The sequence below is a fragment of the Impatiens glandulifera genome, chromosome 3 (assembly GCF_907164915.1).
Source record: "Impatiens glandulifera chromosome 3, dImpGla2.1, whole genome shotgun sequence".
In the NCBI taxonomy this organism is placed as follows: Eukaryota; Viridiplantae; Streptophyta; class Magnoliopsida; order Ericales; family Balsaminaceae; genus Impatiens; species Impatiens glandulifera.
Genome location: NC_061864.1, coordinates 49,449,572 through 49,502,607, shown reverse-complemented (window position 1 = coordinate 49,502,607; position 53,036 = coordinate 49,449,572). Strand labels below are relative to the sequence as shown.

Below are 53,036 nucleotides of genomic sequence, written 5' to 3'. Positions count from 1 at the left end.
CTAGTTAGATGTTTGAAAAGATTCAGCTAGAAGTCCTGAAAAATCGAACTACAAAATACCGAAATGGCCACATAAGCATAGGCGCTTCCAATATTAAATGAATTCGGTATTTAAGATGCGCGTCCGATATTTTACCATTTCGGTACTATACAAGCGTTCCTGGTTATTGATCAAATGTGGCATCTAATCAAGCATCCTTTATAGACAGTCTGACACAGCAACAAAACTAGACCTAAAAGGATGTCATGTACCAAGACAAATTCAAATCCTCTAAGTTGTACGTTCCTCGTATACCACATTCCATTAATGAATATTTTGGCTTACTATCATTCAGTACAGACAAGATCAAAAGAGGATCTTCTCTGATGTACTACTCTAGAACTCAGACAATCAAATTAGGACTGGTGTCCTCTAAAGAAAATATGGAGCAGACGATGGAGATTTGGGCTCTCTTAGTAATTAAAAACTCTCTCTACAAATATATATTCAAGTTTTTGCCTTAACAATTCTTTTGTGAGAGATTGTTCATACCGAAAATCATTGTATCACTTTTCTATATTGTGAGCTCTTTGTAAGTTGATAGAGTGTCTATCAACAGAGTGTTGTGTGTGCTAGGAGTTCAAAAACAAGCAGTGTTTAAGACCCGGTTTCTAACTGGATTTGTGTAGAGGTTCTATTCAAATTAAATCTTCTAGTGGAATCCTTCTCGAGGTCGAGAAAAAGGGGTGACGTAAGAGGGTTTTGCTTCAAACATCCATAAAAAACTATGTGTCTTGTGTTCTTTACTTTCTGAATTTTCAACCCATTATCTGCTGATTCAAGTCTAAACAAACACTTCTGCACTTAAACTCCATTCAAGAGTTTGTGACGACTTACGAACAATAGAAACATATATTAACTTATCACAGAGTTAATATCAAACCGAAGTTTATAAGCATTCAACATAGTCAGACCCCATCTATATCGTTGTACCCGATCCTAACAAAATTCCAGGACCCCTTCACTTACATTTTTCCCGACTATCTCCCAGTTTTCCTTGAAAAAAGACGCATTATATTCATGTGACCCTGAACTTTTACCTCCTTTCATCATAAGCATAGCTTTCTTGACCTCTTCATGAGTGACCCTTGCTATTAGCTTATCAGCATCCTCATTGTCGATTATTCTTAGAACAATCTATTGTAGCACCCCAAGTATGGCATCGAGTCTTTCGTTACTCTGTTTTGTTCCAATTAGACCCTTATAATAATTGATAGTTTCATTTTGAATTACTTCATGTCCCTGAAACATTTCTCCATTACAATCTTTCAATTTTATGACTTTGTTCCTGAAGTTTTGAGTCGCGCATTTCCTGTAAAAGAAGACAACATTTTTGTCTCCCAAATAAAGTCAATTTTCTCCAGACTACTTGAAGAAACTTTCTTCTTTTGAGTAGAGTTCTCTAAAACTTGTCAGGGCTTCTTTCTCCTCAGCTTGATTGTTAGGTAGGTTTTGCATCCTCAACCTATTGCTTTGAATATTCTCCAATTTCACTCGTATTTCCTCTGCCCTTTTTTATATACCGTTGTAATTCTTCTTGTCGAACTTACTGAGCTTAGCTTTCAAGATTTTGAGTTTTTCGCAAACTCTAAACATATTTGTTCCATTGATATTGTATTCCAGGTTTCCGTTAGTACTCCTTTGAATTCTTCGTCTTTCATCAATAAATTAAAGAATTTGAAAGGCCTTTTTAATCTTTTTCACTTTCCTAGAAAAATTTCAACGAGCAATAATCAGAGATTCCTAACTATAGACAATGTATCTGGCTTCTCGGGTAGAGATATGCCCCTTTCTCGTTGATCAAACCACGATCAATGCGACTCTTCCTAATTTCCTTTTATTCTATATTAGTTGACTAGGAAAATAGATTACGTGATTTTGAAGGTTTGATACAGTTGATGTCTCTGATACATTCATTGAAGTCCATCATGTCTTGCGTGATCCTCGTTTCCGGTTCTCTTTCTTGGATGAATCTGGTGACATTAAATTCACCCATAAGGATTCAAGACTCATCATCATCGACTTCACTCTTGAGGTCTCATCCATAACTACGTGATCCTCGTTTCCGGTTCTCTTTCTTGGATGAATCTGGTGACATTAAAGTCACCCATAAGGATTCAAGACTCATCATCATCGACTTTACTCTTGAGGTCTCATCCATAACTACCTTCTTTCGTTTGCTACATTGCTTCCATAGATAACAACAAAGTAGTATTTCACATTTGTTATCTTACTAACAATATCCACCATGATAACCTACTTACTATCGAATAACTTCTTGACTTCAACTAGGCTATTATTCCAGCAAATCTAGATTCTGCTTTTACACCCATCTGAATTGTGAATATAAGACCAATCGCTTCTAGAACAGTCTTTACTGACAGTATCAATTTGATTGTACCTTACTCTCGCCTCTAAGATACTCATAATTGTGATTTCTCGTCTTTCAATCATTTTTCTAACTTCCATTCTTTTGATGGGTTGTTGATCCCCATAATATTCTAGGTAAATATATTCATGAAAAAAGATTGACAACGTGCTTATTCCATCCTTTCTTTTTTCCTGCAATCTTCCTTCATATTTGTGGTTTGTATGAAATTACACGTCTAAGATGTTTCTTACCTCTTGTTTGCGTTGGGCTTGAACTGTTTCGTTAGAAGAAGAGTTGAAAGTTCATTCGCCTACGATTTCTTTGTTTCCTACCTCTTTTAAGATCTGCTCTGTTTTCGGGTTTCCCTTCTCTACATTTTCTATTTCCTTTGGTGCTTCAGCTTGCCCTCCACATTTTCTTTCCTTTCTTGCTTTCCTCTTCTTGTGTTTGATTTTCTTTTGTTTATTCATCTGAGTTCTGAACTATTTTTCTTTGACATTACTTTCTTTTGTTGTTTGTTTTTCCACCACTGTTTCATTTGCACTAGGAACCTCTATTTATTGACTTCTCCATTCTGCTTTTTTTGTTCTTGGTTTGTTTTTTAATTGGCCATTAATTTAGGGCATCTTACTATAGAATGTTTAAAAATAGTGCATTTCACGCATCTGTACGGTCGCCATTCGTAGTGTATGCCCATCTTGGTAGCATTGCCCTATCGATCCACTATGTAATTACATCTGGAAGAATGTTCCTGGGTTGAACTTCAACGCTCATCCTAGCGTATGTGAGATTTTCGCTTTTCTTAATGATTTTGTCCATGTATAGCGAGTTTTTTAGAAGGCTCGAGAAATGGATTAAGGCTTCAACGTTGTACATGTAGGGAAGGATATTTCGTAGCTTGAACCAAATTTGCACTAGTTGTTTTGGAATATTGTCTAACTCGTACCCTCCTTCTATTTTTTAGCTTCATGCATTCTTTCCCCACGTGCATATATTCCGACTCCAGAATTTTCTCAAGATTGACCTCTTGATTGAATTTCAAGACATACATATCGTGACTGTTAGAAGTGACCTTCATTAGACCTGCTTTTCCCCATCGCTTCATGAGTTCTTTCTTGGTGGTTTCGAAATTGACATGTTTTTTACCGATATAGTTACCCACTATCACATGTTCCCATAATTTAACGTATTTTCTTCCACGTCAGATGGTAGCTTGAACTCAAAAGGATTTTTCAGGTTTTCGACCTTTACTTTGAACGCACCTAAGAAATCTGTCCATTTTTTGGAATTTTGTTTTCACTTTCCTTTGCTATGTTTTGACCCTACTTTGTCTCTGGATTCTTCTTTCAGACTTGATCAGCCTGCCAATTTGGGTTTTTTTTGAGAGTATAAACCTTTGTCTTGGTACATTATGTCAACCCTTTCATTATGTTGACCGACCAACTAACAATAACGTCATACTTCTCTTTCTTTAGTAGGTTTCAATCTTGGAGGTAGTGTAGGTTTAACTGAACATTGTTTTGCTGAGCCCTTTCTATGTTAAGAATCATTTACCCATTCTTAGATTGCATCAACATCCTTGTAATCTGATTTTTTAGCCCTTTGTTTTATTATGATTTCCTTCTTTCCCCTGTGACTTACCCGTTTTCTCGGATTGATTCTAATTCCCAAATTAATTAACTAAAAATTTATTTGAAAAAGTTTGTTTATTTGGACAATTAGTATATATTTCATTTTTGATCTTATCTCCGTTGATATTCATCTTAACAAAATTATCGAAGCCTATAGTGGAAGAAGTCATACCTAGAGTTTTTCCAAAGCTGACATGGTTTCTCTTGCTCACGTATTTAGGGGTGTCATTATTTCATTCTTTAGCCGGTGTGTCTTTGTTTTTATGAGTGGTAATGGGTGTGTGCCCCACTTTCCTTCATGTTGGTTATCTGCATCCTAGACTTTTTTGAGTGAGTGGAGAAGGAATTCGATACCTTAATTGTTTGAGAGAATTGACCAGGCTTGAGCCAACACTTGACAAAGAAGAGAGATTCCCTACTATAGAAGCCTTCATATTTCCTGATGTTGATTCGAAGTGGCAAAACAAGACGAATTCCTAATTAGCAAAGCAACATACAAGAATACAAGAAATCAGTATATGTAATATTCTGCCGACGATTCCGATTGTGCTATATCGACCATGCCGCTCGTGTTCGACGAACGATGTTTATTGTTTTTCTATTGATGCCGTTGAATTTCTGATTTGTTATTACTGTTGCGTAAAAGGATATGCACGTTTTGGAGAAGAATTTCAAGAATCTGTCACCAGAAAATTTTGCCGGAAAATTCTCGCCAGAAATCTCCAAAACTTTTTTCTCTCTTCAATTACGATGTACTATAAATGGCATCGTTTTTAATGGGGGCAAGGGAGGAATATCCTCCCGACCACCGCCACCAAACAATTGAAACATTGAGTTCGATTTAAGGATTTCACGAGTGTTGGTTATTCCATTGTTCTGAAACTGTTCCAGTCATCAACCCAATTTTTGGGTGAACTTCGGTTTGGTTCAACCACTAGTTGGACCGAAATTTTAAGTTTTAGATTTTAGATCTCATTGTCAGGAGGAATACACCATTTTTTCGCTTCGTCTTCTCACTAATCTAATCATTTCAAATGGCATCATCTCAAGTTGAAATAGCCTTTTTCATTCATCCCTTTCGGTTGTGTCCTGAGAAGAGACCGAAGTCATAGAGGCCTAGATCGATTCAACAATCTTAATATTAACACCACTACTCGTGTACGACTAAAGATTTCTCATCTCCTAATAATAGTCACAAAATCCCGCGAGGAGAGGGTAAGTTCTCCCTTTCATTCATAGAGGTTCACTGAAATCCCTAACCATGGCGACATATTTCCCCTAATTAAGAAATGGAAGTATTTGTCAGGTGAGCATCATAATGGAGAAGACACATCGCCTCATGTCGTCAAAATCTCTTGACATTGAACGGTTTGACACGCCGTCGACAACGCCGACCGCGACTAATTTTGTTGTTGGAAAAAGTAAAAGGATCATCAGAGTCGTCGAGGTTATACGAAAATTGAAAACCAATAGCGATGATAGTGGATTAGATCATTGTCGTCTTCAAATATCAGTATATTTGAGCCGAGGTCGCCAAATAGATTAGAAGAAGAAATAGATATAATAGATTCTTGATCTCCGATCCGAGAATAGTCTTTTGTAATGGTTTGAAAGATAACCGTATTAAAGTTACAAATCCGGACCACCACGTATTTTAAAACTATGGGTTATTATATTTGATTAATTTAATAGATTTTTGTTTGATTTTTGGGTTTGTTAGTCTTATATTCTAAAAAATACCATTTATTATTTTATTTGAAATATGCAGAGTTATTTATTTATATTTTATCTTTCTGTTTGTGAAGAAAAAAATGGATTAAAATGCTAAATTCTTTTTGATATTTTTGTTTCTAAAAAAATAAAATAATCTTCCAATAAATTATTGCCAAACAAGCCGCCCTAAGTGTTGAAAGCCCTCATCGTAATTGTCACGCGATCTCTCAAATGGAACGACTGTGCTAATAAGCTGTATCAACTCTTACAACCCTATTCTGAGATAGACCTTTGAAGCTGCTTGCTTGGAAATGGGGGTCGAGATTAAGCTATCATTCCCAGCCGATAGCCCGCCGCTATCAGTCATCGCTGCTGCGAAGATTGCCGGAGTTCATTTATCCGAGGATCCAACTCTTTCCTCTGGCTCTCCTCCCACGTTTCTCTTTCATAACGGGTGAGAATCAACAAACTCCCATCCGTCCTTTAACCTCTTCAATTGATGTCAATTTATATGTCTTTGCTTACCCGTGTTACAGATCTTCTTTATTCGAATTGCGTTTTAGATTCTCATGTTGATGTTAAGCTAGTTCATTTCCATAAATTCTCATACATTTTAGTTGATTAAGCTTCCTCATTTTGTTTGTGATAAAGAAAATACTATCCATTATATCTTTAGTTTTTGAAATTTAGAATCGAGATTGTAGTTGAAACACTGCGATTTGTAAGTTTTATTGATACTTTCTTATTACTAAATCTTGTGCAGTCAAACATTGCGTGGTATCAATGTGCTTCTTCGTTATGTGGGTCGAGCAGCTAGCATTCCCAGTTTCTATAACCGGGACACATGTGAATCGAGCCAGGTTAGTCTTCTTACTCATTGATGTCAAAGAATTTGTGGTTATTCCAAGGAACAATATTGATGTGTTCTTTGTTATGTTACTTCTTTGTCCTAGATTGATGAATGGCTTGATTATGCCCCAATTCTAGCATCAGGGTCCGGATTTGAAGCAGCATGTAGTCACATAGATGACTACTTGTTGAAGCGTACCTTCATTGTGGGGCATAGTTTATCAATTGCAGATATAGCCATTTGGGCTGGTCTTGCAGGTAATCTCATCTGGACATTTTACAACTGGTGCTAGTTCTCTATGTTTGTAGTCTTTTTGTTAATTTATTTTTTAACATTTAAAACTTGTCTTTAATATAGATTTATGATGATCATAAAATCTCAATTACATGTACACTCATAAGTGAAATGATAACCTAGGAAACTCACCCAAAAGAGAGGATGTAAGGTGAAGAGAAGGAAAAAATTGAAAAGCCCTCTCTCCATTGAATTGCAAGATTTCAAACTTTTTCTTTAAAATAAAAAAAATTATTTCGTTTTAAATTCTATTTCTGTTTTTCTGAATAAAAAAAACTTTTTCTCATGAGAAAGAAATCAAAAGACGTGTGTTCTAGATTCACTAGATGGCCATGAGCAAATTCCATATGAAGGGGTATCTATCTACCCCTCCATTTATTCATTTATTCTTTATCATCTTTTTTTTTTCTCTGTTTCCATTCTTTGATGTACATAACATTTGGTTTTACTTTCCTTTTTAATGAAATGAACTTTTAAAAAAAAGAAGAAGATCAAAAGACGCAATCACAATCCCAAACATGCCTCTTAGGATCTTACACTGCTTTCGTGGATGTTTAGTTGGGTTTGATAACACAGATTATCACTTGGGTTAAACTATTAAGAGCTTATCTAATTTAAGTTCATTTGATAACACGTTATTTGTTTTTTGTTAAAGAGGTCAACTTTTTATAAATAGAAAGATATAACGGCAGGAGCCTTCAACATTATAAACTGAAAAGAGAAGACAAAAAAGAAAGTAGAAGTCCATTTGATAATACAATCTAGCTTAATTTGACCATCTAAAATTCACAAAAATCCGAAAGCAGTAAAAGACCGTCTGGAAGACCATACATCCCCTAATGGGTCAATGAAATTACTACACTACTGCGGGGGCCATGACTATGGGGTGTCATTCTAGTTCTTCTTTAATTCCCAAAAACAATTACTACACTACTTAATACTAAAGAACTGAAAAAAAAAGAATGAAGCATTTTTTCTTTATGTGGCACTCAATTTCTTTAAACGTTGCCTCCATCTATATATGTGAAGTTGCATATAGTCATACTTGGGGATTCATGTCACCTTATCGAAATATGTGAATTGTTTAATCAAGCCAACACAAACTTGAGAAATGTCATTGAACATTTTTTTGTAATAAAGGTATATTACTTAATCAATGTACAAGAGTTCAGCAATCCTTATAATTTTCTTTAGACATTAGTTTTAAATCTTTATCAAATCAACTTAGGTATGAAATACTTAAAATTCAGATATTTTCGTTTGAATTCATAATTTCAACGCTAAACTTCAGTATTCAACCTTCTAACACTTAATTTTTAGTTTGATCATTGTTGCTTGATTAAGATTGACTTTGTTTATGAAATACTAATATCAAATTTATAGCATGTAATCCCTTGAACTCCATCATAATTAATGTCAATTTCGTTTTTTTTTGCAGGAACTGGGCCGAGATGGGAAAGTCTTAGGAAGTCAAAAAAGTTTCAAAATCTTGTTAGATTGTTCAACTCATTATATACAGAACATGATGCCATCTTGAATGAAGTCACGTCAGTTTATGTTGCTAAGAAAGGCGCAGGAAAGGCTATAGTGAAAGGAAAGGATCTACAGCAGTCGAACGTTGACACACGAAATAGTCGGCCTACATTCGAAGTGGATCTACCTGGAGCTGAAATGGGAAAAGTTTGTTTGCGTTTTGCACCTGAACCTAGCGGTTACCTTCACATTGGTCATGCAAAAGCGGCATTATTAAACCAGTATTTTGCTCAAAGGTATCAAGGGCAAGTGATTATACGGTTTGATGATACAAACCCAGCTAAAGAAAGCAATGAATTTGTCGAGAATCTTCTTATAGACATAGAAACCTTGGGAATCAAGTATGAAACTGTCACGTACACATCTGATTACTTCCCACAGTTAATGGAATTGGCTGAAAAGATGATTAAAGTAGGTAAAGCTTATGTTGATGATACCCCACGTGAACAAATGCAAAAAGAAAGAATGGATGGTATTGAGTCAAAATGCAGGAATCATACTCCTGAAGAAAATCTGAGGTTGTGGAAAGAAATGATTGCTGGATCCGAAAGGGGTTTGCAATGTTGTGTTCGTGGGAAATTGGATATGCAAGATCCAAACAAGTCACTAAGGGATCCGGTTTATTATCGATGCAATCCAATTCCACATCATCGAATTGGATCGAAATACAAGATATATCCTACTTATGATTTTGCATGTCCATTTGTGGATTCTTTAGAAGGAATAACTCATGCATTAAGATCTAGTGAGTACCACGACCGAAATGCTCAGTATTATCGAATTCAAGAGGATATGGGAGTTCGGAAGGTTCAGATTTATGAGTTTAGCCGGCTAAATATGGTGTATACACTCCTTAGTAAGCGTAAACTCTTGTGGTTTGTCCAGAATGGGAAGGTTGATGGATGGGACGATCCACGCTTCCCAACTGTTCAAGGAATTGTGCGTAGAGGGTTGAAGATCGAGGCATTGATTCAATTCATTCTTGAACAAGTAAGAAGCTTACACTTTAATATGCTGCAAGATTATTTTCATCATCTTTTTGAACTATTGATTACTCTTATGATTATTGCTTGCATATTTCCTTTTTCAATTTTTTTCAAGAATTTGTTCCCCCTAAGTTGAAGTTTCAACTAATTTTGGAGAAACTTACATTTAAGCCGGGAACAAACACACCTTGTTTAGAAGATTTGTGGATCAACATAGGGTGGTTTTGGCATATCTCACTTTATTTTAGTCCAGACGTGGTCTAAAAATGAGACAAGTCTAACAAAAGTCTATGCCGGGTGTCAAATTGGGCTTGGTGGGCTAAAAAGAAATCCAATTTAAGATAACTGCAAACTATCCAAGACATGTTTGATGTAGTTTTTCTTTATATACTTTATATATTATCTGATTGTTTGGAAAATAAAACCTTGTTTGAAGAAAAAGTGGATTATATGGGGTCATTTGACTTAAATTACTAAAGTATTATTTGTATTTAATATTTAAAATGTTATAAAAATAATGCAATGCTAATTTGGTATTTTGGTCAATGATTTGATTGAAGATGGAATAATAGGTAAATCCAAATAACCTTTCATCAAACAAGGCCTAAATTTTCAGGCAAAGGGAACTGTTAGATAATCTAGGAAGGTTACCCGATTTCCACCACAACCACACCTTTATGTATCTGATTTTGTTTCTAAATAATTATTGGTAGTTTTTGAGTGAGTCTCAAATACAAACTAATTTCAATATATAAAGTGACTTAGAAACTTGAACTAGGTTATTTGAATAACCAAGTGGCTATCTAACCTTTTTGGATGTAGGTTATTTCGGTAAAAAAACATTATGGGATATATGTAATATGATATATCTCTCTATATATATTTTAAATGGAGTATATTTTGTTTGATAATTTGAATGATAGGATGGATGAGCACATTGTTGATTAGGTTATTTGGATTTAATCTCCAATAACCAACATCAATCAAGGTCTTATAATTTTTGCTAATCCTTTTGCAAATTCTTGTTTATGATGCAGTGAACTTTTTATTTAAAATGATCATGAAAGTGATCCTAATCCGTACACTTTATCAACTACTATTTTTCTTTCTAATTAATTTTTAAGTAAGGCTCGGACCCTGAACCTCTGTCGACATTCTATTGAGCTAGACTACTCTAGCAAGAATCTTTCTAATTAATTTTTGTTTCATTTTACAGGGTGCATCAAAGAATCTGAATCTCATGGAATGGGATAAACTCTGGACAATCAATAAGAAGATATTCGATCCCATTTGTGCACGACACACTGCCGTAATCGATGAACGACGTGTGTTTCTGACGCTATCTGACGGACCCAAGAAACCATTTGTCAGAATCACTCCAAGGCATAAAAAGTACGAAGGTGCAGGCAAGAAGGCTACGACTTACACCAGCAGAATATGGCTCGATTATGCTGACGCAGAATCCATTTCAGTCAATGAAGAAGTCACTCTAATGGATTGGGGGAATGCAATTGTGAAGGAAATAAAAAAGGACGAGAATGGAAACATAACTGAATTGTTCGGTTGTTTGAATCTAGAAGGTTCCGTCAAGACAACAAAATTGAAGCTCACGTGGCTTCCTGAAATAGATGAGCTCGTCAATATATCCTTGATGGAATTCGACTATTTAATTACCAAAAAGAAGGTATATTTTGTTGAAAATAATATCGGTGTCTTAACCTAACAAACTCAGGTCTCAAGCTCGATAAGAACACGTTGATTAAGTCAAGTGGCCATGGAGGTGGGATGTTGTGCTAGATAGCCTCGTTCAGGGAATAAACTCTGGTTTATTTTCCATTTTGAAACCAGGGTTTATTTCTTCGAGGAAGCTAACCAACCCTTCACAATCATGACTCGCCACTTCAATCAAGGCGTTCTTAGTGGGAATTGAATTTGAGAATTCGATCATTTAGGCAAAACATTTTACACATCAGATATCTTTGGTGGGTTTGGTCGAAAAATAAATAAAATATTAAAATGGTATTTTGGTAAATTTGTTTGCTTACATGCCGTTTCAAGTTCAATTCTCATTAAAAACACATTGATTTAAATGGGAGACTATGACAACGGATTTTTGTGCTAACTTTCTCGAAAGAATAAACTATGGTCGAAAAAATATATAATCCAAAACCAAGGTTTATTCCTGAGTAAGGTAGCATAATTCTTCACAACTATGACTCTTCCATGTCAATTAGAGCTTCTTAGTAGGAACCGAACTTCAAACATTTGGTTTTTAAGACACTTCTACTTGAGCTACCGGGTGGCTTTGGTTTGTAGGTTTGGTCAAAAATTATAAATAAAATAGTTCAGAGTATTTTGGTAAATTTGTAAGGCCTTAGAATCGTTTGTTTGCAGTTGGAAGAAGGGGAGGATTTTGTTGACGTGTTGAACCTGTGTACGAAGAAGGAGACTGCAGCGATTGGGGATTCAAATATGCGAAACTTGAAACGAGGAGAGGTATTGCAGTTGGAGAGGAAAGGCTATTTCAGGTGTGATGTTCCATTTGTCCGTCAGTCGAAGCCCATTGTTTTGTTTGCGATTCCAGATGGTAGGCAACAAACTGTTCTAAAGCAGTAAATTTCATTTTGTTTTGAAGATTTTGACTGAGTTTTTCTTATCGCTGGAAAATTAATGTCCTTATGGGAGATTTACATGAATTTGTTTAATTTATTTTCTCTTGCACAATGCTGTGTTAGATTCTGATATAGGGGAGTTACAAAATTCGATATTATATTGGGTATAGTTGGAAATACTAGGGGATTGAGCTGAATTTAGGCGAGAAAACATCAAGTTTACATTCAATTTTTTTTTTTTAGAAACTTTTTGTTTTCTAAATATTTTACCCATATGCTATGTAGCATGGATATTCCAAAAAAAATTTCGGAGTATCGAATACGGATACGATACGGTAAAACGGGTATCGGATACGGCAAAAGAAGTGTCGTTGACTTTTTATGGAGTTGACCAATCCGATACGGTTTGGATACGGTTTAGATACGTTTTGGGTAATTTTTAAAAAGAAATGTTTAAAACAAAACTAACTCTAACATTTCTTCCTATTGACTTAAACAAAATAAATTTAAGATTTACATCAAGTTATTAACTAACTATTAATATTTTTTAATTTTTTTAATTATTATTTTATATATATTTTTAATAATTTTTAATAATATGCGTGTCCTAAATGTAACGTATCATATATTTTCAAAATTTGTCGTATCGCCGTATCCGTATCGTATTTGATACGATATTATATTTTCAAAATTTGTCGTATCGCCGTATCCGTATTGTATTTGATACGATATTATATTTTCAAAATTTGTCGTATCGCCGTATCCGTATTGTATTTGATACGATACTCGTATTCGTATCTGTGCAACATAGTGTTTTAAAGGAGATAGTACTCCATAGCATAAATAAATTATTTTAATACCTTCTTCATTTGAATTGAACAAAGTGTCTTGACAAATTTGTTTTATAAGTAAAACCAAATTCGATATTTCCAATGTTTGTTTGTTACCTTTGGAAAAGGAAACATGTTCATAAATATTTTTTCATGTTGTTTTTTCCTACTTTCAAAAGTTAACATACCATTCTTAGTTCTTTAGGGCACTGTAAATCTTATAAATTTGATTTTTTTTCTTAACTCGATTGTTGGCGTCATTCGATCTCACAATAAAAGCCCTAAAACTATTCTTGATAATTTACATATTATCATCATGCCTTCGAGAAAAAAAATATAATTAATCTAGGTTTGATTTAGTCCTCTCCTTTGGGAAAAATAAAGGACAAAACTTGTGGTGAAGGTGAACAACCACACAACAAACTTATCATAGGACAATGATTCCTATTGCCTAGGTTTCTAAGACAATTAATCTCATAATTTTTTAATGATATACACTTGCAATAAAATATACATATGAGTTTACTTAGAAACAGGTCTTTATATATATATATCATCTCAAATACATCATAGTATTTAAGATAATTATTTGATCTATTTTATTTTATTCACTTTTTAAAAATACTTAGACATTTTTATATTGTAAACAAACAATCAATAAATAAAGTGAGTATGAATTTTGAGGAGAAAACATTCAAAATTTTTTAAATTAAAGTATTCATTTAAATATAAATTTAGATAATATATTGTTATTTATTTTGATGCATATTTAAAATGTTATTTTTTTTTTATAAAAAATGATTTTAATTTAATTCAATTAAAGGTTAAAATTAAGTAATAAATAATACAAAATGAAAACAAATAATTGATAATCTAGATGAAAAACTTTATAAATAAATTAAAAAAATAAAATTCTCAATAAAAAAGATCAAAGAATAAGAGGGTTCTCTAAAGATGAACCTATTTTATTTTTTAAACGACAAGTGTAACGAAGTAATGAAATAGTATCGAAATAATCTTTATACCAAATATTTTGACAAACAGTTAAATTATCTTTAGCTAAGACTTAATAAACAACACTGAAAGTCTTATCTAGGACCGAAATATTAAAAAACTCATACAAATCATAAAATTTGTAATAGGGTCTCTAAGAAAAAAATCAGTTCCAATAACTCTTAACTAAAAATATGAAAATAATTTCAATTTTAATAATTTCGTCTCCTTAATTGTCAAGAAAATGACGAACATATACTCAAATAATTATCAACAAAATAAGAAGGTATGAGTAATAAAAAAAAATTCACCAATATCGAAAAATATACGACTAAACATTTCCTATTAGAATAAAACACGATACAATTCAAATCTGAGAGATAAAATAATATATAAGTTATCTTTCTATACTAAAAGAGTTACCAAAAGTTAAAAAAATGATATTAAATTTAAGAAATGATAAAGAGTAACATATTAGGTATTAAAAACCCAAATTCTAAGTATTTTGAAATATGTGCATATATAATATGAATTTTCAAAAACCCTCCACTCCACATATTTGTATATATATATATATAGTCGACTCTACCGCCCTTTTATTGCAAAATCCACAATAGAGAGATCAACATAAGAAGACATGTCAAAGAAGGTAAGATCTCATTTTTTCATATATATATATATATATAAATATATATAATCAATAATTTAGAGGCTATATCTTAATTAATCAATATAATAGATAAGTAATAAGTTCATGGGTTATCTGAAATTTTTCTTTATATAAATTTCTGCAAGAAAATTGAACTGAAAGTATGCTTCGGCGACAAGAAATCCAACGTCCTGAAGACAGCCGCCGGAGTTGCCGGTGTTGTGGAAGTGAAAATAGATGGTGATAAGTTAATAGTGATTGGAGAAGTCGATCCAGCAAAATTAACTGCAGAGATAAAGAAGATCGGAACAGAAGCATGCTACGGTTTCGTAAAACGTAAAGAGTTATCAGTTGAGATTATGTGCGTCGAAAAAGTGGAAAAGAAGGAAGAATCGAAATGTTGTTGCGATTGCAAGAAGAAATGTTGTGACGATGAAAAATGCGATTGCAAGAAGAAATGTTGCGAAGAAAAATGCAAGAAATGTTTTTCTTCGTGCTGTGAGAAGGTTTGTTGCAAGAAGTTGATTGTTTGCCCTAAGACTTGTTATGATCCTTGTATTAATCCTTGTAATTATAGAAGTTATTATCAGTCTTCTCCAATGGTATGCTATGATCCTTGTTATGATAATTATGGAGGTTCTGATTGTTCAATTATGTAGAAGACTTTGATTTGGTTTGATGTGATTTCTCCCTTTGTATTTTGTACTTTTGATTGTTTATAGTTATATATGAATGTGTGGGATATGTTGTGATATACTCTTATTTTTATGTTGGTTGAGGTTTCATCCATGTTCCTAATAGTTGTGGGTTAAATTGAAATAATTTCTACATTATTGGTTGTTTTAGGTTCAACCTAGATTGTTTTATGGAATATGGATTGATTTTGAATTGTGTAAAATAAACAACTAGTGTGTTCTTACTAATATAGTATTTTTAACTTTTTAATTAAGTTAATTAGGTTTTAAAAAAAGTAAGCAATTTTCTTTCTTAGTTTTTTTTAACTATTCATAAATATGACAAGTTTTTTTAATAGGACTAGTGATAAGAGAGGGAATTTGAGGGAGAGAATGAGAGAGAATGATTTGGCATCACTTTTGGAAAAAAGGAAAAGTGGGAGGAAAGAGAGAGAGAAAAATTATTTGATTTTTTCAACCAATCATATTGCACCACGCCATTCTCTCACCCAAATTCTCTCCCAATCATTTCTCTAATTTAAATTATACATGTGTCTAAATGACAGGTACAAAAAGTTATTTTTTTCGATTTTTTTTCATAAATAAATTAATACTAAATCTATCTCTAAATTTTCTCAAATCCTTATTCGATTACATTTTCTTATTAACTCAAATCACTTTCGAAAAATTAGAACGTGTAGATTTCGAAAACTACGCAATATAAAAAAAATACAGTCAAAACGTTTGTAAATATCATTTTATTTACAAACATGACAAATTAATTAACCAAATGAAAATAATGCATTAGAATAAAAAAATGAACACTTTATCTATTTGATAAAGTGTTTATGGCTAATATTGTTATAGATCTAACATACCATTCAAAGTTCAAACTCTATTTGATGAAAAAAAAAAAAATATTGAGCCATTTCTTTTATAAAATAATTGTCACGTGAATATGGATGTCAATGGGGGCGGATAAATGCGAGAAATGCGTTTAGTCGTTTACCATACCACCTTCGGTTCGGTTTTAGGATATCCCACATCACCGTACCATATTCTTTTACAAAAAATTAATCAAATTATATAACCAAAATTTTAATATTATATATATTATAATATATGAAAAATTATATTATTATAAATAAATAAACTTAAAACTCTTATCAAATATGAAAAATAAATAAATTTATTGGTGATATTATTTAAATAATTATGTTTATAAATTTTCGAGGTAGAATTGGGGTGAGATCAGTCGGAGAATACAAATATCATTCCCACCCCATTTCCGGTTACCTACCTGTCAAACTATTGGAAAAAAACCGCCGTTAACGATAAAAACCGCAGGAAAAATTATAATTGTCATTCCTAAAAAAAATACTATGTGCGGATATAAATAGACTATATCTAAATAAAAAAAAACGAAAACATAAAGTTTTTTCAAATTAGGCCTACTACTTTTTACGTAATTTTTTTAGTGTGAGCCCGAGAACCTCAACTAATTTCTAAAAATAATTAACATATCACCATCATTATTTATCACATATTCGAGATACAAACAGTAAAATAATAAGCCCTTTATTTCAAGGTTCTTAGCATCATCAGAATGGACATGACATGATCTCTCATAAAGTTTGTGTGAAAATTGATCCACTAATTTTCAGAGATGAATTTAAACAGATACAGATAAGATATGGTTGAAGAATTAAATGAAATAATATATATTAAGTTTTGAAAGAGGAGTGGTATGATTTCATTGGTAACACATGAAGTGAATGTTGGAAGTATACTTAGCATTGTCATGAATTTTGTCACAGACTGAACAAAGAAGAATGTTTAAGAGTGAAAAGTTGAAAAATTGAACTCCTTTCTCACTAGTCAAGCATAAGGAGTAGGTCAAATGGTGAAAAATAATTTGGTTGAAGAATTGCTCAAAGGAATCAATTTACACTTTGGTGGGAAATTCATGATAGACTTATGACTAGAGATCAACTGCAAGAATCTTCAAGATTGAGGATATCATCCTATGTACACTTTGTTAAAGAGAAAAAAAAAAACAATTTGATCACCTCTTTTCAAGATTGAAAATCAATGATGTGTTTAGTTTTGTTTAAAATGTCTCATTTTGATCAATTTGTTCTTGTATGTGTAAAAAACGGATTATGTTTTTACTTTATTTGAAAAAGATGTGTAAAGTCACTTGAATTATTTTATTTTAATAAAATGGTTCTTCATTTTCCAAAAGAAAAATACTCAAAGGAGCTTGTTTCATCTGATTTTTTTTTTTTTTTAGGAATTTTTTTCCTTATGATAAAAAATAAGTTATTTGGATTTTAATTAGTTTAATTATTAAAATATCTTTTTTAATTAAAAATTAAAATTTAATAAAAATAAAGTAAAATTATTTTAGTTAATAAAATGAATAATTTGATAGTTTGAATGATATTTTAATACGATAAAGAAAAAAAAAGAATAAAATCTAAAAAAACATATAAAAACTCAAATCAAACTAGCTCAAAAGGGATTTACCTAATTTAATGCTAGTATTAATAATAATGATCTTCAGGAAGATCTGCCTAACACAAAAGCAAGAGGGATAAAAATATTGAAGATACAAAGGGTTTCAAACAAAATAAAATAAAATAATTGCTAATAAAAGTTTCAAATTAACCATTTTAAAACAAAGTATTAATCACTTACTATGACTGAGTACACTTTCACAAAACTAATAAAGTTGGTTCATCTAATACAACCAAAAAAATTGAATGAGAGTGACCCATATTAATTTTTTTTTTTCCACTTGTAAAATAACTAATTAAACTTGGCAAAAGTTGATGAAGGCTCAAGCAAGCTTGTGTAGTCATTTCTTTGTTCACCTAAACTAATCACTCAAATACTAAAAGAAACTCAAATTCAGATTCAAACATGCATAAAGATGAGATAAAAAAAAGAGTTAACACAAACACAAAAAAATAATTGACAATTTATCTTTCAAATCAAATAAAAAACTAAAGTTCTTTTCAATATTCATTATCTTTCTACCACTAAATTTACAGTCAAATAAGAATTTGATATGAAATTGTATTTAGACAAGACACATATTATAAGTGTATGACACAGACTATATATAATGGTTGTTGTATTAGTTGATACTCAAATTACTTCTTAGACACATATCCCCATGTGTTTTAATATTAGTTGAACATTGATTATAATTCAGGATTATTGTGACAAAATAATATGAAAGACTTATTATTTAACTATCCGAGTTAAGATTATTAAAATTGCATAAAACAATATAAGACAAAACATTTTAATAATAAAAAATTTATATATTTTATACACTTAAAATTACAAACCATAGATATATCTTCTATAAGCTTTATTTAGTTACAACTCTCAACTATAGATTTGTGACTCAGGTTATTTTTAAAATTTTACAAAGTTTAGAATAAGTTAACTAGTCTAATTTAGATAAATTATTAAACTAAATAAATTTTTACGACTTTAATTTAAGAGTAAAATTTTACAATTTACGAATTTATAAATAATATTAAATTTACGATTTTTACAGAATAAAGGTTTATATTTATAGATTAAAAAATAGTTATTATTTTTTCAATTAATGAAATAATGTAACTAATTCTTTGTAAATATAATTTTTTTAAGTTTTTTTTTTTTTTTTAAATAGTCTGAATGTAAAAACTCGAACTCATAACCCTAAGAAAATGAGTTAACACCTAAGTTATAAGTTATGACTTTATTCTATAATGTTATTTATTTATTATTATTTACTAATTAAATATATTTTTCAAAATAATACACCTAAGTTACGAGACTTCATTCTATAATGTTATTTATTTATTATTATATTTAATTATATATATTTTTCAAAATAATAGAGATATGAAATACTTAATTATATATTATTAATAAAAATTTTATACACTAAATTTTACAATTTTAAATAAATTTTCGATTTTACGAGTTAACAACCCACGACGATTTAAAATAAATTTTCAGTTTTTACTGTCTTGTTCGTGATATAGACAAAAAAAAAAACACATTATTTATATAATAAATTTACTAAAAAGTAACAACTTCTTGATGAATTGTAGAATCTCTTGAACATCTCAAAATATTTGATGGTAACAATTATTTTGGGTTCCTTAGAAGAAGCTATATTTTTCTTTTCATTCTTTAAATGAATTATGAAGTCGAGTAAGAATTTTTATATATGAGAAAAAGATGTAGAAGATTGTGATAAAACACATGTTTATGTAAGAAAAAAATTGGATATATATATATAATGCTTAATTATTTCAAAGTGTCGGATTGTCGGGTCGAAAGTTGTGGCTAATTTGGATATATATGTGAGAGTAAATGGATATTTGAGTCGGATTATGGGTTTACCCGCCCATAAACTTAAAACGGTTAAAAATAAAATAAAAAATGTTATATGTATGTTTTGAACTTAACAAAATAAGTATAACTCTTTAACCAACTATGCTAATAAGAGTTTATATTTTTAATTCAACACCGAATTTGATGAACGCAAAATATTTTAACAATATATAAATAAATATATATATATATATTGATGCTTAATTTTAAATTGTTCGGATTGCCGGGTTGACCCACCCATAAACTTAAAACGGTTAAAAATAAATTAAAATGTTATAGGTATGTTTTGAACTTGCAACCTAAGAAAATAAGTACAACCCTTTAACCAAATAGGCTAGTAAGAATTTATATTTTAAATTCAACACCAAATTTTTTAAACGCATGACATTTTAACAATATAAGTTCAACTTTTAAACTAACTAACCTATATATATTATATAATGATGCTTAATTTCAAAGTGTTCGGATTGCCATAATGATGCTTAATTTCAAAGTGTCCAGATTGTCAGGTCGAGAGTTGTGGTTAATTTATATATATATTAGAGTAAATGGATATTTGGGTCGGTTTATGGGTTCACCCGCCCATAAGCTCCTAATGTTCGATATTTTAGGATCTTTGGTTGTAAGTGTTACATTCATAATAATGGCAAGAATTATTTAACCGCTTTTGATGCCAAATCCGATATTGGTATTATGTTAAGATATTCTTCAGTCAGTAAAGCCTATAGAGTGTTTAATAACCGAACTCTAACTATTGAAGAATCATACCATGTTGTGTTTGAGTCTGTCGAAAATAACTCCACTATATCCAATTATTTGTCTAAAAGAATGTAGAATATTACTCTCCAATCTGATAGCAAAAATGAAGTCCAGGTTATCCGAAACATTGCGTCTGACTGGACGACTAAGAATGTTGAAGCTCAACAAGACCAGACTGTATCTCAGTAGGTGGCTGAAAGTCTGGATAATGCTCAGACAACCGGTCGGTCAGATCCTGATCAAATAACAGGTCGGTCAGATCCCTCATAGCCAACAGGTTAGTCAAAAAATGTTTTGGGACCAAACTTTAAATGGAACAAAAATCATGCTTTTGAGCTCACAATAGGTAACCCCTCTACGCCTCTTAGGACTAGACATCATATTTTAGATGAGTATGTGAACTCTACTTTCATTTCTCAGATTGAGCCTAAGAAGGTTAACGAAGCATTGCTTGATCCATACTAGATCCTTGCAATACAAGAGGAGCTAAACCAGTTCGAAAGAAACAAAGTATGTCATTTGGTTTCAAGACCAACTAATCAATTTGTCATTGGAACCAGATGGGTCTTTCGCAACAAACTTAATGAAGATGGTTTGGTTACGAGGAACAAGGATAGATTAGTGGCCCAAGGCTACAGACATGAAAAAGGCGTTGACTTCGAGGAGTCTTTCGCTCCTTTCGCCAGACTTGAGGCCATTCAAATTTTTCTGGTATTTGCTATTTTTAAAACTTCATGGTTTTTCAAATGGACATTAAGAGTGCCTTTTTTAACGGAATAATTAATGAGGAAGTCTACGTTGAGCAGCCTCCCGGTTTTAAAAATGCCACCTTGTTGAACCATGTTTTTAGATTAGATAAAGTCTTGTATGGTCTTAAGCAGGCTCCTAGAGCCTGGTATGATACACTTACCAAATTCTTATTTGATTATGACTTCACCATATGTTTTGTTGATAAAATATTGTTTAAATTTGTCAAAGATTCTCATATTTTACTTGTTCAAATATATGTTGATGATATTATTTTTGAGTCAACTAACCCCAAGTTATGCGAGAAATTCTCTAAGATGATGACATATAAATTCGAGATGAGCATGATGTGGGGGCTAAGTTTCTTCTTAGGCCTTCAAGTTTGTCAACTTGAAGGAAGCACATTCATCAACTAAGCGAAATATACAAATGAGATGTTGAAGAAGTTCGACATGGAGAGTTTCTTTTCTGCCTCAACACCGATGAGCTCATCGATCAAGCTTGATAAAAATGAAGATGGTCAAAGCGTTGATATCACTGCCTATTGTGAGATCATCGGATCCCTACTCTATCTAACCGCAAGCAGACCGAATATTCTGTTTTCAGTTGGAGTTTGCGGAAGATTTTAGGCTAACCCTAAACAATCTCATTATGTAGCTGCTAAAAGAATCTTGAAATATTCTTACTTCTACAACTATGAGATCTAAGCGTCTATTAGATGCATGGGTCTATTAGACGTAAGCGTCTAATCACGTGTCTTATAGACGTCATACGTCTATTAGACGTCGACGTCTAATTACGCATGAACAACACGTATTAGACGTGTATTTGGTTAGACGTAAGCATCCAATTGCTCTTGTCTTAAAAACGTCTAACCGCGCAGATTATTAACCAAGACACATAGACTTAGATGCATAGAGTGTAAGTAAAAATACGTCTAAGTACATGCTTTTTCTCTTAGACAATCTCGTCTAATAGATCGATTAAAGCATTTTGTTTGCGTGTATCTTTATTTTCATAATAAATTTTCCCTTTCATTTTGTGCATGTACAAAATGAATAAAAAAATGTTTTGAGGTCCTTAAGACTCCACATGTCGTCATGAAGAGAAGAGAGATGAACATGAACTCTCTTCTTCCACACAATATAGTTTTCTCTTAAGAATGTGGGGATTGTGGTTGCACTGACATCTTTGGTTATGGTCGACATTCTTAGTGAAAACTTGAGAATAGAAACTGGGCTCTGATACCAATTGATAGGATCGGTGGCACCAATAGAGACAGGGGTCTGGCTATTGATGACAACTTCGTACAAAAATGGTTTGATAGAAATCCTGTTAGGGATTTAAATCACTTTCTATTCTTCACAAACCCTTGCAAACTTTTGGACGATTCAAGTGCGGAACGTTTGCTCAGGTTTGAAGCTAAGAACCAAAGAAGGAGAAGATGACAGAATGTAAATGACACAAAGAGTTGTTTATGGATGTTCGGAGCAAAACTCTCCTACGTCACCCCTTCTTCCAACCACCGGAAGGATTCACTATACTTTTCTTATAATCAAATACAGTTGCACGGCTAGCTCACTATTGAACAGAACATACTCTATTCAACTTATAATATATTGAAAATATCACTCAGCTAGGCAATACTTTGATTATATCTCTCTCTTGATGTACACACAATAAAGTAAGAAAGCAATTCGTTCGTTCGTGTATTAGCTTGTATGTTCGCGTGTGTGTCCAACACTTCTTCCGTTGTCCTTGAGGATCTTTAAATAGAAAGCAGGTACAAACGGTCGAATCTTCTATAATGACACGTGGCGAATACCCATTGGAGACCCTCCATAGTACACAGGTACAACAGACTCTTAGCACCATGATCGTGGTCGTACTAATCTGGTAGTGCGTCGAATATTCTTTTAGGATTTTCCTGCAAGAAACAAGTAGTGGGAAGAATATTTGCTTACGTGGCATTAGTTCATTGGTTGCAACTAGCTATCGTACTGATTTGCACGGAATAATGGAGCAGGAGTAGCATACAACTAGTTGATCATGGGTAGACGGATGCTAGCTTCAAGCAACTGCAGAAGCGTGGTATTAGACGTTTTTCAATTAGACTGACAAGTCTAATGAAGTTAGACGCCCCTATCTAATAGTATGATCCATTAGACCACCAGTTCTAATGGAATTAGACGACACGTCTAATTACGGTTCCCTTCATACTAATCTGAAGGAGTTAAACTGCACGTCTAACTCTCATCTGTTAGACGACACGTCTAACTACGTTTCCCTTCAGACTAATCTGAAGGAGTTAGACTGCACGTTTAACTCTCATCCGTTAGACGGCACGTCTAACCACGTTTCCCTTCAAACTAATCTAAAGGAGTTAGACTACACGTCTAACTCTCATCTGTTAGACGACACGTCTAACTACGTTTCTCTTAAGACTAATCTGAAGGAGTTAGACTACACGTCTAACTCTCATCTGTTAGACTGTACGTCTAACTCTCATCTGTTAGACTACACGTCTAACTCTCATCTATTAGACTACACGTCTAACTACGTATCTGTTAGACTGCACGTCTAACTACGTATCTGTTAGACTGCACGTCTAACTACGTATCTGTTAGACTACACGTCTAACTACGTATCTGTTAGACTACACGTCTAACTACGTATCTGTTAGACTGCACGTCTAACTACGTATCTGTTAGACTGCACGTCTAACTACATATTTGTTAGACTGCACGTCTAACTACGTATCTGTTAGACTGCAGGTCTAACTATGTATCTGTTAGACTACACGTCTAACTACGTATCTGTTAGACTGCACGTTTAATTAAATACGTCTAATAACCAATAAGTCTAATGAAGCTCATTCAGAGTTAGTCTAATTTAACATGTTTTAATGCACCTGCATAAAGACAATTAGACGGCTTAGATTTCTTCTTTGAGTTTTATACACACTCATCATCAAAATTCCATTAGTCAGAATACTTTGACCCTTAGTTAAAATAATTTGACCCAACATATTATGATAGTCTATCCCCGACAGAAGTGAACATACAAAAATAATCATATGATGTCCCCGATTATGAGTCATTATTGTGATTTATCACCAGCATTCATTGTCGTCCAGATTTTATCCTTCTACCTCACTATAGGTTAAGGCACAAATTTTTATGATCAAACCTCAAACTCACGTTTTCCAAAACTAAGTTTGTTTTACTCAAACTCGGTTCGAGAGTGGCATTCTATAAGCATGAAAGTTTGACTTACCTAATTTTCAAGATAATATTATTATTTTTAATAATATTAAAATAATATTTTGAATTTTTATATTCAAAATAACCTAAAGAAGGAATGAAAATCTAATTAAAGTTTAATTATTGTAGTAATTAAACCCTAACTAGGAAAATTGTTCAAAAATTCTAAAAATAATTTGAGGATAAAATATTGTATTTATTTTACCCAAATTAGACCAAAGAAGAGATTAAAAATATTTAATTGTGATTTAATCAAGAGTTATGTTTAATTTATGACTTAAACCAATTAAATAAAATACCCAACATTCCCAAAAATACCCAAAAAAATAAAATATGAACATAATATTTATTGTGTTTATAGAAATATTTTTTTATGGAATTTTTGGTTAATAAATGAGTAAAAAGGGATTAAAAATCGATTTTTAATAATCTTTTAATAAAATAAAATCGGATGATCCTATGAAGCAGAAATTATTTTTAATCTTTGCAGCAGGATTCTAGGTCATCAGATCAATCTGGATCTTCATCCAACGCTCAAAAATGCGCCACATAGATGACTGAAGCCAAGCTCGCGCACGTTTGACACACCGGATCAAATAACATGATGGACTAACCCCGTTAGTCAAGATCGTTGACCGTGGACGGAACGCAAACGATGTCAGTCGAAACGACGTTGTTTCGGTCTTCTTCTTCACTAGGATCGTGGCCCTCACTAGAAATGTGACCACGTTAGTGCGTTTCTTCCAGAAGTTATAGCTTCCTCTACATGCGTCCTTATCCCTTCAAATTTCTGTCATGTCTTCGCCCTATTCCCTCCATCAATAGCCTTATAGGTAGGAGGGACACCTCGCCCTAGAAGTAGGCTGTCATGACTAAGGATAAGATTAAGGATAAACTCATCGGAATTCAAATTTGACTTGAATTGGGCTTCTTCAACTGACCTTTCTCGACTATAAATACTCCATATGCTTTGTAAAGCAAATCATCAAATAAACACCAATAAATCACCACTTGAATCAAATCATTGAAGATTCCGATGAACTATTTTTTTAAACCTGCTCCGACGATCCAAGCCACAATCCAGACCTTGGGATAGCTTCCAACATATCCCAGGTGTGTTCTCCAGCTGTTGATATTCTTCCATATCATTTGTATCATGATTTGTTGTTAAAAAATTTGAATTTTTTCAAATTTTCTTGTTTGATTGGGTTTGATCTGTTTTTATCTTGATTATATGATTTCTTTATTTAGAATCACTATATATATCATGTATGAACTTTCTATTGAAAGGAATCACATTAAATCATTTTAAATCAAAATTTTCATAAATTTGAATTTAAAAACTGAATTTTTTAAAATCTTATGTTCTTGAGTTTAATCCGATTTTTTTGATTCGGTTAGTTGATATACATGTTCGTTAACATGTTAGAAGGATTTTCAAGCAACTGTAACAACGATTTGATCATGTTTGATCAAACTGAACTTTTCAAAAATTATACTTAAAAATGGATTTTTAAATATTTCGTGTTCTTAGTTTAAATCTGAATATTTTTGATCCAATTAGTTGTTATACATGTTTGTTAATGTATTAGGATGTATCCCAAGCATGAAGCAACTATTTCATTATTTTGATCATGTTTGATCAAATTGTGTTTTTGATTTTTTTTGGATTTTGATTCAATCTTCAAAAATTATTTTAATGTTAAAATGATGATCTTGTTTTGGTTGAGTTCAACTATATTCATCATTTCAAAGTTAATGGAACAAAAATTAGACATTTAAATGGTCTAATTTGAAAAATCCCAAAATTTGACCTTAAAATGGTGTTTTGAAATTGATCTTTATAAAGATCTTAAAATCGTGGTTTATGTTAAGATTTTTGTTCTTCATGATCATATGAACTAATTGTAGCTTACAGATCATGAATCCATGATTTGAATAAAAAGTTATGGACTTTTGAAATTTTAACCAAAATAAGAACACCTCTGTCCTATTCTTTAGCAGTGACCGAGAAAACTTAGCCTCCGACCAGGAACAGTGTTCTTGAGGAAGGACCGAGCCCCACGACCGATGGTTTAATCTAGGACCGAGAAACCCGACCGAGTTTCTCAACTTATAACTGAGTCATCCCCTTAGCGTAAGATCGATTTTTCGAACATATGACAAAGGAACCCGACAAAGTTTTTTAGCTTTGAAACGAGCCCTGTGACCGATGTTTTTGACCTAGGGTCGATGTTTATGACCTAGGACCGATGTTTCTAACCCTAGGACTGAGCCCTCTCTTAGCCTAGGACCGGTAAACCTAACCCTAACCCTAGATCTAGGACCGATGACTAGGATAGACGAACTTAACCCAGGACCGAGCCTCCCAGGTCTAAGAGCGAGCAGTCTGAGTCCTTCGGTCCCTTGACATATGTGCCCGAGCCCTAGTCTAGACCACCCCGGTCTTGATCGAGCCTAGATCGGCTAAACCGGACTCAGACCCTAGGACTCAGATCATAAGGCCTATTTGGTTTCACTTTTCAAAACCCAAAATTATTTTTGTAATTTTGGAACCTAAATTCATTTTCAAATAATCCCGAAAGGTCAGAAAATGATATTTTAATATTTTTGGGATACTTTATAAACCAATGTTTTTGTCTAAGGTTCTGTTTGGAATTAATTTTTAAATTCTAACACTTATTCTAACATTTTTCAGGGTTTTTATTCATATATATCAACGAAATCGTAGGTACACTCTTCTAAATAATTTTGTACAATTATTTATGCAAACTAAGTTTATCCTTATTTAGAACCCTCATATTACTAATTAAAGAAAATGTTATTAAGAAAGTTTTAATAGCCAGGGTATTTTTAAAAATAAAAAGATGACATCATTTTACGGGTGCAGAGGATATAGCACGAAAGCCCCTTCCCGAGCGTAACCGAAACACAACCCCCTCCCCCTCCCTTTTAAGAAATTATAGTATAAATACATTTATACACGTATCATTTTATTGATTTTCATAAAATCACTTGGAGACTCTAATTTTTAAATAATTAATTTTTTAAATTAGTTATGTTTAATTAATTTAAACCAGGTTCTGGTTAAATTGTTATTTAGCCTTAGATTATTAAAATTTGAAAAATAATTAATTATTTTTACATAATTAATGTCTATCGCACCAGGTATTATCAAAATCTTTTAAAACTAAATGTTTCATTTTAAAAGATGTTTGACACGCAAACTAAGGTGGAAACACATCGAATCTCGAGCCACCCCACGACATGTTCCCCCGTATTGCCATGCGTCAACGGCACGTGCTAAGCTACGGACCAAGGGGAGACGATTCTCGGGGGTTACATATAGGAATTGAGGGAATAGGGGCCATTAATAATGGAATATTAATTTAAATTAGAGAGGTTGGTGGTGTGAATTTAAGGATGGAAAAATGGTGGTTCGAACGCCATAAAGAATCTTTGAATGATAGGATGCGATGGAATATGTGAATTCGAATGGAGGGATTGGAGGTTAGATTGTCGTTAATAATGAGAATCCGATTTAGAGGGAATTAGGGAATGGTGTGAATTTGAGGATGAAAGAATGGTATTTCGAACGTCGTTAATAATGAAATTCTTGAAGGATATGAATTGAAGGAATGGTGGCCATTAATAATGGAATGTGAATTTCAATTAGAGGGATTTTCAGGGATTGGTGATGCGAATTTAAGGATAAAAAAATGATGGTTTGAATGCCTTAATAGAATATTTGAAGGATAAGATATGATGAAATATGTGAATTCGATTTAGATGAGATGGATTGAGAAAATGTGATGCGGATTTGGGATTAAAGAATGGTGGTTCGAATGCGATAAATAATGAAAAATCCTTAAAGGATAAATAAGATATGATAAAATATGTGAATTCGAATTGAAGTATTGGTGGTTCGAATGTCGTTAATAATAAGATTCTGAATTAGAAGGATTAAGGGAATGGTGGTGTGAATTCGAGGATGAAAGAATGGTGGTTCGAACGCTGTGAATAGTGAAATCCTTGAAGGAATTGTGACCATTAATAATGGAATGTGAATTTCAATTAGAGGGATTGAGGGATTGGTGGTACGAATTTGAGGATGAAAAATAGATGTTCGAACGCCGTAATAGAATTTTTAAATGATAAGATATAATGGAATATGTGAATTCAAATTTGTTGAGATGAATTGATAAAATGTGGTGCGAATTTGAGGATGAATAAATGGTGGTTCGAGTGCTGTTAATAATGAAAAAATCTTAAAGGATAGATAAGATATAATAAAATATGTGAATTTGAATTTTGAAGGATTGGTCGTTCGTTCGAATGACGTTAATAATGGAAATCCTTAAAGGATAAAACATATGAGGTAAAATAAAATTTTTCTTAAATTTTAAATAAATTTTATAATACTTTAATATGTCATTTTATGCATATTTTACTTAATGTGTATAATAATTTAAAAAATTAATTAAAATATTTGACGAGAAATGATAAACACATCTAAAATATACCAATTTTAAATTTTGACATTCTTAACTTGTCAACCAGAACGGTATGGTATAAGTTAAATGTGACTATTTTTTAATGTCCATTTAGTTGGGAGAAGATATGATATACCACAGTATGAACCCTCTTATGTATTACCAAGCAAAAAAATTTACCTTAAAATACAAGAGCCAGTTATAATGTGGTAAACTAGATTCCCTTTCCCATTTAACTATATTTATTTTGTCTTTTATTTTGTTATTATTTTTGTGTATTAATTTTAAATTATTAATTAAAATATTATAAATTCATTCAAAATAGAATAAAATATTTTTTTATGTATTATAATTATTCAATTATGTGTTTAATTTTTTTCATTATCATTTTTTTTTATCATATATAATATTTTTACTTTAATTGAATATTTATCAAATATTTTTCTAAACATGTATAATATAAATTGATACATAATCTATTTGATTAATTTTTCCACGCAAGTAGTTTATCCTAGTTAAATATAAAATTATTTATTTAAAATAAATTTTTATTTTTATTATATAATATAAATATTTTATTTATAATAACACACAATATAAACCAATAATAAGAATTAAATTTTAATTTTATTAGCATATTTAAAGTTTATTTATAATTTATACATATTAATATAAAATTTTGTTTTTATGAAATTATTTTTATAATATTTTAAATAAATATACTATAATATATAAATATTTAGAAATTTTATTATAAATTATGTATCAAAATTTGTAAAATTAAAGTTTAGGGTGAGAAACTTGAAAATCTGATAGTTTAAGTTAGGGATTCATACAAAATCGTCCTTTGTAATTTTCTGTAATCATTTCCGTTTCCGGGTCGGGTTTGAGTAAACTGCCGGAAAAGCTGCCCGATTGATTCCGCTCGGTCAAGTCTGAACTCTGAAGCAGCAATCCGTCTCTCTTGCTCATCGAAAGCTTAAAGCCGTAAGCCGTCGCCGGAGATAATCACTCTACACATTCTACTCAGATTTCCGATTCTCCATGGGCCAAACCTCGTGGCGGAGGAGAGAGCTTGTTTTCCTCATCCTCTATGCCGTTGCTTTCTATGCTTTCATTATTCATCGCTCTCTCAAACTTTCCTCCGGTACTCCCTCTCCTCTCTCCCTTACGAAATCCTCTTCAATTCTCTTATTCTGACTTCAATTCGTTATGTTTCTATATGCAGATCATTTTCGCAATCTCCGTGGTTTAGGTTCTGGATGGATTGGTGGACGCCTTAATGTACGTTTTTTTCTTAATTCCGAAGTTGGGTTTACTTGTAAAATGTTAGTTTGTAAATGCAACACCAGATTGTTAAGCATGTGTTAATGAAACCTTAGCAGGATAGAGTTCTGTTAGATTTGAGATCAACTAAGATTGAGTTATAACATGTTCTGATGGGGCTCTTGATGCAATGGATTTTGGATGATTGGTTAATTGTTAGAAACCAGTGTATTCTGCTGGCTTGATTTGATCTTATTTCATTTTTTTTCTCTTTAGGATGTCTCTGATGCTCAATGGAGAAATACTCGTGGGAACTTATCAATTCTTACTTTTGTTTTCGGAATATTTACATTGGTGGCGAATGTGCTTAGGGCAAGTTATCATCTACAAGCAAGAGGGATGTCCATTGTCTGGCTTTTAATTTCTCTAGCTTATATTTATTATCTACATGGAGCATGGTATGTGTTTCGACTTAACTATGGGTATATATATCATTGTCTTCATGATTATGTTTGTCTATTTGACATCTCGGTTTAACTTGGTTCCTTGTCCCCTCACGCAGCACCATTTTTATCATTCTCATCGCTTCGACAAATTTTCTATTAGTAAAGGTTTGTTTTCTTCCTTGCTTAGGCAATTTATATATGTGCTCATGTGGTTTCAAGGGTGTACGTCCTACATGTTTGAGCTTTAATTATAGTAGATTCTGATACTTCTCACATTTGACCAGGGTTTTCTTTCTGCAGACATTTGGACGGACAAAGTATTTCTTAGTGCTTGTTTGGATTTTCAACTTATTTTTTCTAATTTATAACCGTCTTTCTGAAGGATACAGATTCTCTAGTTTTGGGTGAGTAGTGTTAATCCATACATATAGATATATACTGTGGATTTTCCTTTGCTATAGACTGTTTGCTTTATCAGCTTCTGATCATTTTAACCATGTACATCTATAGGAATAATTGGGCTTTTCTGGACAACCATCGGGGTGCATTTAGATGGCATATCTGTTTTAATTTCGGTACTTCCTTTGAACTTTCTTAGTTTGCAATGGTCCTTCTCCTTCAGAATCATCATAGCCTTGACTGTACCTATTATGATTTATGAGAAACTATTCTAGGTATTAATTAAATTGAAAACTACAAAGATGGTCTTGGAAATTAGTAAAATGGTGTTTATCTTGTTAAAATGGTGCCATCTCTAAACTAAACTAAATATCTTTGCAATGCTTGCCACCATTGTTACTGCATAACTATCTTCCATTTTACTTTGAAGAACCCGGTTTGTTGTTCCTTACATAATCGCTACTGAGATGACATGACTCTAGAAATTAAGGTAATTAGTCGGATTGTTTTGTCTTGTTAGATGAAGAGGGAGGATTGTTATGTATCAAGAGTTAATGGATTTGTGAAGCATGTCTCCTTGGATATTTTCCGTATGAATGCAATGGTAAAGAAGAATCTTTAAATGGCTAGAATATGATTAACTGATTAAGGTATGTACTATGTAGCATCAATGATATCTTGTCATCTTGTCCAAGCAGCAAAATTGTGATCATAACGTGTTCACACTAAGTTCGTTATATATGTGCCTTAAAAGGAATTACTATTATTTATATTTACTTAATTCAAATGAACATAGTTTGGTTCCTGAATCTTTGCATTGTTTACAATATCCTTCAACTCAAACAGTAACATAACTTTCTTAATTCAAAATTTAAAAGATACTTTTAACTGATTTTTTGCAGTGACTTTGCGAATGATAAGCTTTGCACATGACTACCATTGGGCACATAGTTCTCGTTTTGATCAGAAGGTAATTATTTCTCTATGCCTTTTTAGTTTTTACCCATAGAAAGTATTTGGTTGAGTTCCACATAAATGGTTTAGTTACCACCCTATACATATTTCCGTTATGCAAAATTCCAATTGTGAGAGGATGTAGCTTGCCATGATCTTTTTACCATAGTCAATGGGAATATGGTCTCTTTACCTACTCTATTGTAGTATCTATTTCCTTTCCTGAGCTATTTTTTTTCACCCTTCAAGTTACTGGAGGATTCTTCTAAATTCTGATTGCAGTTTTTTCTTCCTGTCCCCACTGTTCATTACCCTGGTGAGGGTTTATTTGATAATTGCAGAAGCATGTGCAAACTTGTGCTATTTGTTCATCTGGGAAAACATGCTACCTGTTGCTACAGGTAATCTGTTATTCTTGTATGATCTCTTTAAAGAGGCATTTCTATGTTGATGTTGTCATTTTGATTATCATCCTACTAATACCTTATTTATTTTTCCAGGAGAGAAGTGTCCAGAATGACAAATTCTCGTTCGGCATATACCTATGTTATTTATTATTTGCTCCTCTCTACATTGCTGGACCCATCATAAGCTTCAATGCATTTGTTTCACAGGTTAGCTTTCTGCAAATCTTACTTACATGAAAACAGTGGTCTTCTCTTGATTTGCCTCATTTCCTTTAATTTGAGTAAACTGAGCCTAGAGACTTCTTCCTTCCTTTTAATATAAAGTAGCATTTATTTGTTAGATTTCTGATTTAATTTTGTTGCCAATGTCTTTTAACAGCTCTTGCCGCTTATTTTTCTTTCAGTTGGATTCACCTCAGAGGAATTATTCGCTGAGAGAAGTAGCTTGGTATGGCGTACGATGGTTTTTCTGCCTTTTCCTAATGGAATTGATGACTCACTTTTTTTACTATAATGCCTTCGTTATCAGGTGGGTGTCTCTAGTTATGAACTCCAGATAACCTATTCTCGTGAATACTTAATGTTAGCCTTCTCATGTTTTTTTCTCTTTGATTAAGATCCTTTTCTATATTGGCAGTGGTTCTTGGAAACAGTTGTCTCCTACAGACATCTTCATCATTGGCTATGGAGTAAGCTTTTGATCCATGCAAAGAGATATCATAGAACCGATTTTCTAACAATCTAATTATTACTATTATCTGGTTTTTTTTTTTCACTTCATTTTGCATGTCAAAATATTAGTGGATCTGACTAATACTACATTTCATATAATTAGGAAAAGCAATTACACCTTGAAAACGGTTAGATGAAGAAATTTCAATTTTTGAAAAATGAAAATTTACAACTCTGTAGGTGGAAACTTGCAAAATTATTTATTGATTCCCAATTGTCTGTGATCTTAAAATACAATGAAGTTCTCTTCTTGGTATTGAAAAGACAATTTGAGAATCATATCTCGTATTGAAAAGTGAAAATTTCATTCAAACTATAGTAAACGCGAAGGTTACATCGAAACATTACATATTTAATCAGGTCTGGTAAACTTATGATGCTTTATATAAATTAACAGGTCTTAAACTTCATGTGGCTCAAGTTTCTTCTAATTTGGCGCTTCTTCCGGTTCTGGGGTCTGGTATGTTTTTCACTCATTTTTCTTCCTAGCACTTCATGGTTGATATGTTTTCGTATATCTCAAACTCCAAAATGGCTAAGACCCAATTTAGATGCCAGAAGTTCCGCATATTTTTTAGTGTTCTACAATTATTTTTCTTACACATTTTCATGGACATTGTTACAGATCAATGGCATTGATGCTCCCGAGAATATGCCAAGGTGTATAAATAACTGCCATAACCTTGAAAGTTTTTGGAAAAGCTGGCATGCATCCTTCAATAAATGGCTTGTCAGGTGAAAGATTCAGATCTCTTGTTCTTCTGGGAGCTTGTTTGATCTTGGATTATTTGAAAAAAAAGTTTGATGTTCAGTGTAAAAAAATCTGATTATTTAGGTTCATTTACCATTTTATCCTTATCTTCAGTTAATAATAAAAAAAATGTAGGGTATTTTGGTTAATTATTTGAATGATGAGATTGTAAAAGTGATGGTTGATAGGAAAGTGGATTATATAAAAAATAATCTCAAATAATCCACAAGCTTGTTTGACCTAGGGTTATTTGAATAAAATCTGGATTATGAATCAAAATCTTGTTTGATGATAAAGTGGGATTTGAGATTATTTAGGTTACAATTACAAAAATATCCTTTTGTATTTAATATTTAAATTTTATAAAAAGTAGGGATTATTTGGTATTTTGATTTATGATGGAAATGGGATTATTTGGATTAACCAGATCAAACAAGTTCCACATCAAATAAGCTAATTGGTCTCTTGCATTAGTAGTTTTCTTTCTAATGGGTGGATATGAACTGTAGGTACATGTACATTCCTCTTGGTGGTTCTGGAAGAAAGCTTCTCAACGTATGGGTGATCTTCACATTTGTTGCCATATGGCATGATCTAGAGTGGTAATTATTTTTTTACATTTTATTCTCATCAAGCCAAGTTAACTGTAAGAGCTTGTTTGGTATTTTTGTGTGCCAAAAGCCTTGTTTTTATTATTTGTGAAAAGTAAAAAGTAGTTTATTCTGGTTATTTGAGTCAAAAGACCAAAATTTCCTTACATTTGAATATTTTAAAATATAAAGTAAGAGTATTTTTTGGTTTGATGGAAGAAGTGATTGATGATGGTTTAATGGTTTATTCAATCCAAATAAGCCACATCAATCAAGCCCTAATTCTTGTCTCTCCTCTGACCATGCTATTTCTGTTTGGCCTTAGGAAGCTACTTTCATGGGCATGGTTAACCTGTGTGTTCTTTGTCCCCGAAATGATTGTAAAATCAGCCGTCAATACTTTCCAGGTTTGTCTCTTTACTCTATATTCACATTACAATTTGGATATCATTACTGAAACCATACTTTCTTCTCTAAGGTGCGAACTGCTTTCTGGACGTTTGTTTCTCGTGAACTTAGTGCAATTTCCGGGGCTATCACAATAACGTGTCTCATGGTCTGTAAAACTTGTCATTTTATGAACATATTTGTTGTTAAGCTTACCATTTTGAACCAGCGTATCTAATCCATGGCCAGCTTTTATCCTCAGGTGGCTAATCTCGTCGGCTATGTAATTGGACCATCGGGGATCAACTGGTTGGTTTCTCGGTTCCTCCAAAGAGAAGGTTCGTCTCATCTCTCTTCTTGTCTTAAATCTTGAAATAAATATCATGGCCGATCCTCATTCACTTAGGTCTTGTTTGATGAAGGGTTATAACCACTTATCCCATAACTCCATATACCAAATACACTTAATTGTTTTATAAAATTTTAAAGTTAAATACAAAGGATGATCATTAACCAAAATTACCCGTTTTATAACATTTTAATATTAAATATTTAGGATCTCGAATACTTCAAATACTTTACTTTTTTATAAACAAAAATTTGATATCTCAAATAACTACGATGATAAAGGAGACAAGCTTGGCTCAGGTGCCACAAGAAGAGCTGCGATCTGCTTTGATCTCAGCTCTTCCGACCATGAGGAGTAATTTCTAGTTGAACAACTTTGAGAATACTTTTCGGTTTCTTGTTATTTTGAGTTTCTTTCTAATGTTGTACTCATTTATTTTCCTGTCTGTTTAAGTAACTTATGACAATCAATGTCATAACATGGATTTTATTGTTTTTTGTTGGGAGTTTCTTCGCAAATGTAGTTTAATGAAATATTTTTCTTTCAGAAAATGAAAATCGATTTATTTCAAAAAATGGCTCCAACAAACAAACTCTTAATTTTTGCAGGAATTTCTACTCTCGCTGGCATGTTTGCGACGTTTTATGTGGGTACCAAGGTTAGCTCCCGAAACATTTCACTAAGTTTAGATGCTTGTGAAGCATATCTAGCAAAAATTGTTAATTCACATCATCTTCTTGCAGCTAATGTTCCATATTCGTGACGCCAAGCAAAGGAAATAGTACAAACTTGGAACCGCTGAAGAAGGAATTTGTTCGGCTGTCCGAGGTAGAAATTCATTTTCCCAGAACTGTCATTTGTATTGAAAATTGGCAACAACTAATTGAAGCTTACAATAATAGAAAAACAAAATTGTTCCAAAGAATAGCTTTATAAAACATTTAGCATATCTTTCAATTGGTTAGGATACAAGATCTTGGATCATACATAGGCGTTTAATAGTCCTTAGGCTGTTCCACTTCAACAACTAACTTTTGTTTATTAGATGATGTTTCCCGAGGTAGAAATCATAGGGCAAAATCATCCCAAGAGACGTGGATGATTGTTATATTTTGTTTATTTTTAGACCAATATTTTTTTTACATGAGAATCAAACTTTGAGATATGTAACATCTTTAAGTTGTTATGTTATGATCGAATTGATTACATGATCTCATTTGAGAAGCATGAGATTCAATAGTAGGGTTTAAGAACACGTCTCACTATATGCTCCATGTGTTGAATCTATTAATCAACTTGCTACCACCATTGCGGGGTCTTCCATATCCATATCACTCTCTCTTACTATACCTCTCCGTACAATCAACAGTTCCACCTTATAATCATTGAATGGATCTTGTGAACGTCATTCAATTGTCCCCACAAAGACATCTCTACCAATATACTTCAGATCATACTTCTTTTTTCAACCACATGACACCAATATGGGCTATTCAATGTTCTTTTTTTTTTTTTTGGTTGCCTGGTTGGTTTTCGGGTTATCTAGATTAACCAATAATTTATTTTTAGATATTAGTTGGTCTCAAGTGACAAGGTTCCTAATATACTAAATATCATAAATTTGATTCTCACTTAAAACGCCTTTAATGAAAATGACTGTCATGCTAGTTTCCTACCTTTAATTGATATAGGTTATTGAAAAGTGAGTTATAGTAGCTCAAATAGTAAAAGTCGGTGTCTAAGAGACCAAAAGTCATAGATTTGATTTACACTTAAAACGCCTTAAATTGCCTTAAATTGAAGTGATAATGAGGGAGGTCATGTTAGCTTGTTACCCTAAAAAAAGAAAATGAGTTATTCGAGTAAAAGTGGTATACAAAATATATGTAAACAATTTTTGGAGTTGGGTTTGAACTATAATTTTTTTTACATTTTTTTTAAATAATAAATTTGTTGACATCATCTCATGAAATTCAATTCTAGTAATAGAAAAGTTTTTTCAAATGGATCCAATTGAAAACATGACAAGGTAGATTTGAATGGTGATGTTGATGAAGGGATATAATTATTGAATCAAAGAGGTATTTTTGATTAAACCCAAATACCCTAAACCCGGCCCAATAATTGACTTTATTCTATGTTTGAAATCCTCTCTCTAAAAGAAATCTTGTTGAAATGGAAAAGAAAGCTAGCTTGCAAATGTAAATTTTGTCCAATTTCACGACAGTTGACAAAAATATTTTGTGTGCATTTCAATTTCAACTATTTAAAAACATATAATAGTCAATTAGAAGACCCTTCACTATATACACAAGTACTCGAGTACTAGTTAACCCGCAAATCAATAATCCGACTCATTACGATGACCCAATAACCTATTACTATTCTATATAGATTACGCTTAGAAGACAAAACCATCTTTATAAGTTCTCATTATGTAATTTTAGATGTGCATTAAAAAGCTTTTTTGTTTTGTTTTAAATGATAGGAAATGGCAAATAAAGACAACCCGTATCAGAAAGGTCAGATTATGTTTTCACATGGAATTGAAGTCAATGATCATGGAAAACATGTCTTATGAATCTCATGAATCACACATTATTATTGTACACGTCATGCTTGCCGTTTCTCCATCCACAGCCCAACAACAAAAAAAAAGAAAAATCAAACAAGGAATAAGCCAAATCCTTAATCATCTCCCCAAAACTAAATGAATTTATTTTGCTCCAAATTATTTACTTTGGAATTATACATGTAAAAGCACTTGATATTAAAAGTTTTAACCCCACCGTTATTATTATTTACAAATAATGAATACAGAAAGGATGAGTGTAGAACTCTAATTCCCATAAGTAGTGAAACTGTCGATTTTTTGGTCTGTGCGGAAAGTCCATGTTAAGCTATAATAATAGTTTATGACTAAATTTGAACTTCCGTTTAAACCCTAAAATCTTACTATCATTTTTCATTTTGTCTATATGCATTTATATTTATACAAAAAAAAATTACAAAAAAATTGAATTGACCCTTCACAACATGCTTTCTTCTGTACATAATATGTCATATTTTATTAAAAAAGAAATGAAATTTCATTAAAAGAAGAGGGACCCATCTTCTTCTGATCCTTCTGGTGTTCTTACTTGAACTGGTAAAAATTGAGAAAAGCCATTAAAGATTTATTGGAAAAGATAAGTTGTAAATGAGGAAACGGTTGCCCCTTCGTTCTCACCAAAGAATTAAATAAAAATCTTCACACGGATTTCATATATCTCTTTCAATTTTTTGTTGCTGTTATTGTTCTTGTCGGTGTCTTTGTGAAAACAAATTAAGGATTATCCATTGCAGGCCAGTTCACAGTGGTCCCTATTTATATATATATATATATATATACACATAAATAGATAGACTCTCTTTACTGTTGATTCTCTAACATGATTGATATTTACTAGTACTACAAGTATTTCTTTTGTGGGGGTTGATTCCTTATTTGAAATTACATCAAATTTAAAATAAAAGTTGGGTCGGGTTCATATTGGGGTTATTTAAATAACTGAGTTATTTAAAAAAATAAAAATAATGATGGCGATTATTTTGAGTATTTTGAGGAGTTAAAAAGACTTATAATTGTAATTGTAATTGATATATAATAATAAAATTAATAATTAATAATTTAAAAGTAGAGGGTATTTTAGGCATTGAATTGTATAAGGTAAGAAATGAAAGAGAATAATACGATGTTTTTGGGTTATGATTATTTAAATAATTTATATCGAACCAGACCTTATTTCATTCATATTTCAAAAGGAGAAAGTGAAATTCATTTTAACTCAAAAAAAAAAGTGTTTCCCTTTTAGTTTATACATAAACTTATGTCGAATGGTAACTTGTTTGACTTTAAGTAATTTATGATTTTTATTAAATTTTTTGTAAAAATTGTATTGAATGAAAAATAAATTATTTGAGATTTTAATGGATTGAACTATTATATTTTGTTTGTATTTAAAATGATGTAAATGTATTTTAACATTTTATTTAATTAATTAAGTGATTAGAATAAGATTTGGTAATTGAGTTTTTAGTAAAAAAAATATATAAAAAGTCTTAACATCAAACAAGTTTTAAGAGAATTTTTTGTTGGTTTTTTATTAGTAAAATATGATAAAAGTACAAATTTTTTTGTAATGTTTTTTTCATCAGGATGAAGTTATTGATTAGGAAGCAAATAAGTTAAATTCATTCAAATCCTAAAACTATCTTCCTTGTTATTTTTATATAATTGTAATAACAAATGCTAATAATTATAGTTTTTTGTAGGATTGTTTGGTAGAGGTTAGAAACTCTTGTCTTTGATTCAAGTTTCATACTTTAATCATTTAAAAAATAAATAAATTAGTTTTAAAAAATCTTTGATTATTGCTCAAAATTTAATAATTAAGTATGATTATCATACTAATAACATCCTACTCAAAAAAATTAAACTAATATAAAAATTCCAAATAACTCAACATAGAGGAAACAGGTAAACCTGAGAGAAACTGATCATTTGAAAATAAGACTTAACTGCTGAAAATACATAAAACCATCTCTATCATGATCAGTGTGAAGAACTATTCAATGGGTATATTTTTTTCACTGAAAAGAATGCCATTGAAAATGAAAAAGTAGATTTTTACGTTAAAAAAAAAAAAAAAACTCAAACTTTAGATGATTTACTGACTTGAGAATTATAGATCTTAGAAAACCCATTTCAGAGTAATCAAAGAAATAATAATCCATAGTGTCTTTACCACTATGATATTAATTATAATTATATATACTAAACTCTATATTGAACACACACATACACACACAACAAGACACACATAAAAAAAGACACACACTAAGAGAATTGACCATAAGCTGTTGCTGGAAGTCTCTGGAATTGATGATTTGAAATCCAACCATTGGTTGATCCTTCATTCATGAATTGTATTTCTTGATTTTGAAGTGCTTGAATGTAATCAGACCATTTCATGTCTTCTTCTACAGAAACTACAGTATTTTCTTTCTCTGCTTTTATGGAATCTACTGTCTGTTGCTGCTGTTGCTGCCATGAGAATGGATTTTGCTCAAAGAAACAAGAAGAAGAAGAACCCATTTGAGGAACATTAACAGTAGGATTGAATTCAGGGAATAAGGGCGTGTTTGGAGTGGAAAGACCGATATTACATGTCTCATAGTTCAATTGTTGAAAAGAGAAGAATCCTGCCGTTGTAGTAGAACTTGAACTAATTTGCTGATCATGGGACGAAACAAACCTGTCTGCCACTTTTTTCTTGTTTTCGTGAATTCTTTTGTTTGTTGTTGGTATGGCCAAAGGGTCGTTGTTATTGGGAATTATAGTCACTTGGTTATCAATTTCCGAGATTAGAGGCTTGTGAGTGTTGGGATCGATCCCTTTTTGTTTGAGTTTCTTCTTTATCGAAGAATTCCATAGATTCTTGATCTCGTTATCTGTTCTTCCCGGTAACTGTGTTGCAATCTGAGACCACCTAGTTAAAAAAAAACATTTTTTTGTGAAATGACGAACACAATAATCAAATAGACAAATGTTTTTTTTAGCACAAGAATCAAAACCTGTTTCCAAGGACTGCATGAAGATCAATAATGAGATTCTCTTCTTGCTGAGAAAATGTGCCTCTCTTAAGGTCTGGTCTTAAGTAGTTAATCCATCTTAATCTGCAGCTTTTCCCACATCTTTGGAGACCTGATTAAATCAATTATCCAAAATGAAGATAAGATAAGAAAAGAGAAAAGGGTTTGAATGATAAGTACTATATATACCTGAAAGTTTAGGAACAGAGCTCCAGCAGCCATGGCCATACTGAGTTATGTGTTTAATAAGCTTTTCATCTTCTTCAGGAGACCATAATCCTTTTCTGAGCTTCTGTTTATAGCAGCAGGAATGTCTTCCCATATTATTTTGCAGGTGATAATATTCTTCTGTTTTCTGCAACAAAGATGGCAAGAGAGAGATTTGGGAAAATGAAATGGAGGAATCAAATTAATAGGAGAGGGGAGATGAGATGAACTTCATCTATAAAGAAAGAGAGAGAAGGGTCACGATCAAGAGGTGATTTCAAGATTTTGCTTCCTTTTCGGATTTATTAATAAAGAAAAAAAAAATAAACAATTTGATATTATTATATTTTCTTTATAACTAAATATAAAATGTAGAAAGACTTTTATGATTTTTTTAATGTATTTTCTTTTGTTTTATACATATTTTGTATGGAGTTAATTTTTTTTTACTGACCTACCCTGCAAAGGTTATACCGTCATTTCGAGTGGGTCAAATTTCACTCGACAGGTTAAATTGGTTGAGTATGTTTGTGAGTCACGTGTTAACTTTGTCATTCTCTATTTACGAAAATTAACGGGGAGAAGTAATTTTTTTAAATTATATATTATTTTTTTTAATATTTTGATTTATATGTGATAATATTTATATATTTGTTTCAAAACACAAATTAGAATCAGATAGATGCAAAATATTTTCATATCTAATTTAACTCATTTGAAAAGTAGATGCAAAATATTTTCATATCTAATTTAACTCATTTGAAAAGTAAATAAATTTACATGTCTAAAGCAGTTATTTATTTATTTATTTATTTATTATTATTTTATTTTTGTATGACAATGATTATTTGAGGGTTTTTGAGGTTTTTTTATGAGTGAAATTTTCAGTAAAAAACAAATCTCAAATATATATATATAGGTATGTAAGCCCACTCTTGTACAAAAGAAAAATGAGATTCAATAATAAAATTGTCCTTTCCTTTGTTATTTACAAAACAATATTTTTTTTGGTTTAATCTAATTATATAGTTAGAAATGTAGAGAAACAAAAGTTTAGAGTTCATATATATATATATAAAAGTATGCAAAATACATAGGGTGAATTATGTTTAAAAAATAAGATAATATATTAAGCTTTATGAGATATTGCTCGAGTTTTGAGTCACCGTTTTTAATTTGATTTAGTTTCTTTCAAATTATTTTGTTTTTTTTAACAATAAATTTGTGACCTTTCAAATGATAATTTGTTTTAAAAAGTTTTTGTTGAGTTATTTTTTATTGTATTTTGGTATCTTTTTAAAAGTAGAGAGTAATAACAAAAGGGTTTCCTCCTTTAAAAAAAAGTTAGATAATTATATATATTATATTTATATTAATTAATTTAGTCCTACAATAATACATTTTTAAATGACCATGCACAATTATTTTTTCCTCCCAAATACTTAAATTATGGCCCTATATATCTTCAATTATTATGTGGCTTCATCTTCTTCTCATATGTCTCGTCAAACGATTCAGATAATTAAATTAATGAATGTGACAACCTTTTGTGGGACTCCTCACATTTATAATTAATTGGATTTTTCTATTTACAAAATCACATGAGAAAGTCCAGTTTAATTAATTCATGTAAAGTTAATAATTTAATAACATATAACAAGTTTTAATTGAATTGTATAAGAAAAAACTAATTTAAACATCTTTTGTAACACAAAAATTTATATATTCTCAATTAAGAGGGTTTCAATTAGAATCAAGAAAGAGATAACACAATAACTAAACTTTTAGTCAAATGGAGGTGGATACCTATGTTTTCGGCCTCTCTGGGTCCTGAGTTCGAGTCTGTCAGACGACAAATTTCGTTCATCTGGTTAAATTGGTTGAGTCAAATGAAAAACGTACCAACTTTTTTTAAAAAAAAAAACTTTAGCCACATGCTATTGGAAGTTAAACTTCAAAATGTTTTGAATTGGAGTTGATTATGAACTTTGTCAATAAAAAGACAAAAGAAATTATTTTATATAAACAAAACCCATTAATTTAAGTTTGAAACTTCAAGTTGGGTATGGGTAATTAATTAATTAGGCCTTAAAATTGACCAAAGTCTTGTAAAGATTCCAAAACCAAAATCAGCCAAAAGATATGGGAAAGGACAAGGGTTCCTGCAAAGAAGAAACACCCATGATTAGTTAAGAAAGGAGATAATTAAATGTGCCAAATAATTAAACCCATGACTTGTAATAGTAACCAATGAAGTAAATTAATTAATACATGAACTTATGGTTAGAAACATTAATTCAATATTTAATACAAAAAAATATTTTTAATAAAATTTATCAACTTTTTCTTGCTTAAACTCTAAAACATATACATCAAACCTTATTCTATAAAGTGTTTTTAAATGGGTTAATTTATATAATCACTTTTGGACAGTGAAAAATTTTCAAATTTAAACTATGTTAGGTGAAAAGTTTGATTCCATGTTAAAAACTACTGCTAAAATCCTTTTATCATAATGTTTGGCTCATTATAGGATTAATTTGATTTCGCTTATTATAACTACAAATAAGTTCGGGAGTAATTTTAACAAATAATCAATAGACGCGTCACAGGTTTCATATAAATGACCTTTCAATATAATTTCTTTCAAATTCAATAAAATTCCATGCATTGATTCTTCAATATCCACTATGTTAGAATATTGTATATAAATACAAATTTATATACGTTAATGAATATATTAGATAAAATTGAAACAATTAATCGTATCAAACACATTAGTATTAACAATTCGAATAAATTAAATAATATAAAAAGCATATTTAACCGTTTAACAAATAAGCTTGAATTAATCTTTTTTTTTAAAATTATTCATTGATATATTTATTTAATAACCCACTATTCTTATAAATATTCATCAATGAATCAATTTATTAACTATAATATTTTATATTCTAAAAAATAAAAATTATTAAATATTTTTATCTAATAATTCAACCTTTTATAATTTGATTAACAATATTTTTTAAATAATCTCAAATAAATACCCAAATCCAAATAAGCATATAATTTGTTCTAGCTTAGCTAGCTGTCCTAGTTTATCTTCTTCTAACTAGGGCAATGATCAGTATGATTGTTCTCATGATTGGATTGAAAGACATTGTCAGAAGCATCTTTATTTTCTTTATAATTTATTTATCTAAATAAATCATGTATTTATATACAAACAATTTTTTTTATCTACCAACTCCACACTTCATTAATCTTCTAATTACAAAGAATATAATATTGGGGATTTCTTTACATTGGAAACAAATAAATGAAACTTGTATAAATAAAATATATTTTATTTTAATGTATAACTCAGGTTACAAATTGAATATATGTATATATTGACCAGAGTAATAATATATACAGCATATTCGCATATCACTTACCTCATTTGGAAAGAAAGAGAAAATATTTTTCTCTCTCTTATATTTTTTTTAAGATATATTTTCTCTTTCTTTCCATATGAGGTAGGTGCTGTGTGAAAGTGTTGTATAAGGATGCTGTATATATTATTACTTTATTGACCAATTAGTGTTTATTTATATAGTTTAAAGTTATGAAAGTATTATTAGACAATTTTGTTATTATTTATGTTAAATTTTGCATAAACATAAATAAAATTTATATTATCATTCATTCCAAAAACAGACTCTGAGTAACCATAAACTGTTGGGTTAACATGATATAAATATTAGTCAAGAGATATATCAAATTTGATGACCTAATTATTTAGATACAGATTTAATATATGTATATAATAGAAATGACTTTAAAAAAAGATATTTTTAATTACTTTTTGTGTTGTCTAAATTCAGTGGAAGGGTTGTGGAAAGACATTTACAAATAGTTGTCACTTTTCCTAAGTTGTATAAATATTTAAAGTTAGAATAAGGACAAATTAGGAAGGAATAATAGATGGCATTAATAAATTTGGAGATCATTTTATTTATTTATTTAAAATATATATAATTATTAATTAATTAATTCGGTGGAAAAGTCTAAATGTGAGAGACGTGGTTTATGACTTATGAGATTAATTAAGTTAATTGTGCAATTAGGTGAGCATTACCATTAATATACTATACTTTTAATAGCTATCATTTCATTTTGTGTAGTAAATAGGAAAAGTATATATATTCCCTAGCTCATTGAGAAAAAGGTAAATCGTGAGTCTCTTAATTTTCATAACGTTTATGATTAGGGAAAATAGTAACATAACATGTGATTGCTATACAAATTTTCTTTAGGGGCAAAACCAGAAACTAGAATTAGGAAATGGTTAAACTTAATATAAGAAAAAAAAATCAAATTAAAAAATGTTAAAAAGAAAACATGCATTTGAGAAGAATTAAGAGAATAAGATATATGCAGTTTATCTTACAAACTATTAGATCAAAATTACTATTATTTTTTAAAGATTAAGATAAATAAATGTTTGTTAATATATAGATTCGTCCCTTAATTTATCTTATCTAAATTATTTGATTTTGTTTTCATGTTTAATTATTTTAATTTATTTTTGTATGATTTATTATGTAGCTTAAAATGAACTTTCATTTAAGAAGAAATATATTTTTCATATGATTATTGAATATATTTGTTCACTAGAGATAATTCATATGATAAAAAGACCCTTAGAGCATCAGCAGCGCACAAGACCTCTGCCCTCTTATTTTGTCAAATCAATATTTCACCTCAGCAGAAAAGCGGACACATGTTATACTTGCGTAAAACATTCCAATGCTTCCGCCCGCCCCTTATCTAAATAATTTAAATGTGAATTTTATTTATACTATTTTAAATAAATAACTAATTTATACTATTATAACTAATATTCCTATATTATAGGAAAATTTGAAAATTTAAACCCTTAAAACGTGTTAATATAATTAATAAAAAAATATATTAATTTATTTAAAAAATATATTTATTAATTAAATATATAAGTAATATTCCTATATTATATATATTATAGAAAAATTTGAGAATTTCACCCTTAAAACATGTTAATGTAATTATAACTTAAAATATTTTTATAATTTAAAATATATTATAATATTTTTATAATTAAATATATAATTAATATTCTATATTATAATAAAATTTTAGAATATATATTTATTTAATGTTATTACAATGTTACTTAAAAATGGTAAAAAAAAATAGTATAATTAAATATATAACTAATATTCCTATATAGAGTATATTATATTATATAATAATAAAAATGTTAGAGTTGAGCATGACCGGCATAGAGGGCACTGCCTTCCTTTTGCTTTTACCTACAGTGCAAAAAATGAAAAAAAGCAATGACCTGCCATTTTCCACGCTGTCCGATGCGGGCACAGGTCATGCGCTGGAGATGCTTTTAGGCCTTGTTCGGTTGGGGTTATTTAAATAACCCAACCCACTCAAACATCTTTTCACTCCTCCTCTAATCAATCACATCACTTAATTCATTAACCAAAATACTAAAATACCCTTTATTTTAAATTACTATTTATTATTTTATTATTATATATTAATACCCTTTAAGTAATTTTACCAAAAATATTCTCATCTCCTCAAAATTATCACAAATCATTACTCATTTTCCCCCTCTAGGTTATTACAATAACCCCAATCCGAACAAGGCCTTAGATTAAAGAGTTGATTAATAATTAAAATACAATAAAAAAGAGAGTTATGGTACGACCTCTCTTATTTTCACTTAATATATTAAAAATGATTTAAATTGTTTAAGCAAATCGACAAAACATTACATATGAAATAAAACGTTACTCAATAAGTTAACGAACTCGTAAATACACGAGAAGAATGATAAATTCTTCGACCGACTCTACCGGCTTTCATAATAATAATAACATTTTAAATGATACGCACCAGACGACTACTATCATTAAAAATTTGATTATTTTTCTTCAGCCAAATAGTCCACCAAAAGCCTGATATATCAGTCGCATCAGTCTAAACTTCCCAACAATTATTGGCATGCTTAGTGAACGTAAAAAATTAATTATTATGGAGGGCAGAATCTCTCGGAGAAAAGGTCTGTGCCTTCGGTGAAAGAGCTCACCGAGGGCAATAAACGCCCACGGCGCGTCTCGGTGAAACAACTGTCGGAGAAAATAAGCGCGTTTGCGAGGGCAGTGAAAGTCCTCGGAGATAAAGTATAACCGAGAATAGTGAAAGTCCTCGGAAATAATAAAAGAGTATTTGTGAGGGCAGTTCTAATGCCCTCGGAAAACTCTTTTATTTATTAACAAAAGCATTTCAAATGCTCTCGGCTATACATTTTTTTTAAATAAAACGTTTCAAAACTGAATTTTACCTTTTTTATACCAAACAATTTCAGACCTACATACACAAATTAGAAATACTGAATTTGATATACCAAAATCTCAATAATCCAAAAATACCATTATCCAATAAACTTCCATATTCAATTCATTCAACATTATAATATCTAATAAACCAAATCTCAATTAATCCATAGTCAAAGTATTTAAAGATATAAAAAACATCATATACCCGATTGATCCAGTGGTGGAAGTGGAGGATATTTCGTCATAAACGCCGCCAACTAGTTCTAAAATTCTTCCCTTCGTCTTTGTGACTCAAGAGCTTGTCTTTCAATTTCAAATTTCATTTCTTCCGTTTGTCTTTGTGACTCAAGAGCTTGTCTTTCAATTTCAATTTGCATTTGTCTTTGCGCCTCTTGAGCTTCTTTTTGTGCCTCTTGTGCTTCTCTTTGTGCCTCTTGTGCTTCTCTTTTAGCCTCACGTGATTCTCTTTGTGACTTAAGAATTAAAGCCTCCAGTTGTTCTCTTTTCAAAGCATCCTCTTGTAATTTAGTACGCAACTTCTCCACCTCTTGTTCATCCCGCTGAGATTTACTTCTACCACGCAAATCTCCTCTAAACTGGGTAGGCCTCACACCGGTACCCATTCCAATGACTCTCCCGTGCTCTTGTCGTCCAAAAACATTCCCGGTCAGCTCATAATCGGACATTTCGGGATTTCATTTGAGCGTCTGACGCATCGCATCCTAAAAAAAGAAACAATAGTTGATTAATTATAAATCAATAAATAAGTCAAATATGAAGTATACACTTACAATTTTCTCGTGTATATGGGGATCCACCACACGAGTAGGGTCGTCACTTGTTCCTTTTTTACTATGTGTCTCGTAAAAAAGTTCAATGTGTGATGGCGCAACACCCGTACTCCTCTCCTATTAAGATTAAATGTTAGTATTGTTAATTATAAAAATACTATAACATATCACAATGACTATTGAATAAATATATTTACCATTTTTGCTTCCACCTGAGAGAATGACACACTCCCCGCATGATGTGTCATTCGAAGATTCTTCCGATTTTGGGAATTCTGCTCACTTCTTACCTATTTATGAAAACATCAATTAATACATAAGTAATTAAGTTATAAACAATGATGTATAAAGTTTAGAATTTAAAGATTCACCCAGAAATCTTCTCGGAGAAAGTGACGATCCAAAATGTAATTCCAATCATCTTCCGTATATTCATTTGGTTTGTGTGCTTTGATAGTTTCTACATCCCCATTATGAGCTTTAACGTGATTCCGGTTGATATCGCATCGATACCCATCCCAAACCACCTTAACATGTTCCATTATATGTTTCTGATAATACTCAATATGTTCCGGCACTGCCTCAAAACGATTCTATAAAGACACGAGATTAATTATTATTATGTATTAGAGAATCAAAGTTAATACAAGATATTAACACTTACCGTTACCGACTTCCAAAGATGCTCTATGTCGGTGGAGCTCAAGTCTGACCAATGTAGGAGATGATGTGATATCACAGTCGGATCCCGAACCACGATCCCAATATGTCTAGACCATGTAGTGTTGTTGTCGCAACACACTCTCCCATTTGGTGAGAATTCTATTGTTATTTTCTCACCCGCGCTCAACTTCGAGAGGGCCGTATTTATCTATTTTTATTCCCCGATCTCCCGAATTGACATCAAACCATTTGAATTTAAAAAGAATCACTCGTCTTCCACTAAAGTATTCAACTTCTATAATGTCTGTCAACACTCCGTAGTAGGACAATATTTCGGTATCATTGTTACCTAATACAACAACACCACTGTTTTGAGTTGTTAAACCTTCATCGTGTCTCTCAATGTTGAATTTGTATTAATTAATTCGACACGACACAAATCTCTTCACATAACAAGTAGGACCACTTCCTAATATTCCTAGATCCTCAGAAATATTTTCTCCAAGTTGAGAAACCTAGTTAGAGATAATTAGATTAGTCTAAGTATAATGTAATACAATAAAATTATATATATAAGATTATTGTAACTCACTCTTGTCTTGAAATAGGCTACGTAACGTCTACCACGTTCTTCAATTGGTATGGAATGATTATCATATTCTCGGTTGAACTCACTGCATATCAATTTGAATGATAATCGGTCAATCCATGCATGTAAATGAAAAGATAAATATACAAGTAATATTTTGAGAATTTACTTGTAAATAGGTTTTGCCTCCGGACAGTTCTTTAATATGTATGAATGAGCTCTCTCTCGATCACCCGGTTCGTACATGTAACTAATTCCATTTGATAACTCTTCCAAACATATAAATACAGATAAAGTTGAATCTCGCACTGAAGTACATGGAGGATCTTGATCTTCCAAATATCTCGCACATAAGCTAATACTTTCATTCACAAGATAACTCTCACTAATTGAACCTTTGGGATAATTTTTATTTCTAAGATAATTCTTCAATGTACCCATATACTGCTCAATAGGATACATCCATCGATAGTGTACGGGTCCTCCAAGAAAGTCTCGAACGCCAGATGTACGGGCAAAAAAACCATTATGTCGAAAAAAGATGGCGAAAATATTTTTTCAAGCTTGCATAGCGTTATAACAATATCAAGTTGAAGTTGGTCCAAGTCATATGTATTTAACGATTTACACCATAATAACTAGAAAAACTTTGATAGATTCACAACTGCATCGTAGACATCTTCCGGAAGTAAGCCAGGTGTTGCTAGAGGAAGAAGATATTCTAATATGATATTACAATCGTGACTCTTTAAACCCCGAATATTCTTCTCATTCAAGTCAACACATCCCCTAATATTGGAATAGAATCCTTCCGGCATCTTCAATTTTTTTTAAAAATTCACAGAATTTTTTCTTTTGATTAAGAGAAAATGTGTATGGGGCAGCGGGACATTGGAGAACTCCATTGACCTCAACGGGATGTAACGAGTGTTTTATGCCCATCAATTGTAAATCTTTCAGAGCCTTCAGTCCATCTTTCGTCTTCTCTTTCACATCCATCATTGTTCTGACAATGCTATCGCAAATATTTTTCTCAATATGCATGACATCTAGATTATGTCTCAACAATAGACTTTTCCAATATGGTAGAGTAAAGAATATAGATAATTTGTTCCAATTATCCCCTCGCACATCATGACGGATTTTTGATTTTTTTGAACTTAAAACAACATCTTTTAAACTCTAAGCTTGCATGTAGCATTCCGTACCTGATAATAGTGAAAGGGCCGTTCGATATTCTATATTACCGTCAAAGGCTTCACGTTCTTTCCGGAATCTGTGGTTAGGGGGGAGGAAACTCCTATGACACATATAACACTCTTTCTAATAATTGGTCAATCTCATTGAAGCGGTACCAATATTACAACACTGACACACAAATTTTCCCTTAGTACTCCAACCAGATAGATTTGCATATGCAGGGAAGTCGTTAATAGTCCATAACAATGCAACATGCATGTTAAAATACTCTGAAGTTGATGCATCAAAAGTTCGAGCACCTGTATATCATAAGGCCTGCAATTCCTCAATTAACGGTTGTAGAAAAATATCAATCGCATCACCAAGACTCTTAGGACCGGGAATTAACATGAATAACATGAAATTACTTGAGTCCATGCATATCGTCGGTGGTACATTGTAAGGTATTAGAACAACCGGCTAAATGATGTACGATTGTTTTCCATTAATAAATGACTGAAACCCATCACTAGCCAAATAAAGTCTTACGTTTCGGGGATTTGAAGAGAAATAAATGTAGTGTTCATCAAATGACTTCTAGGTCATAGAATCTGCGGGATGCCTCAAGAATTCGTCGTCTACTCGACTATCTTTGTGCCATCTCATTAATGGAGCTGTTTTTGAAGACATGTATAACATTTGCAACCTTGATGTCAATGGAAAATAACGTAGCACCTTAGTTGGGATGTGTTTTCCATTCTATTTTTCCCGAACTACACCACTTGAATTATCAATCTTCCATCTCGAGGTGCCACACACCTTACAATGTTGCAGATCATTATTCTGTTTACGGTAAAGCATAAAATTATTATTACAGACGTCAATCTTTTCATATGTAAGACCGATATCTGTAATAAATTTTTTATACTCATAAAAAGAATTAGGTAAACGAGAGTTTACTGGTAAAATCTTATTTTTGAGCAAATTTAACAATAGGTCGAATGATGTATTTGTCCATTGACCAACATTCTTAATATGAAGCAACTTCAATAATGTGGAAGCCTTTGAAATTCGAGAACCTTCATACAAAGGATGCTTTGAATCATTCAACAATTTGTAGAATATTTTATCATCGTCAAACGGATCTTCAGAACTAAAGTGTTGAATGTTGGAATACAAATCATTGAGAATATCTTCCATATACTGGTCATCAACATCATTATCAACAATATCATCAACTATATTATCTTCTTATATGATATTCTCGTTAAAATCGTCTTCGTTATTTGATTCGTCATCAACATCATCAATTGTATTATCTCCTTCTATGATATTCTCGTTAACATCGTCTTCGTTATTTGATTCGTCATCAACGCCATCATCAACAATATCAGTTGTGAAGCTCCTTTCACCGTGAAAACACCAAAAATCGTAGTCCAATCTTATACCATGTATAATTAGATGTGTCTTGACAACATTAACACTCTAATAGTTTTGATTTGCACATTTAATGCAAGGACAAGCAATATTTCCCTTCCAGTAGAGTATTGAGCAAAGTTTAGGAATTCCTCAACGCCTTTCATATATTGTGGATGATCTCGACGTAGGACCATCCAACTTTTGTCCGGAATTTCTATTTTCCAACGTCGATCAGATTTCTTAACACCAAACTAGGTTTATATAGAAAAAAATATTAGAAATTAATTAATCTCAATCATTTGAATTATTTAGATATTAAGAATTATTAAAAAGTAACATCTTGACTTACAAGAGGATTATGAAGGCATGCTAACATATGACAATTTAACTTACATCTTATATAGTCCAAATATCACTCAAATAAATATCACCATATCAGATCTTTTATAATGAATACATGCTAACTTATGTAATGTAAATCCCTAAATCAATGTAAATCCAATAGGACAGACAAACATATCTAATGAAGGCAGACAATTAACATTAATGTTCATAATAAAAAATTATTAGCTGATGGAATAGAAAGAATAAAACCTAGAATTGGCAAGAATTCAGCAACAAAATCAAGCAGCAAAATAGACTTTGTCACTATAACATAGCTAAACAATTAATCACAAAGATAGACCAACAAATGTGATTAAGATGATGAAAGAGCCAACTGACTTACAAATTGTTCTTCTTAATGTGAATAAATAGACAAAACTATAATAAAACTCTAATTATTTCAGCTGCAAATTACTAAATAGACAACAACATACAATACTCTAATTCTTTCATTATGAGACATTAAGTATGCGTTCAAATGTAACATTTCATGGTTGACCGACTGATAATGAATTTAACCCTGACCATATTCAAACCAGATACACCTAAAAAAGATACTATTGTTTGAATTGTTAGCAGGGTCAAGTTCAAGTTCACTTCAGTTGCTTTGGTTTTTTTACATGTTTGACATTTCAATTGTAAGATGCATAAGTTTACTTCAGTTGCTTTTT

The 53,036-nt window shown here is 31.4% G+C and overlaps 4 protein-coding genes across 5 annotated transcripts; 2 read left to right on the top strand and 2 right to left on the bottom strand.

Annotated features, from left to right (window-relative positions):
• Positions 1-5,986: 5,986 nt before the first annotated feature.
• LOC124933063 (glutamate--tRNA ligase, cytoplasmic-like) lies at positions 5,987-12,141 on the top strand. The gene is made up of 6 exons (XM_047473789.1): positions 5,987-6,208; positions 6,518-6,614; positions 6,708-6,861; positions 8,337-9,421; positions 10,634-11,101; positions 11,812-12,141. Exons 1-6 carry the CDS (start codon positions 6,066-6,068, stop codon positions 12,031-12,033), a joined length of 2,169 nt encoding a protein of 722 aa, XP_047329745.1. The 5' UTR covers positions 5,987-6,065; the 3' UTR covers positions 12,034-12,141.
• Positions 12,142-29,714: 17,573 nt separating this feature from the next.
• On the top strand, positions 29,715-37,865 carry LOC124929438 (membrane-bound O-acyltransferase gup1). 2 transcript variants are annotated; one of them, XR_007098657.1, is made up of 19 exons: positions 29,715-29,988; positions 30,070-30,125; positions 30,384-30,565; positions 30,670-30,718; positions 30,854-30,957; positions 31,064-31,128; positions 31,855-31,922; positions 32,248-32,307; positions 32,407-32,520; positions 32,718-32,842; positions 32,951-33,002; positions 33,443-33,505; positions 33,671-33,780; positions 34,306-34,398; positions 34,712-34,793; positions 34,865-34,942; positions 35,036-35,111; positions 35,731-35,950; positions 37,611-37,865. XR_007098657.1 is itself a non-coding variant. In XM_047469798.1 (18 exons), the coding sequence occupies exons 1-18, from the start codon at positions 29,886-29,888 to the stop codon at positions 35,883-35,885; spliced, it is 1,635 nt and encodes a 544-aa protein (XP_047325754.1). In that variant the 5' UTR covers positions 29,715-29,885; the 3' UTR covers positions 35,886-36,425. The 2 variants fall into 2 exon arrangements, 1 of the variants encoding a protein (XP_047325754.1); XM_047469798.1 differs by lacking the exon at positions 37,611-37,865 and having other exon boundaries at positions 35,731-36,425.
• Positions 37,866-39,630: 1,765 nt separating this feature from the next.
• On the bottom strand, positions 39,631-41,263 carry LOC124929439 (transcription factor MYB61-like). Its single transcript, XM_047469799.1, has 3 exons — positions 40,946-41,263; positions 40,739-40,868; positions 39,631-40,653 (listed from the first exon to the last, which is right to left on the bottom strand). Exons 1-3 carry the CDS (start codon positions 41,076-41,078, stop codon positions 40,002-40,004), a joined length of 915 nt encoding a protein of 304 aa, XP_047325755.1. The 5' UTR covers positions 41,079-41,263; the 3' UTR covers positions 39,631-40,001.
• A 6,340-nt stretch (positions 41,264-47,603) lies between these two features.
• On the bottom strand, positions 47,604-48,026 carry LOC124930325 (stress response protein NST1-like). Its single transcript, XM_047470681.1, has one exon. The coding sequence runs from the start codon at positions 48,024-48,026 to the stop codon at positions 47,604-47,606; it is 423 nt and encodes a 140-aa protein (XP_047326637.1).
• Positions 48,027-53,036: the final 5,010 nt, after the last annotated feature.

Bases quoted from the DNA above. Each gene is read 5' to 3' on its own strand.
- LOC124929438 (XM_047469798.1), top strand. From the start codon at position 29,886: ATGGGCCAAACCTCGTGGCGGAGGAGAGAGCTTGTTTTCCTCATCCTC. The intron at 31,129-31,854 runs GTACTTCCTTTG...GATTTTTTGCAG, and splicing joins GCATATCTGTTTTAATTTCG to TGACTTTGCGAATGATAAGC. The intron at 32,521-32,717 runs GTTAGCTTTCTG...TTTTTCTTTCAG, and splicing joins TCAATGCATTTGTTTCACAG to TTGGATTCACCTCAGAGGAA.
- LOC124930325 (XM_047470681.1), bottom strand. From the start codon at position 48,026: ATGTCCGATTATGAGCTGACCGGGAATGTTTTTGGACGACAAGAGCAC.
- LOC124933063 (XM_047473789.1), top strand. From the start codon at position 6,066: ATGGGGGTCGAGATTAAGCTATCATTCCCAGCCGATAGCCCGCCGCTA. The intron at 6,862-8,336 runs GTAATCTCATCT...TTTTTTTTGCAG, and splicing joins CATTTGGGCTGGTCTTGCAG to GAACTGGGCCGAGATGGGAA. The intron at 9,422-10,633 runs GTAAGAAGCTTA...TTCATTTTACAG, and splicing joins TTCAATTCATTCTTGAACAA to GGTGCATCAAAGAATCTGAA.
- LOC124929439 (XM_047469799.1), bottom strand. From the start codon at position 41,078: ATGGGAAGACATTCCTGCTGCTATAAACAGAAGCTCAGAAAAGGATTA. The intron at 40,869-40,945 runs GTATATATAGTA...TGATTTAATCAG, and splicing joins CTCTGTTCCTAAACTTTCAG to GTCTCCAAAGATGTGGGAAA. The intron at 40,654-40,738 runs GTTTTGATTCTT...TTTTTTAACTAG, and splicing joins CATGCAGTCCTTGGAAACAG to GTGGTCTCAGATTGCAACAC.